Below are 69451 nucleotides of genomic sequence, written 5' to 3'. Positions count from 1 at the left end.
CACTGACAGCACGGAGCCTGCTTGGGATTCTCTCACTCTCTCTCTGCCCATCCCTAGCATGAGTGCACACACGCTCTTTCTCTCTCTCCAAAAATAAACTTAATAAAAAAAATTTAACATAAAAACATATACAAAAACCAAAAATGTGAATTAGTTGCCCACATTTAAAAGTAAAAAAAAAAAAACCAAACATTTAAATAAAAATCTTGATTTCTGGCTTTTCTTGAAAAATGAGAGTTTCTGGCAAACCCTGAAACTGCACTCCCAAATAGAAACAAGAGTCAAGTAATGACTTCTCACTATGAACAGGGCATATGCATTCAACTTTAGTTGAAATGAAAACTTTAGTTTTCATCTAAACAATTTCACTCGCTTTGAAAACTTTAGTTTTCATCTAAACAATTTCACTCGCTTTGTTCACCTATCTGACCCTTCCAGGCAACTCTCCCACTTTGTAAAGACGACGAAGAACTTCAGAGTTCCAATTCAAATCTAATAAATTCTCTCATCTCTCAAGCTAGAGAACTCGTCCAACTCCTCTATATGCTCAAGCAGCTACAAGAAAGGAAAATGGATGCCCCAGATTCAGTGGGAAATCATGATCTGGGAACTTACCTCTCTTCCCCTCCTTGCTGCTGTATATCCTGCAGTTTCTCAACAAACTCATGAAATTTCATTTCCTCCCTGTTGGACTTGGGTTTAAAGTTCTGGAAATTAGCCATCTTCTTCTCATCGTAGTACAAAAACTTGTGGGTGCTGGCACTGTACACAGAGAAGTCTCCGTTGCCAATGTTCTCCTGCAGATATTCAAGGTCCCATTTCAGAGCAGGGTACACAAGATTTGTGTCTGTCAGCACCACAGGCTCCTAAGTGGAAAAACCAAGTGAAAAAAACAAATGAAGTCATCCCAAGGATTTGGTGCATTGTTGTCTCATGACTCCAAAACTTTCCCACTTCAAAATAATTTCTACTGTGAACAAGCGCGAACCCCTTAAGGCCCATGTCTCCTCGCCTCCCTCTCCATCTTCCCCTAGGTCCTAGGCGACAGCCCAGCCAGTCCCCCACATCCATCACCATTCACCTTTGACCTCTCTTCTCAACCTGGTCCCCTCCCCCTCCCCCTTCGGGCGGGGCCCCGCCCCCTACCTCATTCTCGATAAGTTCCTCCGCCCGGGGGTCGCTCTGACTCAGACGCGGGATGGGCCGGGTCGGGAAGCTATAATTGCGCAGTTGGGACTCATCCCAGGCTGGGCCGGGGGCTTCAGCTTCTTCCCGGGGTTCTCCAGAGCCCGAGGCCACGGCCTCCGCTGCCGTCGCCGCCATCTCCTTCGCTACAGACTGCCCCACCGGAACCGGAAGCTCCGCCTATTCCGGATAAACTACAACGGAAACCATAGAGATGACTTCGAGAGAGAGCGGTCCGGAGACACAAAGGAAGCGGAACCGGGGCCTGGGGAGAGCTCCTCCTAATGGTGACCTACAGCTCTACACACTAAGCTCCGCCCCTGAAGACTTGGGGCCCAGAGGTTAGACCTACTGAATAGGGGTGATCACCTGGTTACTCAATCCACAAAATATTATTTCTGCTTCAGTGTGCCCAAGTCTACACAAGAAGCAGAGAAGGAGGCCAATTTAATGGCGCTTTAAACTTTACAGTCATGGATGGGGAGAGAAGCCAACCCTTGACCTAAGGAAGTCAGAAGGGAAAGGCAGATTGATAGATGTTGGGCAAAGTTTGCTCTGAAGGCCTAAACAAAAGATATATGGCAAGTTGAAAGACAGCCCAAGCAGGGGAGGGGCAGAGAGGAAGGGGGACAGAGGATCTGAAGCGGGCTCTGTGCTGACAGCAAAGAGCCTCATGCAGGGCTCGAACTCATGAACCATGAGATCATGACCTGAGCCAAAACCAAGAGCTGGACACTTAACTGACTGAGCCACCCAGGTGCCCATTTATTTATTTTTAAGAGAGAAAAAGAGAGAACAGGGGAGAGGCAGAGAGAGAGGTAGAGAGAGAATCCCAAGCAGGTTCTGCACTTACAATGTGGAGCCTGATGTGGGGCTCAATCTCACAACAGTGATATCATGACCTGAGCTAAAATCGAGTTGAACGCTTAACTAGCTGAGCCACCCAGGTGCCCCATTGAAAGATGTTTCTGCCACGGAACCAAGATTATTACTAATGGCCAACCATGAGCGTCTCACATTTTCCAACAATTTGTATTGGTTATAAAAGGCCTTCTCAATGACTTTTATTGCTTATTTAGACAGTTTTTACGGCCAGTTCTGGGAGGCCAAATTCTAAGATGGATCCAAAGATTTCTATCCCATCGTGTACGTGCCCTATAACTTTTATAAGAGCAGATCTTATGAATATGGTAGGGTATCATTCCTTCAATGAGGTTATGTTATATAGCAAAAATGTAATTAAGGTTCCTAATCAGTTCACTGTGAGTTCATCAAAAAGGAGATTGACCCTGGGTGGGCCTGACCCAATAACTCGAACTCTTCCAATCTGGGTCTAGAGGGCAGTGACAGAAACTGGAAAGATTTGAAGCCAAAGAAGTTCTCTCCTGTTGGATTTGAAGGAGTAAACTCCTTGTGGCAGAGAATGGCAGGTAGGCTCTAGAAGCTGAAAAAGTCTCCTGGTTGACAGCCAGCAAGACGGCAGGGACCTTAGTCCTGCAACTGTAAGGAACTGAATCCTGCCAACAACCACTGAGCTTGGAAAAAAACACAGAGCTTCAGATGAGGACAACAGCCCCCACAAATACCTTAAGTTCAACTTGGTGAGACCCTGAGCTGAGACCCAGCTAAACTGTGTCTGGACTTCTGACTCATAGAAAATGTGACATAATTAATTGGTGTTGTTTAGGGCTGCTACTAAATTTATGGTAATTTGTTATGCAGCAATAAAAAACTAATACACTAGCTTAACTATGTAATTATGCTGCATGTAACTATGCTACACCAAACTGATAATGGGGTTACCTCTGTGGAGGGTTTGGGGTTGTGGGTGCCAACCAAGACCCTAGTTTTATCTGCATATTTGTATTTTTACAAGAGTATATTAAATATGTAAACTTGGGAATTAAAAATAAATTAGAATAAGAAGATTCAAATTACTAAAATCAAGAATGAAAGAAGGGTCATTACTACTGACTTCACAAGAATTAAAAGGAGTGCAAGGGAATACTATATACAATTGTATGCCAAAAAATTAGACAACCTACGTGAAATAGACAAATTCATAGAAAGGCACATACTATCATAACTGATTTAAGAAGAAATAGAAAATCTGAATAGACTTACAACAAGTAAAGAGATTAAAATAGGAATAAAAAAACATTCCACAAAGAAAAGCCCAGGACTAAATGGATTCACTGATAAATCCTACCAAACATTTTAAAAAGTATTAACACTACTCTTTCACAAACTCTTCCAAAAAATAGGGGAACACTCCCCAACTATGAGGAAAGTATTATCCTGATACCTAAATGAGGCAAAGATATCACAAGAAGAAAGAACTATAGACCAATATCCCTTATGAATATAGATGCAAAAATCCCCAACAAAACACTAGGAAGCCAAATCCAGCATTATATCAAAAAGGATTAAATACCATGACCAAGTAGGATTTATTCCAGGGATGCAATGTTGGTTCAACATCTGAAAATTAACCGTATTAATAGAAGAAAAAAAAATCACATGTTCATCTCAATAGACAGAGAAAGCTTTTGACAAATTCCAACACCTTCCAGGATAAAAAAAAAAAAAAAAAAGGTCTGAAAGGACACCATCAAGAAAGTAGAAAGACAATGCATAGAATGGGAGAAAATATTTACAAATCATATAGCTGATAAGTGACTTGTCTCTAGAATTCGTAGAGAATTCTTACAACTTAGCAATAAAAAGTCAACCCAATTAAGAAATGGATGAAAGACTTGAATAGACACTTCTCCAAAGATATACTATGGCCAATAAGCACATGAAAAGGTGCTCAATATCTGTAGTCATCAGGGGAATGCAAATCAAAACCACAATGAAATACCATTCCTGGCCACTAGAATGGCTATAATAAAAAAGACAGTAACAAATGTTGGTGAGAATGTGGAAAAATTGAAACCCTTACATGCTGCTAGTGGGAATGTAAAGTGGTACAGCTTCTTTGAAAAAGAGTTTTGCAGTTCTGCAGAAAGCTAAACATAGAGTTATCCTATGATCCAGAAATTCTTTTTTTCTTTTTTAATCCAGCCATTCTACTGCTAGGTATATAGCAAAGAGAATTGAAAACATACATCCACACAAAAACTTGTACAGGAATGTTCACAGCAGCATAATTCACAATAATCTCAAAGTGAAAATAACCCCAATGTTTATCAACTGACCACTGTATAAACAAAAGGTTGTGTATCCATATGTTATTTGGCCATAAAAAGGAATGGAGAACTGACACATGCTACAACATGGACAAACCTTGAAAACATTATGCTATGGGAAGTAAGTCAGACACAAAAGGTTACATATTGCATGATACCATTTATATGAAATGTACAGAATAGGCAAATCCATCCAGACAGACAGCAGATTAGTGTTGCCAGAGGGTGGGGGAATACACTATCAGGGACAGGGTTTCTCTTGGGGGTAATGAAAATGATTTAGAATTAGTGCTGATGATTGCTCAACTTTGTAAATATACCAAAAATCACTTTATTGTTACACTTTAAAACAATTTTTTTAACATTCATTTATTATTGAGAGACAGAGTGTGAGCAGGGGAGGGGCAGAGAGAGAGGGAGACACAGAATCCGAAGCAGGCTCCAGGCTCTGAGCTGTCAGCACAGAGCCCGACGCAGGGTGTCATGAGGTCATGACCTGAGCCAAAGTCAGACACTTAACCGACTGAGCCAGCCAGTCGCCCCTATTGTACACTTCAAAGGGATGACTTTTATGTTATATGAATTATATCATGATAAAAATAATTAAATAAATCAGAACAGCTCTGTTTCTGGACCCAATTAGATCAGGGCTTGCTTTGAATGAATGCAGGAATTGTACAATTATTTTGAACATCAACTAGAGATGCTCATTTACAAGAGGGCAAGTTGCTATGAAGTAGTCCTCCCCCAATTTTATATGTCAAATAGTTCATATAATTTTTATTGCTGTAATATATATTTGAGAATGTCTATAATAATGGATTCTGCTCCAAAACAGTGATCATACCAGAAGTTGCTGGAGATATGTGCACATTTATATTGCGTTAATTATGCAAATCCCACTTATGTGAAAGTGAAAACATATTCACATGCAAACATGATAATATCCCCCATTCTTCTGTTAAGCGAGTGTTTGTAACTGTGGTCCGTCCTGCTTGAAATCTATTTAATACAAGTCCTAGCCGATCTGAGGTTTTAGCCAGTCTGGGAAGAGCTGTTTCTGGTGCTAGGATTCGTTTTACATTTGTTGGATTGAGGTGACTGGGACATTCAAGTGTAAACACGAAGTAAAACTGAGGAGCGAATTTGGGGCCGATTTGTGTGTTGCACCATGCCTGTACGTGAAGATCGAACAATTTGCAGAACAGAACAAGAACAAGGAAGACCAAGGGCTGAATTTGAGGAATAATCACTTTTGGGGATGAAAGGAGGACGTGTCAGTGAAGGAGAGGAAAAGGGCAAGCAGAGAACAAGTTAAGGCGGACTCATCTCCCGGGTACTACTCCTGGGGGGGCGGGGCGGGTAGGTTAGCTGTTCACATGAGATGCTCGGGTTGAGTCCCCATTATCCTTGTAAGCGTCTGAGTCCCCTGACGGAGAAAGGGACACAATAATATGAAATATCAAAGTAGTGACTTAATTCATTTTCTCTCCTTCTAGCTTTCTGTCTCTATCCATTCGGTCATCTTCCCTGTGGCTTCCCAACACAGTTTAAGCCCCGCCCTTGTTGAACCCTTAAGACTTTCCTTCACTGCAGGCTTCCCTCGTCGCGTTTGACCCGGCTCAGCTGCCGTGACAAAGCCTTTGCGCATGTGCAGAGTGAAACTGGAGGAAGGTGAAGATGGCGGCGGCCAGGGCGCGGGTCCTGGGAGTCCGATGGCTGCAAAGGGCAGCCCGGACCGTGGTGCCGCTGGGAGCACGGACAGGTTCGCCAAAACGGGCGAGGCCTCAATGTGGGAAGGGGATGCCTGAGGTTTGGTGTGTCGAGGGTTGGGGGGGGTGGGTATCGCGGATACTGCAGTGGCCGTGTCCGGCGAGGGGGCGGAGGTATATCCACAGAGAAAGGAGTCAAGTCTCACCTGGTCCTTTGAAGCCCGGGCCGCCACAGCCTCCGCACCTTGAAGCCTTCGGGGCGGCAGGAGGGACCAGGTCTTTTCTGACCCGCCCCTTTCTGCTCTCCAGCTTCGCACATTACCAAGGACATGCTCCCGGGGCCCTATCCCAAGACCCCAGAAGAACGGGCCGCCGCCGCCAAGAAGTATAATATGCGAGTAGAAGACTACCAACCGTACCCTGATGATGGCATGGGGTGAGATGCAGAGTCTGCTGGCAGCCGGGTAGTGATGGGAGATGGCCAGCTCCATTGCGTGGCTCCACTCTGACCATTTTCCCTGAACCTTCTCGTGATCCCTCAGAGTCAGTGGTGTGGGTGCTTTTCTCGGTGGAGGGAGGTGGGAGGTGATGGGTGAGCAGCTGCAGCCTAGAGGACTTCAATTTTCTCCTTGGCTCAGGCTGTTTCCTCAAATGAGGAAGCCGGGATTTTAATAGCTCCCTCGAGGACCCCTGAATAGCAGGAACTTTCCTTGGCTTCATCCAGAGCGCAAGGTTTCATTTAGATTGAGCATCTGCTGGGCTCAGGTGCTGTCATGCAGACACGTGATCAGGCTGGAGCTGGACTCCTGTCTTGAGAGCCGTATTTGTAGATGGAGTACTCTATATTCGTGTGTATATCTTTCTTGTAAAAAAATACCTTTGCTATTAGGGCTGTGGAAATTGTAGTCACTGTCAAGCGGATTAAGCAGCCAACTCCCCTAAGCCAATCCATCCCCCCCCCCTTTAAATAACATCCCCATGGTTAATTATCTGGAGCGATTACCATCACCCTCATTTTCTTTCCTAGCATCGCTCTTTCAATAGTGGTTTTAGCAGCTCCTATTCTTCTTCTTGTTTTCCAATCATTTTCTGTGACACATGACTAGTTGTCATCATTTCCTATGCCTCTTATTTTGTTGTGGACAAGAGTAGCATTGGTAGCAGTCTGTATAAGCTGAAACTGGATTTGTTGGGGGAAAACCCAGCTTAGCAGGAAATCCCATGAGGTGTTTGAGACATGGAGATGCATGCTAACTTGGTGGTTGGGAGCACAGTTGCCATGAAGAGAAAGCTTTTCTAATCTGAACCCCTTTTGTTTGTATTCCAATTAGCTGGGTGACCTTGGGTTCAGACTAAACTACAGTTTTATTTTCTGTCTAATGAGGGAATCAGAGTGATTGATTGCTAAATTCCCTTCCAGCTCTGATATTATAACATTGCATGACTTTTTGTTGTTTTTGAAAGAGGGGAACAAGCATATATGTTATAATGTTGCAGAATTTGACCTAGGGGCGTCTGGGTGGCTCAGTCGTTGAGTCTGACTCTTGGTTTCTGCTCAGATCATGATCTCATGGTTTGTGGGTTCGAGCCCACACTGGGATGGGGGAGGAGGGGGAATTTGGCTTGGGATATTCTCTCTCTCTCTCTCTCTCACTCTCTCTCTCTCTCTGCCTCTCCTTCACTTGTGCACTCTCAAATAAATAAACTTTAAAAAGGTAAAATAAAAACCAGAGTTTGACATGAAGTTTTACTTACACTTTGGACTTTTGTGGTTAGTTCTGTGCTTAGTGACTATAAATTGAGATACTGATTTGAAAGTGGTTTCCTCTGTCCTTAGGTGAAGCAATTTTTTCTGTCACTTGGGTTCTTATCTCTAACATGAGGGGACTTTGAGTTTTCTGAGTGAGGCTGCTCAGAGCCCCTTCCAGAAGTTTTTCTGTCTCTCCAGATATGGGGACTACCCAAAGCTCCCTGACCGCTCACAGCAGGAGAGGGATCCATGGTATGACTGGGACCACCAAGACCTGAGGTTGAACTGGGGTGAGCCGGTGAGAAATCCATATCCCATTTGACCTTCCTTCCTTCTCCCTAAATCTTCCTGAGGATTCTTTCTTTATCTAAATGGCACTTTGCTGTCTAAATAACATTAAGGCTTTCTGCCCAAGGAAGCAAGGTCCAGTGATCTGAGATCTGAGGTTCCATGCGTGGTACATGGAATGGGACTTCTGGAAATAATCAGAACTATGTACTTTGAAAATTGTGAACTTCCATGATTGAGCTGTCTTTAGTCAGCAGAACCTAGAGCTAAGCCAGCACCTAGTCCTATATGCTAGAGTAGCTCACACTTGATTCTCAGAGTATTGTCCTGAGGCAATAGAATGCTTTTATTGAACTTTATATCAGGCTCTGATCACCCTTTTGCAGACCGCCTGCCATTTGCAGGAAGAGCAGTATGTGGTATTTATCTGCTTTTCTGCCTCAGATGCACTGGGACCTTGACATGTATATCAGGAACCGTGTGGACACATCCCCTACACCTGTTTCCTGGAATCTCATGTGTAAGCACCTCTTCGGCTTCGTGGCCTTCATGCTGTTCATGTTTTGGGTTGGGGAGACTTACCCCACCTACCAGCCTGTGGTGAGTATCTGAGAAGTGTCCCCGTAGGCACATTTGCTTAGCCCTGTTTCCTGAGGGAGTGAAGTCTGTAGAGTAGGGATCCAGCCAAGACCAAGCCTGTCTTCCTGGTAAGGCCTGTGGAGGGCCTGACGCATTGGCCTGGCACCAGAGTCAGAGCACTGCTCCATGCACACATCTTGGATCAGCCTAAGAGAGAAGAAACGGTTTAGGACTAGGCGAGGAAGGAGAATGTGGAAGTCAACTCGTCTTTTATAAATGCTAATTTTGAGAGAGCAACAAATAAATTTACTTATTTATATTGAGGGAGGAATAGAGAGAGAGGACGGAGGGAATCCCAAGCAGGCTCTGTGCTGCCCAACCGACGCAGGGCTCAATCTCACAAACCATGAGATCATGACCTGAGCCAAAACCAAGAGTCAGACACTCAATTGACTGAGCCACCCAGGCGCCTCTCAACTCGTCTTCTAGAGTTGCCATTTGGGGGCTGTACTCACTAATTATGTTTTAGCAAGTGATCTTTCAAGGTAGAGTCAAGGAATCCAGAGCTGAAACCTATCCTCTGCTGGAGGCATGAAGGGCAGTTCCCTTAGGGTACTGGAAGCAATTAAATATTTACTACAAGCATGGACCATTTTATTTTGGAGAGTGTAAAGGACACAGAAAATATGCTGTCTAGCTTTATGGGAGTTTAATTTGGATAAGCAAATGGTGAGCAACATTTGAACAGAGATATAGGAATTTGGCAGTTTTAGTGTATATATGTAAATAGTGAATGTGTGTGTTAAGACGTGTGAGATGCTGTTAAAAAGAAGGATGGTGCTAAATACTAAAAATATGTATAGTCTTTGGATGGTGGGGAGAAGTCGGAGAGAACATTTGGGGCAGGACAAAATAGAATGAAGAGGAGAGTGAGTTAGTTGGAATGGAATAGGCATATAAAATATTCCTAGAATAACCAGCTGTATTGGTTACCTAGAGAGCTGCTAAAAATTCAGATTCCTGGAGAGCCTAATTCAGTAGCTCCATGGTGGGGTTCTAAAATCAATATTTAACAAGTTCTCAGGTTATTCTGATGATTTCAGAAATTAGGTATGGAAATTGCCATGTTAAAAAAATATCGTGAGGTGAGCTGATCAGTTAGGTTGGGATGCTTTTATTGCATGGCTAGGGATTTGGGCTTCGTGGCATAGTAAGACATCAATGGCATTAATAGTAAGACTAGTGGCATAGTAAGACATTAATTCAACAAATATTTATGAAGACCCTACTATGTTCCACGTACAGATTGGGCTAGGGGTTGGGGACCCAGTGATGACCTGGACTTCCTCTAGTCAGCACCGAACTGTGTTGGGTTTTTGAACAGAAAAATGACATAATCTAATGAAGGCTAGGACTTTAGGATGATTGATCTGGGAGTAGTCTACAGGGTAGATTGTCCGGGAAGGAACTGAAAGCAGGAAGACTGTCGTGTTTGCAGTTGGCTGCTCGGTGCTACCTCTGCAGAGATCATCGATGTCCTGATGGTAGCTGGCGTGTCTGTGTGCACTGACACGAGCCTTCCTACCAAGCCCCAGGGGCTCCAGGCTGGAGAGTGTACGTAGGGCTGGTGTGAGCACTAACTTCTCTTCAGGAGAGCAAGAAACACAGTGTGGCTCTTCCATTTTTCAGTTCTGTAAGCACATCACCCTTTCCTCCTCCCCTTGAGCTGTGTTCCCTGACAGCTGTTTGTTGGTAAAGCCAGCAGCCCCTAAAGCACGTCCCAGCCGTGTCTCCTCTGTGCTTTCCCCCACCGCTGCTCCTGCACGCCTCATTTGCTAGGCCACTTTAGTGGTGGAACCATTAGAGGCTGAGTGACTTAAAGGAGATTGAGTCTGTCTCGACCCCAGGAGAGAGTGGGATGGATGGATGCATCATCTCATTTAGAAAGCGCTCTCCCTTCCTCCCTCCTTCCTTTTCTTTCTCTCTCTCTGTCTCCCTCTCTCTCCCTCTCTCCCCCGACACACTCTCACTCTCTCTCTCTCTCTCTCTCTCTCTCTCTCTCTCTCACACACACACACACACACACACACACACACACACACACAGTGTAGGCACCACCTCTTTTACAATCTAGGCTTTCTGTCTGCCTTGGGCTGAGTAGGGAAGAGGAGCAGTGTTCCTGCTGTTCTAGCCCAGCTGGGTCCGACCAGAGGCCACCTCATACCCATTTACCATGTGTGATTGTTAACTCAGAGTGGGGTGTAGCCAGGTATTGGCTGGATGTATGCTATCTTGCTGACCTGTGTTTTTTCCTCAGGGGCCAAAGCAGTATCCTTATAACAATCTGTACCTGGAAAGAGGCGGCGATCCCACCAAAGAGCCTGAGCCGGTGGTTCATTATGAGATCTGAGACGGCTTCATCGGCTTTGTGTCCCCTGACTTCCTCATTTCTAGAGATTTAACCTTAATGAAATCCCTAATAAAACGTAGTGCTGTGGTATCTGTGCCTCATTTCCCCAGGAATAGCCACTGCCGTGAGGACCTCATCCTTTTCCTTTCCTTTTTTTCTGCCTGCTATCTGTTCCCACCCCCTACCCACTCTGAGATTAGAAAGATGGGAGGGTAGGGGGAGTTAAGCACAAGAAAATGGTACTTTGTTAATTTTGCTGGGGCTGTGAAGGTATTTGAGGGTTTCAGTTGTGCAGTAGGTGGTAAGGGTAGCTTCTTTTCCCATTTACAGGGTTGAAGAAAAAGGAAGATATGTTCCTGACTTCCCAAGTTGGAACAAGATATATTTTCCATAAGAAACCTTTTTATAACGGTTAGGGTTTTTGTTTTTGGTTTTTGTTTTTTTTTTTGAAAAAGTGCACTTAAAAAAATTTTTTTTAAGCCTATTTATTTATTTTGAGAGAGACAGAGACAGCATGAGTGGGGGAAGGGCAGCTAGAGAGGGAGAGAGAGAATCCCAAGCAGGCTCTGTGCTAGCAGCTCAAACCCACGAAGCCATGAGATCATGACCTGAGTCAAAACCAAGAGTCGGACGCATAACTGACTGAGCCACCCAGGCGCCCCTAAAAAGTACACTTTAACATGTTTCAAGTATGTTATAGGATAAATAGGTGTTTTTGAACTCACCTGAGGCTGTGACTGTCTCTAATGTCATTTCTGTTGTAAGAGTACACACAAGTATTCCTTGTTCCAAAGCAACTTGTGAATCCTACATTTATGAATTAGAGGGTAGTTCAGTGAGTTATTCTGAACCTATGCATGGCTTTTGCTATGGTTTTTGAGGGTCTATCTCGATGCATCTGTTAAGTGAAACAACTCATTTTCTTTTTGTCCCTTTGGAGACGTTTTCTTAAAATTACACTGCCTGAAAACCTGTCCCATAGGAAAAAAAAAAAAAAAAGCACACTTTCAATATGACCTATGAAAGCAAATCCACCCAAGTTACCAGACCTTTAGTGGTTGTCCAGGAAGTGAAAGAGGGATTTGTTTTTAATAATTTTTTTAAAATGTTTATTTTTGAGAGAGAGCAGAAGCAGGGGAGGAGCAGAGAGAGGGAGACTACATTCAAAGCAGGTGCCAGGCTCTGAGCTGTCCGTGCAGAGCCCAACACGGGGTTTGAACTCCCGAACTTCAAGATCATGACCTGAGCCGAAGTTGGATGCTTAACTGACGGAGCCACCCAGGCACCCCTAAAGAGACTTTTATGAGACCAGAGGATGGGTACTTCTAATAAAATGCCACTACTTGAGGGTTTCCACTGGCTTTTTATCTGTCTTCATTCTCTGTCCTCTGTTGCCTTTGGTAATATATGTAACAAATGTCTGTGTGTCTAATATATGTATGAGACATTGATAGGCCCTGGGGCTATAAAATTGAACAGGACAAAAATAGTTGCCTTCAAGTATAGAAGCTAAGACTGGGAGTTACAAAACAAAGTGAAAAGAATTAACAGCTAAGTTGAGAGAAAAGAGTGCACCTTTTTTTTTTTTTTTTTTCCAACGTTTTTTTTTTTTATTTATTGTTGGGACAGAGAGAGACAGAGCATGAACGGGGGAGGAGCAGAGAGAGAGGGAGACACAGAATCGGAAACAGGCTCCAGGCTCCGAGCCATCAGCCCAGAGCCTGACGCGGGGCTCGAACTCACGGACCGCGAGATCGTGACCTGGCTGAAGTCGGTTTTTTTTTTTTTTAAATTCTGACCTGCTTGCAGCTGTGACCTGCTTTTGGTTAAAATTTTTCAGAGTGCCCCCATCAGTGACGCTTTTGCCTCATTCCCTAGTTCGAGGTGTTGTCTAAGGTTCAGTTTTCCGCCCTGTTTACTTGCCCTCGGGTTTCATCCACTGTTGAGGTGCCTAACATGTTCAAGAAATACTTAGTATGCACAAAGAGTGGGCAGGCACAGACAATACCCTAAATTGTCTTAACATCTGGACTTCAAAACCCTCTAATCCCCACAAAAAGGAAATCTAGACTTGTATCACAGTGACTTGAGGCTCCATTGTAAAATAATGGAACTGACTCACCATCTTTGGAGGCAAAAATACAGTGGAGTTTCTGCATTAGGCCAAAGTTTTGAATCCAATAACTTAGGTCTAACATCTTCAACTGCTGGTAGAATATTTTTATTTGGAAATGCCATAATTCCCTCAGTCAACATAAAAAATCCATCTGATTTTTTCACCTCCCTCTTCAGCTCTTTAACTTCATCACTCACAAGAGCCTGTCCAGTTTTCCTTTACAATCATTGCTGCTATATTAATCCAGGCTTTCATCACCTGGTACCTGGACTGTTCTATTAGTCTTCTAATTTGAGTCCCTGCCTTCAGCTCTGGTCTCTCTCTAAAGGGATCCGTATTGCTTGTCTTAAAATACAATTTTCAGGGGCACCTGGGTGGCTCAGTCCGTTAGGCGGGGACTTCAGCTCAGGTCATGATCTCGCGGTCTGTGGATTTGAGCCCCGCGTCGGCTCTGGGCTGGCAGCTCAGAGCCTAGAGCCTGCTTCGGATTCTGTGTCTCCCTCTGTCTCTGCCCCTCCCCTGCTTGCTGTCTCTTTCTCACATAATAAACATTAAAAAAAAAAAAAAAAAAGCAATATTCATCTTATTGCATCCCTACCCATAATTTTAACTAACCCCCAATTACCTGCAAAGTTGAATTGGTATTCCCAATCTGTTTCCCGCCTCTTTCATTCATGGTGTGGGAAATGCCAGGGTGCCTACTAGCCAGTTGGGCCCTTCCTCCTTTCTGAGACACCATCTATCTTGCCGCTGCAAGGTATGACACCCGTCTTGCGTCCCTGAAATACTCCAGAAGCCCCTGGTCTACAGTACCTAGGCCTCTGCATGCCTATAGCCCTTAATTCGTTCAGCCAACAGCTTTTCGGCATCAGTTGTTGGTGGGCTGTAGTGCGTCACCGCTGTTTATGGCCTCGATTGCTATTTACCTTTTCAATTAGGATTCCACTGAGAGCTTCTGGAACTAGTTAGTACCAGGTCTTCACCATCATGACAAATAACGAATTAGTATTTTCCCTTTTCAGGGGCTGTTCCCCGAGCCTGGCTCTAACTGAATAGGCCAGAACTTAGCGGTCGCAGGATCTGACCCTCTGCGGCAGAACCGCGCAATCTCGGCGCAGGTGAGGGAGCCGGCAGAGCCAGAATCCTATTCCATCCTCTCCGCTGCTCCGCCGGCTCCCCGAGTCGGCGCTTCGCGGCGCGTGCGGGCGGCGGTGCTCGGCCTCCAGGGCTACTTTTGGCCCTCGGCAGCCGCCGTCCGCGGCGCCCAGCTGAGCCCACAGGCCCTCGGAGGAGACCTGCCGTGGCTGCGCCGCGCTGCCGTGACCCGGGCTCTCCGCGCAGGTGGGTTTTCCCCGCCTCTCTGGGGCCCGGGGCGCCGCTCCACCGTAGGGAGAGCGCCGGAGGGACCTCGTCCCCCCGCGGAGACCCAGGCCCGCGCCTCTCGGGCGCCACCGCGCTCGCTCTCGGATTGGACCCGGCTCCGCTCTCCCGGCCCCGCCGGGGTGCTGCGGCCCCACGAGGGTCTGTCTCCGTTCAGCGCTGCCCTCGCACCTTCTCCCGTGCTCCCCGGACCCCGGCTTAGCCTAGCCTGGAGGGAAGCTGTGCTCACCGCCCCCGCAGGGCCTCGGCTGCGGAGGGTCGCTGGCGCCCTCCATCACCGCGGGAGTCTGTTCGGCTCTTGGTTGAATGTAGATTAACAGCCCGTCTTCCCAGTTTCTAGGCCGTCGGGGATTTAACACCTCATCTGGAGTTGAGTTTGAACTAATATCATGGGTAAAAGCGCTGAGCTATGGAGGCTCAGTGGGGTTCATATCTCGGCCCCAGCCAGTTTTCTTCCCGGTGAAATGTATATAATAATAGTACCTGTTGCACAGAACCGTTATGAGAAGTGAGATTTGCCCGTCAAATGCGCAGGGCTAAACGTAGCTCCTACTTCTGTCAAGGGCTTTCCCCACAAACGGGAAAACGGCTTTGACCAGCAGGTGGCAGTGGTGACTGTATAATACGATGTGCAGCGAGTCCGAAGTTACCTGGTGTTGCCTCAAGCGTTTAGAGGCCCCCTCTAAAGAGGGTCTTGGCTGAGAATCTTGGCTGAATTGGCAGCTTTAAACTCTCTTCAGGCTGGAAAGTACATTAGAGATTGAGGAATACTACCTACTATTTTAGTAGGTTGCGACTAACCTGACGGTGGTTTCCTTAAGCAGTTTACAATGGGTCCCAAGTTTCTTCCCTCAAGTTCAGTGTTACATTAAAAACAATACAAAACAAAACCAAAAACTTTTCTGCCACTTTGCTAGCCTGTTGGGATGGCACTTTGAATATGGGTTAGAATTGTATTGGAAACCACAGAATTAACATGGATGTCTACGTTCATTAAACATAGTATCAAGCACTTTACTCTATGCCAGACATTGTTCTGGCACTAGTTAGTTATAACATGGTGAACAAAGCAGACACAGTACAAGCTCTCCTGGAGTTTACTTATTGGTGGTTGAGACCAACAATGTAAATGTAAATAAACACATAACAATAAGTTACCAAGGAGAAAAAAAAATTGAGACTGATTTTGGTTGGGTGGCTCACCTCCCTGAGGGGGTGAGACACTTAGCCCAGAAAGATGTGAAAAGGAGCCAGTCACGCAGAGAATGAAAGGGAGAACATTTGAAGTATCAGAAACAGTTTACAAAAGCTCTGAGGTAATAAAAAGCCAGGAAATGAAAGAAAGGAAAAAAAAAAAGGGGCTGCAGCGTAATGAATAAAGGGGGAAAGTAGCAAGAGACGAGGTTGAAGTGGAAGGATGAGCCTTTAAGCAGGGTCATAAGGGGTTTGAGTGCAATTTTGTTTTGAGTGCAATAGAAGTCATTGGAAGACTTGAAGCATGGAATGCCAAAATTCTGTATTTTTTTTTTATTTTAAAAGTTCACGTCTGCTGCTATGTAGAGAGTTAATTGGGTGATGGTAGAATAAAGATAACCATTTGGAAGATTATCGCAGTAATGCAGGTGAGAGATGACGGTGTCTTCAGATAGAATGGTGGTGGTGCAGCTAGAGAAGAGTAAACAGGTTAAGAGACATTTTGGGGGCGAAATCAGGAAGCCTTAATGATGAATTAGAAGGGAATAAGGGACAAGAAGGAATTGAGGGTGACTTTCAGGTTCCCAGGTTGAGCAGTTGGGTGGATAGTGATACCATATACGGAGATGAAGAAAACTGGAGAAGGAACAGATTCAGGGGAAGGAGGTGGTAGAATGGAGAATTCCGTTTTAGACAGACTGACTTAGGTATCTTTGCTATATCCCAATAGAAATGTTTGATGAGCAGTTACATATAAGAACTTGGCGCTCAGAGTTGAGAAATTTGTGTTGGTGGTATGAATTTAGGGGTCATCAGCATACGGATGAAAAGCCAAGGGAATGGATGAGGTCACTGAGAGGTTATCCAATTTGATGGTTATCATCACCATTGGGCCTGTGGCAACCAGTGTGTTTAAATATCTTTTTGGGGTTAAAGCATTAGATTTTAGTAATTGGGTAAGTGAACTGTCCTTGCAGATCTACAGATGGTCATGCGTGTGTCACCCTGTATTGCCCTGAAATGCCCCCATTCCATGGTGGGGAGAGAGAAACAAGAACTTGTGTCCACAGGTGCTTCCTAGATCTGGCCCTTAAGCTTGCTGATTTCTATTTTTAGTAAGCTGAGGGTTATGTCAGTTTTCTGCCACCTACAGGACGGACCATGAAGCTAAAGGAGCTTGAACGGCCTGCTGTCCAAGTGTGGAGCCCAGCCAGCCAGTGCCCTGTGTATCTCGCCACAGGTATGATGATACTGTGGACTAGGATCCACTGGAAGTACATAGGTCAAGGGGAAACTTAATATTCAGAATTCTTTACTGAGCTTCAGAGAAAGCTTTAGAGTCATGAAAAGGTGGGGTTCGCTTGCAGGATAAGCAAGGGGACATTAGGTGTTTGGGGTACCTAGGGGCAGCCTTGAATTATGGTTCAAGCTTGAGCACCTCCTGTTTTCTTGCTTTCTTTGGAGTTACCACTTGAAAAAGGATATACCCAGTCCTCTCCTGTTCCGCTGCCTCTCCACTCCCTAATCATTTATACCCCAAATCCATGCATGTATTTTTGCTTATATACTGCCTCTTCCTAACTTTTCTTGTGCCTAGGAACATCTGCCCAGCAGTTAGATGCCTCCTTTAGCACAAATGGCACCTTGGAAATCTTTGAGGTTGATTTCAGGGACCCCTCCTTGGACTTGAAACGCAAGGGAGTCCTTTCTGCCTCAAGCAGGTACCATGTCTGAATTGTTGATATGTGTGCAGGGCAGCTCCTGATGTAGACTGAGGAATTCTGGGAGCAAGGTGTGCTTCTCAAGGCTCATAAGGATATCTATTAGGTGAAGGACCTTCACCAAGTTGGGGAGAAGTTAACTCTGGGTTTATTTTACCAAAGGATTTTAAAAACACCCACTCTCACTTTTTTGGTCAACAGCGGCATCAGGCAGAGTCGTGTGTTAGAGACTCCTCAACCAAGCCTGGACCCATACGTGCCTGCTCTCTCTCTGAGCCCAGAGATGTTGGCTTCTTCCTCCCTTGGCTCTTGTGAAGATAACCTGACACAATATCTCCTTTTGTGCCAATGGGAGGAGAATGAATGAGCCTCTCCTCATTGTGGTTAGGCACTGATTGGGTGCTCCTGGATTTCATGGCTCTGGCAGGCTTACAGGCCTGAGTACAGGCATTCACAGAGCACATGTATACAGGTCAGGCACTATGCTAGGGACTCTGTATATCTTATTCATTCCTCAAAATGAGCATGAGCAATAAATACCATTATTCCCATTTTGCATAGGAGGGAACCGAAACTCTGGGAAGCTAGGATTTACACATAGGTCTCATTCCAAAATCTACCTTCTTTCGATTATTCAACTTCTCTTTTATAGGTTTTGTAAAGATGTGGCTTACAGTCTGAAGCAGTGGTCTCCAAATTTTCATACCACTGGGGAAAATGTGAATATTCACTATACTCAAGTTATAGAGGCAATACAAATAATATACATGCATTACTCTACTATTAAAAAGTGCCATTTCCATAATTTTATAGATTAAAAATATAAGTCTTTTTCCTACAGAGAATTATCTTGTCCATCCCTCTTTAGAGATTACTGGTCAAAATGCAACTTTGCATTCTCTTATGAATGTTTTGGTCCATCTGAGAGATAAATTAAGGTATTTAGATAGAAGTACCCTCTTTTTTCTTTACATGGGTTAGCCTAATAATGAAAGGTTAGTTATCGTTCTCCCTTTCTTGAGCCCCTATATCACTTTCTGACAGTATCCTTTATTTTACAGTTTTTTTACATCTTTGTATTTCCAGTATCTTTCCCTTTGAAGAGCAGCCACTAGAGGGTTTACCAATAATGATGAGATATTCTTAGCCTCCAAGCAAGCATTTCAGAAAGGGCTCCTGAAAGAGGGGAGCTAATTCAATAACATTTATGCTCCTGGACTTAAGAAGAGGGGCAATGGGTAAGAGCTCCTCTCCTCAGCCAGCCAAGCAATAGCTTTAGCACAGTAGTGGCTCCTTAGGGCTAATAGTTCCTAAGAAAGAAACAATATAGTTGCTTAAGAAACCTTGAAATTGAATCCTAAGATCCCTGTGGGCAGAGATTTTTGTCTGTTTTATTCACTGCTGTATCTCTAACTCCTAAAACATCACCTGACATTTGATGCTTAAGGATTATCTGTTAAATGAATGAGTGATGCTAGAAATGTCTGGATTACCAAACTGAGCACTCATATCCACCATTTCAGTTAGTTAAAGTTATTCTTCAGTTAATCTTAGTGCCCTGAGAGCTTTTCAAAGGTGACGATCGGTTTGTTTTGCAGCCAACTAGGCTGAAGGGACCCTTTTTGAAATGTTGGTACTCAAATCAGGAATTGTAAACTTCACTTCATACCCTGTTTGATCCTGCAGGGATTGGGAGCTATACCCAAAATAAATAGTGCAGCTAACACTATTGATAGTGTGTCATCTCTATTTTCTTTTCTACCTCTGTAATTGTGTGCAAGGATTGAGTTGCATTTCCAAAGACCTAAGGAACTATCTTTGACATAGATCTATAGGGTGTTCTTGAAGAAATCATCTTAGACACCCGAGGGCCTAAGGCACCCACTTCTTTCTGTTCCAGCCTGGGTTCAGTCACTTACTCAGAAACCCACATCTCAAACTATTGACCAAGATGATCGAGGTAGAGAGAGGGCTGCCTGTTCTTTGCTTTATACTTTCCTCTTTCCTTTCTGTGCCATCTTTTGCGTGGTTTAGTGGAAAGCACAGTTGTATTGGGTTGCATCCTTGGCTAGAGATAGGTGACTTTGTGCAAATGGAGGTCTTAGGTTTCCTCACTTACATATAAAGAAGAGGTTGTACAAGAAGACTAAGAACCTACTGAGCTCTAAATTCAGGTATTATGTTCAGTGTTTCCTTCTCTTCCTTTTTTGTATCATAATCTCTTTTCTTTTTCCTTTTTATTTATTTTTTTTTTTTTTAAAGAAACCTTCCTTGGGTCTCATCGTTATTACCTAACACATACTTTTCAAAATCTTCCCCCATCCTTTGCCTGCCCTTTTCACCAGATGCATGCCTCAACCACATTTGAATCCTGAAGATCCCCTTATATCAATTCATGAGGCATCAGAAAATATTATGTATTTAGAAATATCTGACTGAAAGAGAAGTCCTCTGAAACACTGGTGTGGGGTGGATAAGGGACCACCTCAAGCTGTAAATAGACTGAAGAGAGGGAATGGATTAAAGCCACCGGGTGCATCAGAATCAATATGGATTAGCACGTGCATTGAAGCAAGTGATGTTTGGTTTGTTAGATGAATCTCACTCAAGAATAAAGGTTTTTGGGAGAATAATACATTATTTATGAATTGTCTTAATGAAATGAGGACTTAGCTGCTGTGGCTGAATGAGGTCAGAGACCAGTGTGCGATGTGCAGTACTCCACCCTCTGTCTGCACTGAGGGTCTAGATCTTTTTGTGGTCTCTGTAACCTCTGTATGACCTATTCTCTAGTAACGTGAAGACAGTAGGTGATCTATCTCTCAGCACCTTTATAGTAGTTCTGGCTACTTGGGGAACCCTATGGCCTCTCTTTGGGTGCCTGTGTAAGGAACAACACCAAGCAGAAAAAGATCACCTTGTGTACTTTTCTTAGTTTTCCCATTTCCAAGGTTTGCCTTCCTTAGAGATTACATCAAGATCACAGAGTGGAGAGAACGTGGGCTTTGTTGTTGGATAGGCCTGGGTTCAGATCCCAACGCTGCCATCTAATATCCTCTTGGACACATTGTTTAACTTCTCTGGCCCTGTTTTTCTCTGCTGTAAATTTGGGATACATGGGCACGTATTAGCTGGTGCATATTAGGCTTCAGAAAAGAAGTTCTCTCAGACAGCCACTGCTTCACTTCGCTGTCTTCATTCTCCAACTTGAGCCCTGCCTTCACTGCTCTTTTTTTTTTAATGTGTGTGTGTGTGTGTGTGTGTGTGTGTGTGTGTGTTGAGAAAGACAGAGCATGAGCAGGGGAGGGGCAGAGAGAGAGGGAGACACAGAATCCGAAGCAGGATCCAGGCTCTGAGCTGTCAGCACAGAGCCTGATGTGGGGCTCAAACTCACCAACTGTGAGATCATAACTGGAGCCGAAGTCAGACACTTAACCACTGAGCCACCTAGGTGTCCCTTCACTGCTCTGACTTTTTAGGAAACTTGGATTCCCTCAGCTAGTTTGGCTTGTTTTCACTTCAGTAACATGAGGTTGGAATTTTTTTAATGTTTATTTTATTTATTTTGATAGAGAGCAAGCGATCAGAGGAGGGGCAGAGAGAGAATCCCAAGCAGGCTCTGCACTGTCAGGGCAGAGCCCAATGTGGGGCTTAAACTCACAAACTGTGAGATCATGACCTGAGCCAAAATCAGGAGTCAGATGCTTAACTGACTGAGCCACCCAGACCCCCTCTGAGGTGGTTATTTTTAAAAAGGAACCTTACTAAGCAAATAAAAGCAAAATCCCAAACAAAGAAGTACATAAATTATGGAAGAAAGAATTTACACAACACATATTCCTAGTTATAAATTAGCTAAAGCTTGGCCTCAGCTGAGCTTAGCTAGGATGGCCTTTTGATCTCTCAGTCCTCAATTTATTCTCTTTAACCTTGTCTTTTTCTCTCCGCCAGGAGCATAGCCATGAGCTGGTCATAGGGCTGGTTCTGTCTTTATGAATTTCAGTGTCTTCCCCTACTGGTCTAGGCTGGTATCAATCTGATGTATCCAACACAGGGGTTCTCAACCCTGTTTGCTTGTTACAATCACCTGGGGGCTCTTGTTAAAAATGTAGATTCTGGGGGCACCTGGGTGGCTCAGTAGGTTAAGCGTCTGACTTCGGCTCAGGTCATGATCTCGTGGTTTGTGGGTTTGAGCCCCGTGTTGGGCTCTGTGCAGACAGCTCAGAGCCTGGAGCCTGCTTCAGATTCTGTGTCTCCCCTCTCTCTGCCCCTCCCATGCTCATGCTCTGTCTCTCTCTGTCTCTCAATAATAAGTAAATGTTAAAAAAAGTTTTTAAAAATGTAGATTCTGAGGGCCTGTCTCTGGAAATTCTGCTTTGCAAGGTCTAAGTAGGAAAGTAAAGAATCTGGTTTTTTCTTTTTCTTTTTTTATTTTAGAGAGGAAGAGAGAGTGCAAATGAGGGAGAGGGGCAGAGGGGGAGACAGTCTTAAGCATGCTTCCTGTTCAGTGCGGAACCGGATGCAGGGCTCGATCCCATGACCTTCAGATCATGACCTGAGCCAAAATCAAGAGTCGGACAGTCAACCCCCTGAACCACCCAGGTGCCCCAAGAATCTGTATTTCTTTGATGCTGTATACTGCCCATTATCACCATCTCCATGGGAACCTCTTCAGCAGAGAATTGCACCTGTATTCTCATGTTTTGAAAGTTCCCATCATTCCATACAAACTCTTCCTATACCATCTCTTTAAATTTCTAATCTCTGGAAATCCTATTTTCAAGCCAAAGGCCATCTTGTTTTTTAACTTTTAAACTATTCAAACATAGAAAGTTGTAGAATAGTACAATGAACAATTACATACTTTTACCTAGATTTATCAGTAGTTAATATTTTGTTGCATTTGCCTGCATGCCGTGCACTCTTTTTCTGCGTGCACATGTGTGCGTACACACACACACACACACTGTTCCCTGACCATTTGAAGAGCAGAGATGATTGGCATTCCTTGAGTCCGTTGAATGATCATGTCCTGGTCCTTGCTTAACTTGTCCTAGCCGTTCTCACTCTCCTAGATGTTCTCTTTCATGTCCTATTTGGGCTCTAGGCTCACTCTCACTAGTGAAATGGTTAACCATAGGACTGTACTTTCTACATGCTTACAGAAAGAAAATCATTTTGTCACACTCTGTGTTCTGCATCTTGGTCACTCTAAACTAACTAGGCTTGTTCTCGAACTCTTTGGTGACTCCCCCTTGAGGTCTCAGGTGCCTTTGTCTTTGGTCTGTATGCCAGGTGCTGTGATCATACTGACGTTACTGTGACATCTTCTACCACCCCCATGTGAGTTTTTCACTGGCCATATTCTCCTCTGGTTCCTGTGAGACCTATTGTGGGCTTCTCTAGTTATTTTGTTGACTCGCCCTCTGCCCACATTGACCTCTAGCCCCAGGTGACCTGGCAGCCTCTTGAACTAATGTGGCACGCGTTCTTCTGCCCTGTTGAGATCAGTGCAATGTTAGAACACATGGCCTTTTGGACGGTACCTGTAGAGCCACCGTTTGTGTCAGCTCTGCTGCTTTACCTCAGTTGCTGACCTGGTCTCAAATGGTGTTCAACTCTTCACTTCTAACAGGTTGGTGCTGCCTAGTGACTGGTCAAACAGGTTCCTGCCTGGTCACCCCACTCAGTTTCTTGGCTGATGTTTCCCAGGGTGTGGGAACATTTCATTCCAGTTAGGGATCTTATGACATCATTCAGTGTGAAATCTGGCTTCCCCGAAGGGCTGTGGAAATACCCTTGGCTAGCAGCTGTGAAATGGAGGACAAGACTACCTTTAAGGCTTTGGGGATTTCACATGGCTTCCCTAGGGGCTTTGTAGAGGACCTAACTCTGCAGGGGCCCAGGATCCATCTTTTCCTTTTGTGTAAGATGCAGGCCAGAAAGCCAGAAGTGTTTCCCACGAGATGTGTTTATTCTTTTTGCTTCTGTGTTTCTAGGGCTGGCCGGCTACAGCCATAGAGCAGATCCAGTGGGCTAGTCACATGGGAGAGACACAAGGTGGAGTGATCCTTGGGTCCCTTCTCACTTACAGCTTGAGAGGGAAGAGAGGACAACAGTTGTTGGTGTAGGGAACCTGCTTCTAGTCAGGTACAGAAGAGTTTGGATCTTCCTCTAAACAGAATACAGTCTTTTATGATGGTTAAGGGATCAGACTCTAAAATAAATGGGCCAGACTTTATACCTTGATTCCACCACTTCCTAGGTGTCAAATAGGGATAAAACTACTAACTGTGTATACAGAAATTCATATATTTTCTGTGTCTCAGTTTCCTCAATTGAAAATGGAGTTAGTAATAATACCTTATAGAGTTATTGAATATTAAATCAGTGAATACATGTGAAGCACTTAAAACAATGCTTCATACGTAGGAACTGTTTAATAAGTGTTAGTTGTTACTGTTATTTGAGTTGTGAGGATTAAGTGAAGTAATTTATTTGAAATGTGTATCACTGGCCCTATATAACCCTAATAATGTTAATTTAGGGGGAAAAAAAAAGCCTGACCTCCTCACTTCTAGTGTAACAAAGATGGAATATTTTTCAGAGAAAGGGCAGGACCAAAGTGAGGACACCTCTGTTGTGTGTCTGGTAAGTGAGGGAGAAAGGCAGGCCTGTCTTGGGGTGGGGATGCCTGCATAATGGCAGAGGCTGACAGAGATGCCTGCTCTCTGCCTATTAACATGGTTCTGAGTTGGTGCTGATGCCAGTTTCTCCTCTTTGTAGGTTTTACAAGCTGATCTGGGGGAGCTTTGGCAATGGGCTTCTGGAAGCCTCCGGGGTTATTGCAGGCGGAGGGAACAATGGCATGCTTACTCTATACAATGTGACCCACATCCTGTCTTCGGGGAAGGAGCCTGTGATTGCCCAGAGGCAGAAGCACACGGGGGCTGTCCGAGCCCTTGACTTTAATCCTTTCCAGGTACTGCATTTCAGTTGGTCAGACCATGGCCAAGCCATGGAGTAACAATTCTGTATGGAAACATTGACTTGTGGCCTCCAGTCTGTAACTCTGAGCCCTTCCCAGACTGTTAGGGGAGCGGCTTTGGAAACCCCACATGTGGGTCTCTTTCCCCCTTTCCTGCTCTCACTTCTTCCTGGGGTGGTGTTTCTCCAAAGACCTGTTCTTCATACAGGGCCACCTCCTGGCCACAGGAGCCAGTGATTCTGAAATCTTCATTTGGGATTTGAATAACCTAAATGTGCCAATGACCCCAGGATCCAAGTCACAGGTAAGGAGGCTCCTAGGGCAGCTGATTTTCCCAGGGAGAGTCTTGAATCCTGGAGGCAGCCAGAGCACAGGAGGTTTTGGACTTTACCACTGGAGGGCAATAAAGCTCCGCAAACGAACACATTTTACCAGCCAGCCATTAGCAGCAACGGAGGGGAGGGTGGTTTGTGGTCATTAACTGTCCTAGGGTTTCTGGAAGGAAGATGAAGAAGGGCAGTGGGAGGCACTGAGAAAAGAAGTGTGAGTACGATTTATCATAGTAGAGCTCAGGCAGGGTAGAGTAGGACCCTAAGCTCAGGAAGTGGGGCTAAGAGTAGGACACCCAGATATACTCTTGTCCTTTTTGTGGAGTGAGTCAGCTTTGCCTCTGTATCTAGTTCTCCATGCAGTTGGGGTCCTGTGTATATCTGTCTCTGAGTGTACCTACCTGTCAGTCTATAACTGGGTCTGTCTTTTTGCTTCCTGGCTCTTCTCTGTCTTATGCTTACAGTATCGTGAGGTAAGTTAATTATAAATTTGATAGCACCCTGTGCCCTAAAAATAGCAATGGCTTTTCTTTCTGCCTCATTTTCTCTGAGGGTCTTATGTGTCTGTGTTTCCCTTTCTTCCTCCTCCTCTCCCTCTCTCTCTGTCATAGATAAGAGGCCTGTTTTAAATCTTGACTCTATTCTCTCAGGAGCAACTTGGGATAGGAGTAAAATCCAAGTGTGCCTGCCCTTCTCTCAATTTCTACACCAGTACCCCCAAAGGGTCCTCTCTAGAAAATTTAACCCTCGGTTCCCTGATACTATCTGGGTTTGGGAAGCTCATGTCTGCTCTTGGGCTTTCTGTGGGTGGTTGGGAGCAGTGGAACAGCAAATGTCTCTTGGTCCAGGGGATGACAAGTTGTCCTCCACCCCCTCCCCCCATCCTGCCACAGCAGCCTCCAGAAGACATCAAAGCACTCGCTTGGAACCGGCAGGTTCAACACATTCTGGCTTCTGCTCACCCCAGCGGCAAGGCAGTTGTGTGGGATCTCAGAAAGAATGAACCTATCATCAAAGTCAGCGATCATAGCAACAGGGTGAGTTCTGGAGGCAGAATGCAGGGTTGGGCTCTGGCTTCTTCCTCATGCCTGAGCTTTGGAGCTGTTCTTCCCCAGGCCAGGGTTCTGCTTTCAGCTGCTACACTTGCAGACTTAGCCTCTTATCAGATTTCCTGTTGAGAGTGAATGCTTAGGGAAGCTAAACAGAGCTGATCTGGAGGCTTCTAATATTCATTACTTACTCATGGTCATCACACAGAAGAGACACAAAACCTGCCCTATTCCAACTGGGCGGAAAACGTTCATAATCAGAAGAGTCAGGTTACGTCACCCTTTGGGGTCTGCTTTGTTCACAGATGCACAGCTCAGGCCTGGCCTGGCACCCAGAGATAGCCACCCAATTGGTGCTCTGCTCAGAAGATGATCGTCTTCCAGTGATTCAGCTGTGGGATTTGCGCTTTGCCTCCTCTCCCCTGAAGGTGCTGGAGAGCCACAGCAGGTAATATCTCAAACTCTACTTTTTTGGCAGACGGTATGGCATAACTGACCTGGGTAGAAGGCAGTGAATGCCTCACTTTAGTTACCAAACATCCTCCCTGCCTTCAAAGCCATTCCCAGTGAACAGTTTCCCAATCCTAGCTCTAGCCCCAACAAAGAGGAGTTTCTTGAGATGGTAAGGTTATGGAGAAGAACCTGAGATTCCATTTAACTTCCAGAAATTGGAGTGTGGATGGGGTCATGACAAATATTTGGAGCCAATGTTTAGTCCTCCTGGGAGAGTCCAGGATAATGTTAATCTCTTTAGGTGGTGAGGTTATCTCCTCCAAGACTTCTCCTTTTTTTTTTTTTTTTTTTAGTTTCTTTATTTTGAGAGAGAGAAGGGTAGAGAGAGAGGGAGACAGAGAATCCCAAGAAAGCTCCACACTGTCAGCACGGAGCCTGACATAGGGCTTGATCTCACAAACCACAAGATTATGACCTGAGCCAAAACCGAGAGTCAGACACTTAACTGACTAAGCCACCCAGGCACCCCTAAGACTTTTCAGTAAGAAAACCTTGGCTCCTGTTTATCCTCCGAACAGGCCTGCCCCTGAAGCTGTAACTCTTAGGCCCTTAGCAGAGAAAACAACCCCACACTGTTCTTTCTTACTAAAGGTCTATGTTGCTTTTATGCCTTCTTGGGGACTTTTAAGAGTTAGATCCTCACTCCTCACATGGGCTAAAAAGCACACATAGGGATGGGTGCTTGAGTGACTCATGCTGATTCACAGTCCCTACTCTACAGTCAGGGAGGAGAAGCGGGCCATCCTGCAGGGACTGTGAGAGGCAGGATGATACAGTGCATAGTGCCCAGGCTCTGGGGTTTGACGTGTCCTGGCTGTATGGCTGCTGAAGGTTCCTTAATTCTTCAAAGCCTCCTTTTCCTCATTTGTAAAATGAAATCAGGCCACTCATTTTATAGGGATGAGATATATCCAAGATATGTATGACACTCTACTCCTAGTGGGCATTCAACAAATGTTAGTTCCTCTTTCCTTTCCTTTTTAGGGGGATCTTGTCAGTGTCGTGGAGCCAGGCTGACCCTGAGCTGCTGCTCAGTAGTGCCAAGGACAACCAGATCTTGTGCTGGAACCTGGGGAGTGGTGAGGTAGGCCGGCCTTTCTGTGGGCATGCTGGGAGAGGAGATGAGCTGTGTGTTCTGCATTGTTTTACCTAAGTCAAGGTTTCCCTAATGGTTGGGTTCCTTCACAGGTAGTATATAAGCTACCCACACAGAGTAGCTGGTGCTTTGATGTGCAGTGGTGCCCTCGGGACCCTCCAGTGTTCTCTGCTGCCTCCTTCGACGGCTGGATCAGTTTGTACTCCGTGATGGGTAGGAGCTGGGAAGTCCAGCAGATCAGACAGGCTGACAAGGTTTGAAGGGCTTGGTGGAGAATGCTGGAGGGAATGCTGTCTCTATGTTGGGGGAGAGAGAAGGACGAATGGCCTGGGAAGATGGGAAGAAGTGGGGACTATTGGAGACTGGGAAGCCAGGGGCCTGGGTTGGGAGGGCTGCACCTTTGCTCTAGTGCCCATCTTCCTGGGAGGATGTCAATTTCTGCCACAATACAAAAGAGGCCTTCACCTTGACGCTTGCTCTTGGATGTTCTCTGTGGTATTTCAGGGACACTGGACCTCTATGGTGGAATCGTTATTTTGGAAGTGCCTTATCTCCCTTTCTCCTATAGATCTGTTCTGTGTCTACACTCCACTGTAGACCTTGGATACAGTAGGCTTTCCAAGAGCCTACTGCATGCGAGTTTTACTCTCACTACCAGTTCCCTAGAAAATGGGAGTCTAGCCTTTGTGGGCCAGATTGGATGTTTCAAGGATTTCCCCCAAACATGTAGACGCAGCACCACTTCAAGTTGATGTCCTTTTGCCCTCAGATCTCTTCTTCCTTCAGCAAAGGCCAGCCTCTCCCACCATTGCAGGTGCCAGAGCAAGTGGCCCAAGCATCACTGATACCTCCTCTACAAAAACCCCCCAAATGGATGAGAAGGCCGGCAGGTGTTTCATTTGCTGTAAGTGTAGTGTGTGTGTGGGGGGGGGGGGTAGTGCATGGTCGTATGTGTGTATGTGTTTGTGAAGCCTGTTGCGCGCCCAGCACGGAGCTGTGTTCTGTAGGAGATTCATTCCTACTGCCTGTGTCTCAGATCAGGTCCCACCTTCATGCTCAGGCAGAGTTACTGTAGCTTTCCTTTCTACCCCTTTGCCTAGCGTACTGTGCTGGTCCTGTCTAAAGGGAATTGAGCGCTTTAGACTGCTTGGTTATGGAGAACTGCTTGAGATTCCACCTGATCTTTCTCTCTTACGTGTTTGGACTGGTAGTGAGTCCAGACATGTAAGGGTTAGAATACAAAGCAGGAAAGAAAAAAATGTAGATTCCATCCTGTCCCTCCTCTGCTCAAAACCTTTGGCCCCATTGTCTTATGGACTCAAGGCCAAATGTACACAGGGCCGCACTTACCTTTCCAGTTTTTATTCCCCCTTATTCTTATGTGTTTCATGTGCTCCAGTTATATATGACTCCTTTCTGTTCCACAAATAACTCCTCAGCTTTGCTGCTTTTGCCTGTACCCTGCCCTTCAACTTCTCTCCTGAGCCATTGAATCCTACTGTACCTTTTCATGTTCTTTTGCTTAAATACCACCCCCTCCATGATGTCCATCTTTAAACCCTTGTCAGACTTCACTTTGAGGATTTATCCTCCTATAATGATACACTTTACTTGGACTAAGGTTATTTACCTACTCGGTGGAGACCCTACTAAGTAATGGACTCCTGGAGGACAGGGACCACATTTTGTTCATTTTTATCCCTAAAGCAAGTGCTTCTCAAACTTTAATACACATACAGATCACCTGGAGATCTTACTAAAATTCAGATTCTGGTTCCTTTAGTCTAGGGTAGGACCCAAGATTCTGATTTCCAGTAAGTTCCCAGGTGATTCCCTTGCTGCTGGCCTGAGGAGAGGCAGGGCCCTAAAGCACTAGGTTAACCTAATGCTTTAAATATTAGGTGTCATTTAAAAACAGATGTATCGAAGAAGTGATTCTTCTGTGCAGAGCCACCAGTTTTATTGTGGAGGCAAGGCCAACACACTCAAGAGGCAGGGAGGTGAAGAATTCTTATGTTGAAAGACCTACATTTCTTCGTTTGTTTTGTTTATTGATTTCAGGAGATAATTCTGTGTTTAATTGTTGAGGACTCACCATACCATTTTCCACAGCAGCTGCACCATTTAATATTTCCAACAATGCCTAGGAGTTTCATTTTCTCTGAATTAGCCCCAATACTTATTTAATACCTTTTTTTTAAAGTTTTTATTTATTTATTTTGAGAGAGACAGAGAGAGAGAGAGAGAGAGAGAGTAGGGGAGGGACAGAGATGGGGGAGAGAGAGAGAATCCCAAGCAGGCTCTGTGCCATCAGTTCAGAACCTAATGCGGGGCTTGAACTCATGAACTATGAGATCATGACCTGAGCTGAGATCAAGAGTCGGACCCTTAACCACCTGAGCCACCCAGGCACCCCTCTGCCTTTTTTAATTGAAGTATAGCTGACACACAATGTTACATTAGTTTCAGGAGTACAACGTAGCGATTCAGCAGATTTATACGTTCCGCTACGTTCACAAGTGTAGCTACCATGGGTCACCATACAGTGCTATTGTAGTACCATTGGTTATATTTCCTATGCTGTACCATGACTTATTCATTGCATAACTAGAAACAGGTACCTCGCACTCCCCTTCAACCATTTGCCTGGACTCTCACCTAACCCTCCCCTTTGGTGGCCACTGGCTTGTTCTCTGTATTTCTGGGTCTGTCTGAAGAGGCCTGCATTCTTTTTTTTTTTAACTTGTTTTATTTTTTTAAATTTACACCCAAATTAGTTAGCATATAGTGCAACAATGATTTCAGGAGTAGATTCCTTAATGCCCCTTACCCATTTAGCCCATCCCCCCGCCCACAACCCCTCCAGTAACCCTCAGTTTGTTCTCCATATTTATGAGTCTCTTCTGTTTTGTCCCCCTCCCTGTTTTTATTTTTTGCTTCCCTTCCCTTGTGTTCATCTGTTTTGTCTCTTAAAGTCCTCATATGAGTGAAGTCATATGATTTTTGTCTTTCTCTGACTAATTTCAGTTAGCATAATACCCTCCAGGTCCATCTACGTAGTTGCAAATGGCAAGATTTCATTCTTTTTGATTGCCAAGTAATACTCCATTGTGTGTGTGTGTGTGTGTGTGTGTGTGTGTGTGTGTGTGTATACGCACCACATCTTCCTTATCCATTCATCCATCAATGGACATTTGGACTCTTTCCATACTTTGGCTATTGTTGATAGTGCTGCTGTAAACATGAGGGTGCATGTGTCCCTTCAAAACAGCACACCTGTATCCCTTGGATAAATCCCTTGGATAGTGCAATTGCTGGGTCGTAGGGTAGTTCTGTTTTTAGTTTTTTGAGGAACCTCCATACTGTTTTCCAGAGTGGCTGCCCCAGCTTGCATTCCCACCAACAATGCAAAAGAGATCCTCTTTCTCCGCATCCTCACCAACATCTGTCGTTGCCTGAATTGTTAATGTTAGCCATTATGACAGGTGTGAGGTGGTATCTCACTGTGGTTTTGATTTGTATTTCCCTGATGATGAGTGATGTGGAGCATTTTTTCATGTGTCAGATGGCTATCTGGATGTCTTCTTTGGAGAAGTGTCTATTCGTGTCTTTTGCCCATTTCTTCACTGGATTGTTTTTTGAGTGTTGAGTTTGATAAGTTCTTTGTAGATTTTGGATACTAACCCTTTATCTGATATGTCACTTGCAAATATCTTCTCCCATTCTGTCAGTTGCCTTTTAGTTTTGCTGATTATTTCCTTTGCTGTGCAGAAGCTTTTTATTTTGATGAGGTCCCAGTAGTTCATTTTTGCTTTTGTTTCCCTTCCCTCTGGAGACGTGTTAAGTAAGAAGTTGCTGTGGCCAAGGTCAAAGAGGTTTTTGCCTGCTTTCTCCTCGAGGATTTTGGTGGCTTCCTGTCTTACATTTAGGTCTTTCATCCATTTTGAGTTTATTTTTGTGTATGGTGTAAGAAAATGGTCCAGGTTCATTTTTCTTCATGTTGTTGTCCAGTTTTCCCAGCACCACTTGCTGAAGAGACTGTCTTTATTCCATTGGATATTCTTTCCTGCTTTGTCAAAGATTAGTTGGCCATACATTTGTGGGTCCATTTCTAGGTTCTCTATTCTGTTCCATTGATCTGAGTGTCTGTTCTTGTGCCAGTACCATACTGTCTTGATGATTACAGCTTTGTAGTATATCTTGAAGTCTGGGATTGTGATGCCTCCTGCTTTCGTTTTCTTTTTCACGATCACTTTGGCTATTCGGGGTCTTTTCTGGTTCCATACAAATTTTAGGGTTGTTTGTTCTAGCTCTGTGAAGAATGCTGGTGTTATTTTGATAAGGATTGCATTGAATATGTAGATTGCTTTGGGTAGTATTGACATTTTAACAATATTTGTTCTTCCTATCCAGGAGCATGGAATCTTTTTCCATTTCTTTGTGTCTTCTTCAATTTCTTTCATAAGCTTTCTATAGTTTTCAGTGTATAGATTTTTCACCTCTTTGGTTAGATTCATTCCTAGGTATTTTATGTTTTTTTGTGCAACTGTAAATGGGATCGATCCCTTGATTTCTCTTTCTGTTGCTTCATTTTTGGTGTATAGGAATACAACCGACTTCTATGCATTGATTTTATATCTTGCAACTTTGCTGAATTCATGAATCAATTCTAGCAGTTTTTTTGGTGGAATCTTTTGGGTGTTCCATATAGAGTATCATGTCATCTGCGAAGAGTGAAAGTTTGACCCCTCCTGGCCGATTTGGATGCCTTTTATTTCTTTGTGTTGTCTGATTGCAGAGGCTAAGACTTCCAATGCTATGTTGAATAACAGTGGCAAGAGTGGACATCTCTGTCTTGTTCCTGACCTTAGGGGGAAAGCTCTCAGTTTTTCCCCATTGAGGATGATATTAGTGTTGGGTCATTCATATATGGCTTCTATGATCTCGAGGTATGCTTCTCTATCCCTACTTTCTTGAGGGTTTTTATCAAGAAAGGATGCTGTATTTTGTCAAATGCTTTCTCTGCATCTATTGAGAGGATCATATGGTTCTTGTCCTTTCTTTTATTGATGTGATGAATCACGTTGATTGTTTTGTGGATATTGAACCAGCCCTGTATCCCAGGTATAAATCCCACTTGGTTGTGGTGAATAATTTTTTTTAATGTATTGTTGGATCCGGTTGGCTAATATCTTTTTGAGGATTTTTGCATCCATGTTCATCAGGGAAATTGGTCTATAGTTCTTTTTAGTGGGGTCTCTGTCTGGTTTTGGAATCAAGGTGATTCTGGCTTCGTAGGAAGAGTTTGGAAGTGTTCCTTCCATTTCTATTTTTTGGAACACCTTCAAGAGAATAGGTGTTAACTCTTCCTTAAATATTTGATAGAATTCCCCTGGAAAGCCATCTGGCCCTGGACGCTTGTTTTTTGGGAGATTTTTGATTACTAATTCGATTTCCTTACTGGTTATGGGTCTGTTCAAATTTTCTATTTCATCTTGTTTCAGTTTTGGTAGTGTATATGTTTCTAGGAATTTGTCCATTTCTTCCAGATTGCCCATTTTATTGGCATATAATTGCTCATAATATTCTCTTATTATCGTTTTTATTTCTGCTGTGTTGGTTGTGATCTCTTTTCTTTCATTCTTGGTTTTATTTATTTGGCTCTTTTCCTTTTTCTTTTCGATCAAACTGGCTAGTGGTTTATCAATTTTGTTAATGCTTTCAAAGAACCAGCTTCTGGTTTCATTAATCTGTTCTACTTTTTTTTTGGTTTCAATAGCATTAATTACTGCTCTAATCTTTATTATTTCCTGTCTTCTGCTGGTTTTGGGTTTCGTTTGCTGTTCTTTTTCCAGGTCCTTAAGGCATAAGGTTAGGTTGTATATCTGAGATCTTTCTTCCCTCTTTAAGAAGGCCTGGATTGCTATATACTTTCCTCTTATGACCACCTTTGCTGCGTCCCAGAGGTTTGGGGTTGTGGGTGTTATCATTTTAATTGGCTTCCATATACTTTTTAATTTCCTCTTTAACTTCTTGATTAGCCCATTCATTCTTTAGTAGGACGTTCTTCAGTCTCCAAGTATTTGTTACCTTTCCAAATTTTTTCTTGTGGTTGATTTCGAGTTTCATAGCGTTGTGGTCTGAAAATATACACGGTATGATCTCGATCTTTTTGTACTTACTTAGGGCTGATATGTGTCCCAGTATATAGTCTGTTCTGGAGAACATTCCATGCGCACTGGAGAAGAATGTATATTCTGCTGCTTTAGGATGAAATGTTCTGAATGTATCTGTTAAGTCCATCTGGTCCAGTGTGTCATTCAAAGCCATTGTTTCCTTGTTGATTTTTTGATTAGATGATCTGTCCATTGCTGTCAGTGGGGTGTTGAAGTCTCCTACTATTATGGTATTACTATCAATGAGTTTCTTTATGTTTGTGATTAATTGATTTATATATTTGGGTGCTGCCACATTTGGCGCATAAATGTTTACAATTGTTAGCTCTTCTCGGTGGATAGACCGCTTGAGTATGATATAATGCCCTTCTGCATCTCTTGATACAATCTTTATTTTAAAGTCTAAATTGTCTGATATAAGTATGGCTACTCCGGCTTTCTTTTGTTGACCATTAGCATGATAGGTGGTTCTCCATCCCCTTATTTTCAATCTGAAGGTGTCTTTAGGTCTAAAGTGGGTCTCTTGTAAACAGCATATAGATTGGATCTTGTTTTCTTATCCATTCTGTTACCCTATGTCTTTTGATTGGAGCATTGAGTCCATTGACGTTTAGAGTGAGTACTGAAAGATAGTAATTTATTGCCATTATGTTGCTTGTAGAGTAGGAGTTTCTGGTGGTGTTCTCTGGTCCTTTTTAATCTTTGTTGTTTTTGGTATTTGTTTATGTATACACACACACACACACACACACACACACACACACACATACAGAGTCCCCCTTAAAATTTCTTGCAGGGCTGGTTTAGTGGTCACAAATTCCTTTAATTTTTGTTTGTCTGGGAAACTTTTTATCTCTCCTATTTTGAATGACACCCTTGCTGGATAAAGAATTCTTGGCTGCATATTTTTCTGATTCAGCACATTGAATATATCCTGCCACTCCTTTCTGGCCTGCCAAGTTTCTGTGGATCGGTCTGCTGCAAACCTGATCTGTCTTCCCTTGTAGGTTAGGGATTTTTTTTTCCCTTGCTGCTTTCATGATTCTGGAGAGGCCTGCATTCTTATCATAGCTCGGTCACTTATTAGCTGGGTAACCTTGGGCAAGTCACTTAACTCAAGACTTCAGTATTCTCATTTGTACAACAGGGACAGTAATACCTGCTCAGCTATATGTTAGTGAATTGACGTGAACCTCAAATAAGCATATATACAAGCACTTTGTAAAACTATCAAGTATTAACAAGTCAAAAGTTAAAATTGTTCTGCGTAGCACTAATCTATAGTGTAGGTTTGTGCTGTAGGAGAGTCAAGTGAAGAATTTTGGCCGGGAAAGTCCATTAAGGCAGGGGTCTTAGGAAAATAGTGAAGGGTTGGGGAGTAAGCAGTAGTTGTCAACCATGGCTGCAACCTGAAGAGCTTGAAAATATACTGATGCCTGGTCCCACCCCCCGGGATTCAGATTTTATTGTTGGGAGTACAACCTGATGATGATTCTGGATAGCTCCTCAAGTGGTTTTAATATGCAGCCAAGGTGGAGAACCGCTGGAGTAAAGGAACTTCACCGAGCTCTGCTTTGTGACAGGTGCTTTGTGTAGGGTACCTAATTTGGTGAGAAGGATTCTCAGTTGGGGGTGTTTTGGTGGGTGAAGGCTCAGAAGCAGGAATAAACTGGGCCCTTTGGGGATGTGGAGCGATCACATAAATGAGGAGGGAGAGAGAGGCTAGAGTGTCTGGCCCTGATCTAGGAGGATTTTGTATGCTATGGGCAGAGGTACTTAAGCCCTCGTCTGAGGCCTTGTGAAACCGTAACAAGCCCCTAAGTAGCAGTAGGTACAGGCCAGTAGCCTAAGGCTTGGGTTGAGGAGGAAAAACCCGGAGGCTAGCAACCAATTCCAGTCATCTAGATGTGCTAGCACTGGGAGTGGGATGGAGGGGACCTGTATGGGAGACATTGAGCAAGAGGTAAGACTGCTGTTGCTTGGCTGTGGTGGGTGTAAAGACCGTGATGAAGCCAAGGTGTTTAGTGCAGGTGACTGGGAGAATGGTGCTCCCCGCATTATTACTGATTTTCTGTCCTAGGGTTGACCAATAGATAGCCTTCTCTGTGATGTAGACTTGGTGTTAATTTTTACCATTCTTGTTTTTCCTCACCAGTTTGGGGGAAAGCTGGTTACCTTTGGCCTCCCCAGCACCCCTGCCCATCAGGTGCCACAGCCTTGCCTCCGCCTAGTCTTCGTCAGTCAAGTCACCACAGAATCTGAATTCCTGAGGCGGTCAGCTGAGCTGCAGGAGTCCCTGGGGTCAGGAAATCTCCTGAATTATTGTCAGAACAAGATCGAACTAACGTCACTACAAAGTGAAAAGATGCTCTGGCAGTTCCTGAAGGTAGGAAGCCCAAAGGCTGGCTGCTCCAAAGTGTTTCCCTAAAGTGGGAAATTCCAGGAGATGCACAATCACACTGGGACCTAGATTACAAAGGCTCTGACCTCTCAGCCTTTTTCCTAACGCCACACCCACCCTCTGGACACGAAATCTTCACCTTTTGCCAGTGGCTCAGAGATCCTTTGCAGCCAAGGAAGCCAAAGGGTACAAAAACATTTGCCTTTTTTGCTACTATTGCTGATGTCCTGGAGACTTTACCAGGGCCAAGGTGAAGGCTTTCATGCCATGCCAAAGGGAAGATAAGGTGATGGGAAGAGAGAAGAAGAGAAGGAAAAGGAAGGGAAGAGGATTGGCTGGAAGTGGGGAATGCATCATGAGAAGGCTTTGAGTTTATTTCCGTTAACCCAAGGCAAGTTGTTGTGGTGAGACTCAGGGATCAAGTCCCAATTTACTCTGGAGCATGGATCGAGTTCCAGTGCTAATGAAATTTCAAGCTGCCTATGACACCAGGAGTGCTCTGCCTGTGAAAGGAAGTGAGCAGATGAGAGGAGAGAGGTAAAGCAAGAAAAAGAAGTAACCGACTGGGCAGGCAGCGAGAGGATTATTCAAAGCTTTGGGGCCGTAGCAAAGATTGCAAAAAACAGGACAGACCCCAGCCCGGGGTTCTGAGCAGGGCTTGGGGTCTGTGCTTCAGACACAGAAGAACTTTGTGATGGTAGACACCAGGTATCTGGGAAGGAGACAGGATTTGAGAAAGATCATCTAGAGAGTGAAGCTAGAAAAAGATGTGGGGAGAAAAGAGTAAGAAATGCTGCTTTTGTTGTAAGCAGAATGCAGGCAACAGCTCCAGGAATGAATGGTGGAGTGAGAAAGAGAATAGAAGGCACCATCAGTAGTTGAACCTTTACTCTTCCAAACAAAGGAGGCAGCAGTGCCCAAGGACAGAGGGGAGTCTGCTCGAAAAGCTATCCAAGAGCTGTCTGTGATGATGGCCCTGAAGCCGAATGTGGCTGGACATTTCTAAAGGACAAGCGTGGGAGAAAGAGGGAGCCCTGAGACACTGTGAGGAAGGTATTAGTCAGAATTCACAGTTCTGTGTAGGGGAAATGAAGGGCCCAGCCATCTAACCCAGGTTAGGGTAGGGCTTCAGGAAGGCTTGGCCCTCAGTATCTGGCTTTTACTGTGTCAATGCAGCTTCCACTAGGAACTGTGTCTTCAACTGGATGTTTAGACATGCACAAGGCTCTTTAGGTTCTCTTGGCATCAGTCTCAGAGAGCTGTGGGACAGGACCCACAGCTTGTCAGCCGGGCAGCAGGTTGTGGCTGTCTTCTGCGGGAGCCCTTGTGGCAGGCCATGCAGCAGTTCAGAGCTCTCCTCTTCACCTCCCCAGAAGACAGCTCAGGTGTAAGGAGATTAGATAAAAAATTAGGCAGTTGTGTAGGTGGCTCTGCCTTAGAAGCCTAACACCCACAAGAGCCAATGTCTCTTGTACCCACACCAAAAATGTGGTTTCTAGAGTCCCTGCAAGAGATCTCTTCAGTTACAAGAGCCCTTGCAATCAGGGCAGACTAGAGCATGGTGTCCACAGAGATTATTTATAGTTTATAGTTCCAGTCCAATTTATCAGTCACAAGCAATGTTGCCTAGAAACATAGCTGACGGTTTACTCTTATCAGGTAACCAGGCCAACAGATCTAGTAAGTCAACTGAAGGTCTCATTCTCATGCAGAAATGGAAGAGGGTTTTGTTAACACCATGCCACCAGCCCAGCGGGATCAAATCTGGGGAGAAAAAGAGGAGAGATGGTGCCGGCCTTAGTAGGGCACCTCTGGTAGGTAGGACGAAGAACTGTATTAGAGGGTACGCTGGCTTAGGCAGGAGAGGGTCATTCACATTGGTTTAATGGAGTCTTGTGTATTCTGTGGTTCCTTAGGTGACCTTAGAACAAGACTCCAGAGTGAAATTTCTAAAACTATTAGGATACAGTAAAGATGAACTTCAGAAGAAGGTAAGCTGCTCACACATCAGAAGCATGTACTTGAGGCAGAGAAGAAGAAAATGCTGTCAATGGAAACTGTCTTGAGTGACCTCTTTGTGGGCTTCGTTAATGCATATACAAAAATATTACCTCCTGGAGGTCGGCTTTTCCCCAGGTGAAAAGCCCCAGGATCTTAGAGAGTCCAGGCAGCAGGGTGTGGAGGTGGGAAGAAAGCATAATGCATGTCTGATCTTGTGCCGGGAAGAGGGCGCTCATAGGTCTCTCCCTGCAGGTGGCCACGTGGCTGAAGAGTGACTTGGGGCTGGGTGAGAGCCCTCAGTCCGAGGGAGATGATCACAGTAACAGACAGCAGGTCTTCTGCAGCCAGGTGTGGTAGGAGCCCAGGCAGCCAGACCTAGGGTAGCACGGGAGACTTGCCTGGAGAGCATCTGCCTCTTCCTGGCCCTTTGCTTTGCTCTCATGAAATGCTCAGCTTCTGTGGTAGTCTTCAGACTCCTCATTTTTTTAGAACCGCAGTGAGATACAGAGTGCATAAGCTTTTGCGCTGGGAGAGAAGCTATGTTTTAACCATGGGTTAGAGCCCTTCCCAAACCTTACCTGATTATTCTTTTAGCTTTACCCATTAAGGGCCAAATAGTAAAGCTTCCAGAGAGAGTCACTAAGGCATCTCTCTGTCTGTTTTGGGATTCAGTTCCTAAGTACCCACCTCTGTCCTTCCTTGTACAGGCCTCAAAACACATCACAGAGGAAGCTTCTGCCTCCTCAACCTTCTTTGATGAGCTGGTCCCTCAGAGTATGACTCCATGGGAGATCCCCATCACAGAAGGTACCCCGATCCTGAGGGAGAGAAACCCTCTGTGTGGGAGTAGGTGGGCTCAGAGTTCTGGGACTTGAGAATATTTTCTTCTTGGCCCCTGCCTCCTATCTCCTGCCTCCTTCCCACCACACAAAAGCTGGGCAGTTCTGTTACTGGTTAGAGCTCTCTCTGGCCTTTTATGGCTGCACCTTTCCTCTGGAAGGCCTTTTAGCAAGATATTTCTTTCTATCCTTCTGTTTCCTTGCTTAAAAGACTGTACCCTGTCCTTGCCGAGTGAGCGCACACTATACCTCTGATGCTGCCACATGAAGCCCTCCTTCCTCTTGAGCCCTATCCTTAGAGAGGTACCTACCACCAGACCTGGCACTCTAGGATGGCCCACTACATTTTATTGTTGAGGAATGAAACTTGGGAGTTTTGTTTGGGGCAAGGGAGGCTGAGTGATACAGAGATGGAAGGGGCGCGCCGCGGGCCCTGCAGGGGACAGGAAGCTAGGGTCTGAGGGCAGACTCACATGGAGGGGATGCCTCTGCCTGCAGACACTGATGGACTCCTGAGCCAGGCTCTCCTGCTTGGAGAACTGGGCCCTGCTGTGGAGCTGTGTCTAAAGGAAGAGCGCTTTGCTGATGCCATCATCCTGGCCCGGGCTGGGGGTGCAGATCTGCTAAAGCAAACACAGGAGTGCTACTGGGCCAAGAAGAAAAGCAGAATCTCCTCGGTAACTGCCCACTGTGAAGGAGGGGAGGGGAGGGGGTTACTTGGACTTTGTCAGGTGGATGCCCACACCTTGGCGTTCAGAAGATCTGCCGGGATCCCTCTCTTCCAACTGCAACCACCCCTACCTCACCCCCAACCCCTAGTCAGTGGTCTAAGAGGAAACCTGCTTGCGAGTGGCTTTTCTTAGCATGTCCCTGTGTGTGACTCCTGCTGCCTGTGCTAGATGGATGGCTGATGGCCTCCTTCGCTCTCTGCCCACTACAGCTTCTAGCCTGTGTTGTACGGAAGAATTGGAAGGATATGGTGTGTACCTGTAGCCCGCAGAACTGGAGAGAGGCACTGGCCTTGCTACTGACATACTCAGGGCCAGAGAAATTCCCTGAGCTCTGTGGTAGGTAGCCCTAGGCTTCAGGATGGAGTGGTGTCACTCCAACATGGAGTTAATGGACACACTGAGGGAGAAGGCGGAGGAGCAGCCTGAGCTCTGGGAGGCTAGGCCATGTGGTCAGGGCCAAGGTCTGGTTCAGCCAGGAGGCAAGGACTACAGTGCGTCTTCCTACTTGCAGTAGGGATCATTAGTTGTTCTGTTTTACTTTTTCTCATCACATCGTGATGCAAGAGTTCTGCCCTTTATTGTAGAGCAAGGTTGGCCTCAGTATTGTCCAAAGCCACTGTGGTCACTTGTCCCACAGCTCATGGTCCTCCACCTGTTTCCAAACAGGAGAGTGAGGAGAAGCACAGGGAAGCTGTGCCATTAAAGAAACGTCCATCTCTCTGCAGACATGCTGGGTACGCGCATGGAACAGGAGGGTGGCGGAGCACTGACCTCTGAAGCCAGACTCTGTTATGTGTGCTCAGGGAACGTGGAGCAGCTGGTGGAGTGTTGGGCAAAATGCCACCAGGCTTCATCCCCCCTGGCTCTACAGGTACTTCTCTACAGGGCACTGGTCACTCCATACCAGGATCTTGGGAGAGCCTAGTGGTAGGGATGTGTAGGGACATCAGAGGCGAGTCTTCTGCGTACCCCAGGCTGGAATCAGGGATATTAGGGAGGAGAAAAGGGCCCCTCTCCCAGGGATGAGCCAGCACCTCCCTCCCCCCTTCTCAGTCAGGGGAGACTGAGCAATAAATAGCTGCTTAGGTATTAACCTTCCTAATTTTTTCCCACTTCAGGTTTGGTTAATACGAGTTTATTCTCTATCTGAGTAATTGTGAGCCTGGGCCTTCTCTTAGCTGCTCTGAAAAGTTCTGTGGATTTAAATTATACCAGACACCTTGCAGGTAACCAGAGAAGGTGGGAGTCACGGATTCATAGGAAGACAAAGTCACAGAGGAAACAATAGTATACCAGAGCCTGAAATTGATGATGTACTAGCAGAGTAAAGAGTAAAGAGAACAAACAAAGAGGCAGAGATGTACAAGAGTCTAAGACCCAGATAGGCCCAGTTGAAGTTAGTGCTAACAGCCTGGGAGGTGAGGCCAATGGCCTTTCTCTAACTAGATGTATCGTCACCTACTATCTGTAGCTGGCTATGGCCAAGTACCCTCATACCCCTAATGGGAAGTCCCTAGGCTTAGAGAGCAGGATGTGCTTTGAAGAGGCCTGTCTTGTCTTTGTTCCGATAGGACCTGATGGAGAAGGTGATGGTCCTGAATAGGAGCTTGGAGCTACTGCGGGGTCCTGATGGGGTGAGCTCAGGCCCTGCCACAACCTACAGGGTCACTCAGTATGCCAACCTCCTGGCAGCCCAGGGCAGCCTGGCCACTGCCATGAGCTACCTACCCAGGGACTGTACTCAGGTGAGTGGGGCCATGTAGAGAGAGCAAGCCATTTCAGTCATCTACCACTGGCTGAGCACTTCCACGTTCCGGGCACTATGCAAAACATGGACGTTCTAGGATAGATAATACCTAGTCCCTCAGGAAGCTCACAGTTCCTTGGGGGAAATCAGTTGTCAGTAACTTACAGTGTCACAACAGAAGCTTATACTAAGTGCTATGGAACTCCAGGAAAGGGGCTGGTTTTGCCCAGAGTAATCAAGGAAGGCTTTCCAGTGGTTAAAACAGTTGAGCTGGACCTTCAAAGAGAAGTAGCTTACCAGCAGATGTAGAGCATTCTAGGCAGAAGGAGCAGAAAGGAAGGAGGCTTGGCAGGGATTGGGAACCTTTGAGTTATCTAAGGTGGCTGAAGTGTAGAAATAAACTGAAGTTTGAATGCTATATGGGGCCAGGCTTGTAAGAGAGGACATTTGCTTGTTTTAATTTTAATTAACACAGTTCTTCATTGTCATAACTTTTATAGCCACCAATTCAGCAGCTGAGAGATCGGCTTTTTCATGCCCAGGGGTCTGGCGTCATGGGCCAACAGTGTCCTCCTTTTCCCTTCCCCCGGGTTGTTGTGGGGGCTACCCCCCACTCTAAAGAGACATCATCTTACAGATTGGGATTCCAGTTTTCTCACCAGGTAAGACCTGGTTTGTTCATTCATTCAAAAATATTTATCAAATGTCTACCAAGTACCAGGCATGGTTCTAGGCAGTTAGAATATATTAGGGAACAAAAATGATGAAAATTCCCAACTAGAGCATAGATCGAGTTATTTTTCTAATAACTGCTTATTGAACAACTGTTAGGTTCTTAGAACAGAAAGGTGGCCAAACTATGATTCAAGCCCCTAATTAGCTCCTAATCATAAATGTCATAATTGCGGTATGATAAGGTGCCATGGGATCCCACAGAAGAAAGCAACTTTTGCGGGGAGCAGGGGAAGTTTAGGGAATGTTTCAGAATGAGTATGATGTTTGATCTGAGTCTTGAAGATTAAAAGTTATTTAGGCAAGGGGGGGGCGCCTGGGTGGCTCAGCCAGTTAAGCGTCTGACTTCAGCTCAGGTCATGATCTCATAGTTTGTGAGTTCAAGCCCTGTGTTGGGCTCTGTGCTGACAGCTCAGAGCCTGGAGCCCACTTTGGATTCTGTGTCTCCGTCTCTCTGTTCCTCCCCCATTCACACTCTGTCTCTCTCTCAAAAATAAATAAAGATTTAAAAAAAATTTTTTTAAGTTATTTAGGCAAAGGAAGGGGTCGGTGAAAACTATTTCTTTTTTTTTAAGTTTTTTTTTTCTTCATTTTGAGAGAGAGAGAGAGCGAGTGAGAGCGAGCATACAAGCAGGAGAGAGACAGAGACAGAGGGAGAGAGAGAATCCCAAGAAGGCTCTGTGCTGTCAGGACAGAGTTTGACCTGGGGGTTGATGTCACAAATGGTGAGATCGTGACCTGACATGAAATCAAGAGTCAGACGCTTAACCTACTGAGCCACCCAGGTGCCCTGGTGAAGGCTATTTCAAGCAGTGGGAACAGCATGTATGAAAGCACTGAAGGGAGAGTAAGCAAAGCCCACTTGAGGAATTACTAATATTTTAATGAAACTGCAAAATAGTTGTTTGTGGCAGAGGAGTAAGGTTAGGTGAAGTTTGAGTAACAGGTAGGTGGTAAATCAGGAAGGGCATGGAATTCTGTGCTAAAGATCTTAGACCTGACCCTGAAATTGATAGCAGTCAGGAGCCATTGAATGGTCTTATGCAGGGCAATGACTAGCCATGAGTTTAGAAAGGAGGCATCTAGGAGGCAATAGCAAGAAATGATGAGGACATGAAATGATCTAAAGCTGGAGAGTGAGGTTAGCTTTAAAATATTTAATAGGTAGAATTGGCAGAAATTAGTGATGGTTTAAAGGAGTCTGTGAAGTTGGGGAACTAACTCCCAGGTTCCTGGCCACTGTGCCCAGATGGTTTGGGTGCTGTTAACTTATACCAGGAGCCTACTGGCAGGGCTGGGGAACAAAATCCAGCAAGATTGCAAATAGAGGTATTAGGCAGAAGCTCTGATGATTCATCCTGTCCCACCTTCAATTCTCACCCTAATTTTCTTTCTTCCTTCCCCCTTCTTTCCCCTCTGTCCTCTTCCTTCTCTACTCTGTCTCTCTTTCTCTGTCTCTCCCCCTCTTCCACTCTCCTTTCTATTTTGAAATAATTGTAGATTCACAGGAAGTTGCAAAGAAATGTACTGGGAAGTTTCATGTAGCACATCCCCACCCCACATCATGCTAGTCACACATGAGTATAGCACAATATCAAAACTAAGAAACTTATATTAATACAATCCATAGATTCAGATTTCACCGATTTTATATGTACTCGTGTGTGTGTGTGTGTGTGTGTGTGTGTGTGTGTGTAACTATGTAAGAATTTGTCTTTTCATTTTTTAAACAGGGTCCTTCACAGAGCAAAAATTTTTAATTTTATAAGGTCCAGTTTATAGTTTTCCTTCTATGGATCATACCCTTTGTGTCAAGTCTGAGAACTCTTTGCCAGTCCAAGGTCCTCTAAAGTTTTCCTGTGTTCTTTCTAAAAGTTTTAGTTTTATGTTTTACATTTAAGTCCATGTTCCATTTGGAATTAATTTTTGCATGTGGCATGAAGTATAGTCAAACTTCTTCTTCTTTTTTTTTTTTTGCCAATGGATAGCCATAATCATTTATTGAGAAGGCTGTCTCTACTCCATTGAATTGACTTTGCTCCTTTGCCAAAAATTAACTGGCGAGTGCCTGGGTGGGCTCAGTTGGTTAAGCGTCCAACTCTTGGTTTCAGCTCAGGTCATGATCTCATGGTTTCATGAGTTTGAGCCCCACATCGGGCTCCATGCTGGCAGTGTGAAGCCTACTTGGGATTCTCTCTCTCTCCCTCTCTCTGTCCCTCCCTTGCTTACACTGTCTCTGTCTCTCTCAAAATAAATAGACTTAAAAATAATTAACTGGGCATATTTATATGGATTTCCTTCTCAGATCTCAATTCTGTTCTATTGATCTGTGTGTCTTTCCCTCTGACAGTGCCCCTCTGTCTTGAATACTATCTCTGTATAAGTCTTGGCATGAGGAAGAGTAATTCCTCCCACTTTGTTTTTCTTTTTCAAAATTACTTTGGGTATTCTAGGACCTTACCCTTTCCACCTAAGTTTTAGAATAAGCTTGTCTATGTCTACAAAGAAACTTGCTGAAATGTTGACAGGAATTCTAGATTAAGGTAGGGAGAATTGGTACCTTTACTGTGTTGAATCTTCTCACCCGTGAACGTGGTATATCTCTCTAATGCTATGTCCATCAGCATTTTATCATTTTCATCATACAGATCCTGACATGTTTTGTTCATTTCAAACCTAAGTATTTCATTTCTCTTGAGCAATTTGAAATCAAATGGTAATTGTATTTTTAATTTTGATTGCCCTTTGTTCATTGTTGGTATAGAGAAATATAGTTGATATTTTTGTGTTAATCTTGTATCTTGTGACGTTTCAATGTTCAGAAGTGAGTTTCCCGAGCTCATTTCTTAGTTCGAGGAGTTTTTTGTGTATCCCTTGAGATTTTCTACGTAGACAGTCATGTTGTCTGCAGATAGAGATAGATTTTTTTCTAGTCTGTATGCCTTTAATTTCTTTCTCTTGCCTTATTGTAGTACTAAACTTAGAAAAGCGAGAGTGAACATCCTTGCTTTTTTCCAACCTTAAAGGGAAAATATTCAGTCTTTCACCATTAAGTATGATGTTAGCTGTAGGTTTTTTTGTAGATGCTTTTTATGAGTCTGTGCAAGTTTCCTTCTATTCCTAGTGTGCTGAGTCATGAATGATTGTTGAATTTTGTCAGATATTTTCCTGTTATCATTTTAAACAATTTTCCTTCGTTAACCTGTTGTTATGGTGGATTATGGTGGATTTAAATATACTGAACCAGCCTTATATCATCTGGAATAAATTCCATTTGGTTGTGGTATGTTACTGTTTTTTATATTCATTGTTTGGGGTCCCTGAACGGCTCGGTTGAGCATCCAACTATTAATTTCTGCTTGGGTCATAGTCCCAGGGTTGTGGGATTGAGCCTTGCATTGGGCTCTTTGCTGAGTGTGGAGCCTACTTGGGATTCTCTCAATCTCTCTCTCTCTCTCTCTCTCTCTCTCTCTCTCTCTCTCTCTCTTCCTCTCCCTCCCTCTGCCCTTCTCCCCTGCTTGCACGCTGTTACTTTCTTTAAAATAAAATTAAATTAAATTAAATTAAATAAAGTAAAATAGTTCATTGTTAGATTCAATTTGTACAAATTTTGCTGAGGATTTTTGTGCCTAAGTTCATGAGAAATATTGGCCTATAGTTTTATTTTGTGCTGTCTTTGTCTGGCATTGGTTTCAGGGTAATACCTCATAAAATGAGTTAGGAAATGTTCCTTCTTCTATTTTCTGGAAGAGACTGTATAAACTTTGTGTTAATTCTTTGAATGTTTGGTAAAATTTTCCAGTAAAATTATCGAGGCCTAAGGATTTATTTGGGGGAGGGCTTTTCAATGACAAATTAAATTCCTTTAATTGTTTTAGGACTATTCAAGTTATCTATTTAATTTTAGCTGAGTATGGTTCTTGAGGAATTGGTTCATTTCTTCTAAGTTGTCAAATTTATTAACATAAAGTTACTTGTAACTTTGTTATTTGTATTCCTCTATTATCTTTTTAGCAGCTGTAGGGACTGTTGTATTATTCCCTGTGTCATCCCTGATCTTGATGAAATAGTGTCTTATTTCTTCATCTTTGTCACCTTTTTTTTAATGTTTTTATTTAGTTTTTAGACAGAGAGAGACAGAACATGAGCAGGGGAGGGGCAGAGAGAGAGGGAGACACGGGATCTGAAGCAGGCTCCAAGCTCTGAGCTGCCAGCACAGAGCCCGATGTGGGGCTAAAACTCACGGACTGTGAGATCATGACCTGAGCCAAAGTCGGACACTTAACCGACTGAGCCACCAGGCGCCCCCCCATCTTTGTCACTTTTTATGTAGACTTACCAGTTCTGTTGATTTTCATTTTAAAAGCCAGCTTTTTGTTTCACACTCTCTATTGTTTTTCTATTTTCAATTATTTACCTTTTTTTTCCTTTCCAAGTGATGACCCTTTTTCTCTTCACAGGTTCCAACTCCATCGCTAAGGCCAAGGATTTTCACACCTCTAGTGACACCCTTGACACCTTCTCATTCTAGCCCTTATCAAAGCTCCAGAATGCAGAATATAAGTGACTACAGGTCACCTGGGCCCCAGGCAGCCCAGCCTTTGCCCTTGGGCCCTGGGGTAAGACCTGGTGAGTAAGTGAATGAGTGAGTGAGTGAGTGAGTGAGTGAGTGAGTTTGTCTGGGCAGAGCACAAAGGAAGACAGTTGGCATGGCCAGCATGGATTTGGGGGGCATAATGCCTAATACATAGTGAGAGGAGCTTGGAATTTGAAGTCTGAATCCCCAGTACTATTGCTTATTGGCTTTGTATCTATGGGCAACAGACTTAGCCACTCTATTTCTTCTGAAAAATGATAGTAGTAGTCATGTTGGTCATTTCAACCCTACAGAATTATTTTTAGGATCAATTGAGGAATAGTTAAAAGTACTTTGTAAATGACAGTTCTCCATACACACATACTAATGTTTTATTATTATCATTATTAGGGTTGTTTGTTCATTTTATTGCTGCCTTATTCTTCCCTGATATGATCTGAATCTCTCCCAAATTGAAGTTTGGTGACAAATGACCTGTTTCTGTTCCTTTTCAGCTTTATTTGAGCCACCACTGTTAAGAGAGCAAAAGGCACAAGTTCCTAACCCCACAGGGTTCCCTGGAACATGGCCTCCTCCTGGTCCACCTCCACCCATGGCACCCCCAGACACCATACAGCCTGGCTCTGCCTCCCTGGCTGAGACTGCTCAACAGATCCCTCTGCTTCCTGTGAGACTCCCAGGTCTCAGCCCTATGAGCTTCCAGTCCCCAGCCCCTCCTGTCAGCTTCCCTGTGACACACCCTCCAGGAGGGCCCGGTGCTCCATGCTCTAATGCCCTCCCAACCACTGGCCTCTCGACTGTTCCCCCAGGTCAATCTTCCTTCCACGGCTTCCCTTTTCTGGATCATTGCCTCCTTCTCCTCCCCTCACCACTACCACCTGAGGAGTCTTTCCTCAGGCCAGTAAACTAGGGGCCATTGGGTTGGAGAATGTCAACTGAGAGTACGGCTGGTCTGCAGAGGGATGTGTGGTAGTCTCCAACTGAAATAATTTTGCTGGCCTTTAGGCCAAAAATTAACAACGTTCCTGACCGTGCCCCTAAATACCTCTATCTTTGTGCTATGCAGGACCTCAAGATTCCTTGAAAAATGCCCCAGTGCCCAGGACAAACCTTCAGAGGAAAAAGGTCAATGCATCTTTTGCCACTTACCCCTCATACATTCACCAATGACCTACGTTCTTGTTGAATTCAGCCCAGTCCCCTTCTTCGTCACACACTCTGTCCTGTCTCTTTCCCCACTCATTATTCTCCCCTCACCTGTCTCCTCTTTCCTTCTTGCATACAGATACCAGTCTCCCTATTTCCTGGTTCCCTACTCACTATTCTATTCCCTTGCTCACTCACAACTCAAGCCAGTCTCTCAAACCAGGGCCTAGGAAGTCTCTCAGCTTAGACTCATATGCCTTTCTTTCTCTGTCTCTAGTTGCCAGAGACATTTATGCCCCCAGCACCGATTACCACTCCAGTTATGAGCCTCACCTCTGAGCCACGAGGGGTCCTTTCCTCCCAGCCTTCTGTCCCTGGTGTGGGCCATGCTCCCCCAGGAGCACCAGGAGAACTCAGCCTGCAGGTGACAGGAGCAGCATGTTCCCCTCTGCTTTCCAACTCTTCTTGGGTATAGAAAAGCAGGGAACGTGGAAGATGGGCCTCTTTCCTCAAGAGGGAGGCAGATTCTGCGCTGGGGAACTGGCGCAGGCAGGTACCAAATGTCCTTACCGCAGAGAAGAGGGGGTGTCCTTCTCCCCGACTCTGTTCTCCAGCGGGAGAAGTGTGACACTGAGTCACTGAGGACTAGTCTGTAGGGCAGCTGTGAGAAGGAGATCTTGCCCATCTATCCTGTCTCCCTGCTCCTTCCTCAGCAGCTTCAGCAGCGGCCACCTGAGAAGGTGGAAAGGAAGGAGCTGCCCCCAGAGCATCGGTCCTTGAAGATTAGCTTTGACAAGCTTCTACGACGCTGCTCCCTGTCTGCCGCTGACTTAGTAAGTCTGAGCCTTCCCCACGATGTTCTCCTCACACCACTAGCTAGTCCCAGGATTTCTGAGCTGTTCGTCAGTTCCTTGTGTGACTCTTTTCTCATGGACCCTGGGCCCCGCTATCTGTGTCTTGTACTTATTTGATATCCATGCGGGGACGTGGGGCTCGTCCGGTCTGAGTCCAGCTTCTTGGTAGCAGGGCCCAGAGGCATTGAGGCTTAATTCTTGGAAAGGCAGCCCGGGGCACTGGAGGGTAGGTGAAAGCTAGGAGTAGGAGACCTGCCATTCATTCACCGACCGTGTCCGCTTGAGCAAGTCACTTACCGTCTTTGGGCCTTCATTTCCTCTCCTGTGAAATGAAAGCAGTAGCATTAAGCCATTCCAGCTCTAATATACTGTGATTCTTTATAGTCCTGGTAGTGTTAGTCTTAGGGGCTGGAGTCAGAATCCATTTCCCTCCCTGCAGAAGACAAAACGGAAGCTGGATGAGGCAGCCCAACGTCTAGAATGTCTATATGAGAAGCTCTGCCAGGGGACAGTAAGTACACTTCGTGGTGCACCTCTGCCCCCTGCCCTCCATCACCCATGGCCAAAGGGAGCCCAGTGTCCTCTCCCATAGGTCTCACCGACCTGGGTTCCCCCACACAATACATACATCTTGCCCGGACTGGGCTCCAGAACTTAATCCTCTCTTACCCTTCCGTCCTGCCAAGGTAGGGGCTGGGTTGGGCTCCCTGACCTAAGGGTCGATCCCTCCACAGCTCTCGCCTCATGTCCTGGCTGGGCTCCATGAGGTTGCCCGATGTGTGGACGCAGGAAGCTTTGAGCAGGGCCTTGCAGTGCATGCCCAGGTGGTGGGCTGCAGCAGCTTCAGCGAGGTCTCCAGCTTCATGCCTGTCCTGAAGGCCGTCCTCACCATTGCTCATAAGCTGCACACGTAAACCAGGCAGCCTCTCTTGCCAGGAGGCTACTTCTGCTGTTACTTACCTCCTCCCTGTGGAAAAGGGGGAATTTCGGAAGAGATTCTGTTTGTTTTTCCCTACCCTCTTCCCTTGCTGCCAGGTATATGATGCTGTGGGCTTGCCTCTAAAGTTAGCAGGGTGCTTTTCACCCTTTTATGCCTGGCCTTGTAGAACCCACCCAAGGCTCTCGCAGCGTCTGAGGCAGAGCATATAGCTGGTTCTTCACCTTCCCTGACTCTGTACTCTGACAGGACCTGGGGCAGGGCCTCTTTAAGAACCCCAGAGATACTCTGTTTAAGTGGCTTCTGAGGGGGTGAACAGGATCATTACCTCCAAGTCTACCTCTGCTGTACCCATCTTGTGGGGCTTTTCTTTCTCCCCTTCTGTGAGTTAAGAGCCTGGCCTTACCTTCTCCTTGCCTCTGAGTTCCTATATCCGGGTCCATTTTCCTCTGAGCCCCAGAGGCTGGGGTAGAGTTGACTATTGTTCATCTTCTGAACAAATCATGAATGTGAGGCATGGGTGCTGAGCAGAACCCAGAGAAGGAACTTATTAGATGCTTTTTACAAGGACCTGCTCTTCTGCCAGCATCATAAGGGTGGGCTAGGTCAGGTGGAAAGGAGAAGGGGTGTACTGCCTTTTGCTGGGAGCTGTCTTAGGCTATGAAATAGGAGCAGAGGGACCTCTGCCTGCAGGGAATGGTCCTGACTTGACCTGTCTGAGCCCTGGCCCAAGGTCCTTCCATTGTGTGATTATGAGCCCACTTCTTGAATAGGAGCCACATTAACAAGACTTTTCTGGCACTGTTCCTCAAGGGCTGGAGGCCCTTCTCCTCCTCAGCCCCCACACGTCTCAGGGCTGCCTCCTCTGGCTGCACTCTTCATGGTTGGACTTTGCATTTGAAGCACTGTTGTACTCAATGGGCAATAAAGTCGCTTTGATTTGGTTTCCTCAGTCATCTCCCAATGATTGTCTCCTCTGGGTCCTGTTTTGCCCTTACCTCTCTTCCTAGCCTCTTTGTTCTTTCTTCCCGCATCCCAGAAAGACAGGAAAGGGCCTTGGGGACAGATGGGGAGTCAAGAGAGTTGAAGAAAGGAGGGTGGCACTGAATTAGGCTGCAAGGCTTTCTCCTCGCAGCATTTGTGGCCGTGTGTGTGTGTGTGTGTGTGTGTGTGTGTGTGTGTCTCCATCCGTGCCTGACATGCAGCTCTCGGGGTTTTCCCCACACCACTTCAGGGCTGAGCTCAGCTGCACAAAGGGGCTGGGTGTGAAGCCAGGGGTACTATCTCTAATCCTGTTGTAGATCCCATCATGTCTGTGGGCTAGATGTGTATGTTTGGGAGGAAGGGATTGTTAGGCAGTATTTGTTTGTAAAGCCACTTGCTCTTCAGATAATACTTGCACTAACTTCTATTGATGAAGCAGTGTGAGCCCCAGCAAAGTCCTTTCCCAAAGTGTCTTTGAAGCCAAGAGCCCATTGAAGGGAAGAAAGGCCGGGAGAGGGGATTAGTTTGTTCAGCAGCTGTGAATTTCAGTGGGAGGTTGATGAACTCTGAAGTCTTTGTTTAAATTAAAGGGGGGGAGAAAAAAGCCGCTGCTGGAGCGAGGGCCCCACTTGGGGCCCTGAACTAACACAAGGAGAAGTCTGAGCTGCAGGGAGCTGTGTACTGACTGCGAAGACTTTTCCCAAACACTTTCAGGAAAGGTGTTGTGAGAAGAGAAGGGGCGGAGTGGGGGATTAGCATGTGAAATGAAGTTTTCATTGACTCCAGTGGGGGTAGAAGGCTATTTTAATGGCATTTTGTTCTCTTATTTTCTCTTCTTGAGCTCTTTAGAGATATTGTTTTGCTAAGGCAGGCTTTCTTCCCCCTTCTTTCCAGTCTGCGGATTGCCTCTATGGGAGCCAACATAAATATTTCTCCTCCAGGAATGCGGGTTAATTAAAAGGAAATGAATGAGTGGAAGCATCCAATCCAGACCCACAATAGGCGGGTGCCCTGGCCTGCCCTCCCCTCCCACCACCGCCAGCACCACCAGCACTGAGCACGACCCTAACCTGCTGCTAAGGCCAGTTGAGGCTGGGATTCTTTTCAAGAAAAGAAACCCCTGCCTGAGTGTAGGCTCAGAGGCCAGGGACAGGAAGGAGACAGTGTTTTGCACCACTCTCCCCACCCCCCACCCCCTGCACAAACCCATATCCTTGTCACTTCTCAGGATCCCCCTCTGCTTCTCTCCTCTGCTGGAGACAGATGGGCCTTAAAGAGTACACAAGAGAAGGGAAGAGACCAGGGTTCCAGTGTGCACCCCATGGCAACTTACTAGTTGGTTGAACAAGCCAGACATCTTTTTCAGCATCAGTTTTAATCTGTAAAACAAAAGCTTTGACTAGCTGACCTCCAAGGTGTCTTCCCAAGCAGCTGTTCTGGAGTTGTCCATGTTTGCAAAGGGGAACACAGCCCTGGTGGTTGAGTATAAGAGAGAACCTAAACTCCATGAATGCAGGGAGGTCACTGTGTTGTTCGCCACTGGACTTGCACTCCAGCGTTTGTTGAATGACCAAATGAATGAATGGATAATGCAAAAAAGGAAAAAAAATCAATGCAGATCTAAGGTAGCTCAGTAATGTTTTCTTTATAGAACTCAGATGAAGCTGTATCAATTATAGCCATTTGGGAATACAAAACAACCCCCTATGAAAGAACTTTCTGGCAGCATGACAGGTTTCAAGTACTGACCTGGAATTATCAAATACGAAGCACAATAGTCCTACTTTTGTGCTGAGAGACCTCCTGGAGAATGCAGCTTTCCTGTACGATATTGTACTTTTATATCTTCTAGCTGCCTTGCCAGATTTTCTTACTGCACACTGTCAAGTAATTCTGCCAAGTGGGACAGCCAGGTTAGTATATGTTGCTGCTTGATTAGGAAAGATCAAGTTGAGAGATTCAACAGGCTCAGATCAAAGCTGAGGGACTGAGCAAAAGGCCTTTTGCTGATTGTACTGGAAATGAAGCAATAGGAGACCCTGAAGGTCAGTGTGTCCCTGTGAGGAAGGACAGGCAACCTCTCTCCTCAGTAAGTGTTCATCGACCAGAGGATATGTAGGGAAGAGACTAGGGGTTTGGGGTCTGACCTGGCCACTGCCCCAGTCTGGAATATAAGAGGAGTCTTTCCACTGTCCCGGGTTGGTCCCTAAAGCCTCAGCCCCTGTTACCTATTGAGAGCCACATTTCTGTGCTGTCTCCTACTCTGGGAGGTAGGATGAGGTGGTCTGGCATCTGACCAGTTCTCCTAAACAGCTGCCCCATGCCCAGACCCAGGGCCAGCCTCGGAGAAGGGAGATGGCTGGGAAGCTCCTTGGGCTGCAGTCTGTCAGGGATTTGGCTCTTCTCTTTCCAGAGCCCTCTTTCAGAAGCAGGTCCCTGCTGGACTGCTTCTGTCTCAAGCACCACAAGCAGTGAGCTCTTAGCTACTGAGTGAATGTATTGGTGGAAGATTTATGTGGATTATTCACTAATTGTTGGCAGATTAGCCTCATACAGACCAATGTAACTACTTAGCCCATCAGGGAAGTGAGGCTTAAGGGAGGATAGTGTTCTGGCAAGGTGGAAGGAAAGAGAGGGCCTAGACGTTCTATCTTCCACTCACCCTTACCTGTGTCCCCAGGAATAAGTTCAATACCTAGAAAAGAAGGCACATATCACAGTGACTGTAATAAATTAAAGTTCGAGGTGCTGAACTTCCTATTGGAAAGTTTCCCTGCAGGAAGTTTACCTATTGAAGGAAAGTACCCAATGCCCTGAATCCTGCCTGTTTGAAATCCAGGTTTGTGAAAAGAAAGGGTCCCAGCTTCTCCTGCTTTATGATCTGCTTTTAGAGGTGCAAGCTGGGATCTGAATGGGAAATTGACATTACTTAGCTCAGTCTTGGCTCAAAGGAACAAGGATCATTTGGGGAAGGAGAAGAGGTAACGGCGGCGGCTAGGAGGAAACAGTAGGGAGAAGCTGACGTTAAAAGATAGCAAGTGACTCGTAATCTGCCCTTACATAGTTCCTAGACACGGGGGGTCTGCCTGGAGCACCTGGGGTGATTGTCCATGAAGGTCTGACTGGCAAAGTCCACTGGAGACGTGTATCACAAGGATGAGGAGCACCCTGGTTTCCAGCAAATCGGCACTCTGGGGTTCCCACTGCTTCCATCTTCAGGCCCTGCCTCTAGGAAACGACCCCGAAAGACATGCTTTCTCCTGCGTCAGTTTTGTCACAATTTTTCTTAAGGGAAAGGGAAAAGGAGAGAGGAAGCATTAGAGATCACTGGGGTGCCTGTCAACAGTTAGGAAGGAATCAAAAGCATGGAAGGAGCTCTGCAGGAAAAAAAAAAAAAAAAAAAAAAAAGATGTGGCTATGGTAGAGACCTGGCAGTAGGAAAATGGGGAAATGGCGGTAGGGCAAGAAAATGGGCAAAAGAGAGAAGCAGGGCTTTAGCCTGACCCTGTATATCAGAGAAGTGTTCTTCCGGTTCCCTACGGCTGTATAGGCTAGGTCAGGCGTTAGGGCAGCTAGGAAGGGGAGGAGGAACGCCTATTCTCATCCTAGTCCAAGGAGAATCAGCAACTCAGAATCTCAGAACTGGGAGCCCTCAGACCTAAGAGTGGACCGTGAAGATGATGCAGGGTGATGATGGACTGGAGGAGAGCAAAGAGCTAGGAAAGGGGTGGAAAGTGGCAAGCTCTGGAGAGACTGTAGCGTCTCTCCCTCTTGGGATCCCTGGGCAGGGGAATGTGGGGGGGGGGGGCGTTCCCTAGGTTCCTCTATTACTGGGGTCTCTAAAAGAAGCCAAGGACAAATGGGGAAAGGAGGGGAGAAAGGAGACCCTCAGGGCTTTCTCCCGGGTTTGTGCGCCGCGCCCCCCCGCGGCCGCTCGGCGCGGCTGCAGAAGTACTTGGTAACCCGCCGGCGGCACTGCTCGCAGCGGACGGCGCAGCACCAGTGGAACTTGCAGTTGCAGCTGGACACGGTCTCGGCACGGCGCTCCTCCACCGCCAGTCCGCAGTCCCCGCAGAGCCGGCGGCAGCTGCGGCGCTCCCAGCGGCCCAGGGCCCGCCCCCGCCGCAGGCACTCTCGGCCTTCGGTGCCCAGCAGTCCTAGCGTTTTGTTCTCCAGGCAGTAGTCCGGGGAGTCCTCCAGGTGCACCAGCTCCCGCGTGGAGATGGAGCGGAAGGTGTCGGCGATGGCGCCGCGGCCGGCCGCACTGTTGCCGGCACCCTGCAGCAGGTCCACCTTGAGAGCCGCGTGGTACTTCTCCTTCAGGTGCGCGCCCACCTCGCGGAACTCAGGCAGCTGCAGCCAGCAGGTCTGCGTGGTGCAGCTGCCGGACACGCCGTGGCACTTACACGTGCGTTTCATGGTGCCCTTCACCGCCTGGGGAGAGAGCTAGAAGTGAGCTGATCGGGGATGAGGCTGGGGGAAGTCTGCTGGGGGCGGGGGGCGGGGGGCGGGGGGTGGTGGTGAGGGAGGGTTGCTAGGCGTCCAGCTGATTAATCCACGTGGCTGGCCAGCTCGGTGCCTCGTTTTTCCAATCTGTTAAATGAACTGAAGAGCTGTCCGCACCTGGGGCTCATGGTGGATGGAGCCAGTTGCCTAACCCCCAGGGCTGCAGGACTCACCTTGCGGCCGGCCTCATTGTTGTGCAGGTTCATGGCGGCCCGGGCATCCTGTCCTGTCTCTAGGGCATCGACGAACTGCTTGGATATTGCCTCTCCGAAGCCCACGTTGTCACTGCAGCCTCCCCACAGCCAGCCTTGGCCCCCTGGAAAAGTGCAAGGGGAGGAAAGGTCGTTGAGCAGGCGGGCTCGGAGCCTCCTAGCTGCTGTTTCTAACTGGATTTGGGGTTGGGCGGGTGCCCTGTCTCCAGATTAGTTTCAGCCCAGATTTGTTTAGGCCACTTTTGGGCTTCCACTTCCAGCCTCATCCAGTCCCTTGCTCTGGACTCCATGACGTAAATAGTTGCCGAGTGGATTCTCTGCAGGATGCTGGGTTCTCCCTCTACACACAGTGCTTCTGGCCTTCGGGCAGAGTGTTCACGTGCCTGGCCAGCCATTGACATCCACAAAATGGCCCAGGAAAAAGGCGAGCAAAAGTGCCAGCATGGAGCCGGGGAGGCGGCACAATGAAAATAATATGGAACAACAAAGTTGGAAGTTGAGCTGGAGGGCAGAGAGGATGGGAGAGGACAGTAGAGGTAAAGAGTGGGGAGGAAACAGGGCCAGGCAACAGAGAATGACACCCCCCTATTTTCAGGGAGCAGAAGGATTGAATCCTCAGGGAGTGTTGTTACTTTATTGTGTTTAAATTAAGGAAACCATTCAGTTGGACAGAGGGCCCCAAGCTACATTTAGCCTGGTTTGTCACTCTAGGGTTTGGGCTTAAACCAGTTGGCCCTGATTTTCCTCAGATTTAGAAGAATACGATGCTTCTTCACCCCCGCCAAACTACCCACCAGACTTTTCATTCACAGTGAACTTTATGGCCTGCCCTGCCCACCGCAGTATCACTACTCACCCAGCTGCCCATTGCGGGAGTCATCACAGCCACAGTTGTCAAAATCCCCGAGGCTGCAGTTTCTAGTCAGAGTGTACATGACCCCAGCAGAGCTGATGGCATGTACAAACGCTGTCTCCCGATTAGCTGGGCAGGAACCAAAAATGGGTGAGTTAGAGGGAGGGGTTGTAACTCAAGGTATCAGTCATGCTGTCTTCCTTTATTATTATAATAAATATAGGGTAAATAGATATATCCTTCCTTCCATCATTATGCCCTCCTTCCCCAGCTCCATCCTATTTCCCCACCTTTATAATGTACCTTACTTCCATGGTCTGCTCCAGCCTTGGTCTCAGCACTATGCTTCTTCCCTCCCATCTTTTCAGGTCACACATTATGACTAGGTGGCTAGATTACTTTTTACATACATGGTCGTAAAGGATTTAGGTGGTGAAGAGCCAGAGGAAGAAATGGGGAAGGAGATGAATCTGAAAGCCAGGTTGTAAAGCGCACAGGCCTATTTCTACCTGGAATACTGAAGTCTAACAGGCACATGCTAGCTGGTCGTGAACTTCTGATTGGCAGCTATTTCATTTACTGCCATGGCCACTCTTTAGCTTCTCCATGGGAGGTCAAGTCCAAGTCAGTCCTTGCTTGGCCTGTACCTCTCTGCTGAGCTGCTGAAGGAAGGGGCTAAGAGGCATGAAGAATTATGACACCTACCTACCTCCTGACACTATTTATATTCAGCCAACTGGGAGGCCAACGATGCTATTGGATTGGGGGTGAGGCAGGGTCCATTCATTGAGCAGTGAGGGTGTTGGGAAGAAAGAAAATAAAGCTTTATAAGATGGAGAAGGGACAGAGAAGATCCCAGAGACAGGACAGAGGCCAGGTTGAGGAACGAGGAAGTAGAAGTAGCAAGGGGTCATCCCTGAAGAGTGGGGCTCTAACCTGTGGCCAGGGGGTCCAGGGAGCTGTGGCCGAGGCTTTCCTTACCACTGCGAAGGCCACTATGGCTGGACAGCTGCAGGGCTCTCTCAGGGCAGTTCCACCGGTCCCAGGCAAACTGATACTTGCATTCTTCAATACCACTCTGGGCACCAGCTGCCACACTGCTGGAATATATCAGGTAAGCCTGCGTAGAAACACAAGGGTCAAAATTCAGCCTCTCAGCTGAACTCGGGAGACATTTGCCCTGTAGTGGCCAAGCACCTCTTTTCCTGCCCACTCTCCCAGCCTTCTAAAATAATGACAGAGGGGCGCCTGGGTGGCTTGGTCGGTTAAGCGTCCGACTTCGGCTCAGGTCATGATCTCACGGTCCGTGAGTTCGAGCCCCGCGTCGGGCTCTGGGCTGACAGCTCAGAGCCTGGAGCCTGTTTCAGATTCTGTGTCTCCCTCTCTCTCTGCTCCTTCCCTGTTCATGCTCTGTCTCTCTCTGTCTCAAAAATAAATAAACGTTAAAAAAAATTTTTAAAAAATAATGACAGAGTAAGCACTTTAAATATGCTGTCCCATTTAACATCACAAATAACCTTGTGAAATAGGTACCATTTTTATAGATTAGGAACCTGAGGCTTAGAGAGGTGAAGTAAAGCAATTTGCTCAAGGTCCCACAGGTAGCAGAAGGTAAAAGTAGGAACGAAATTCAGTGTTACCAGACTCTAGACCTCACCAGCCTTTATTCACTATACTATCCTGCTTCTCCAAAATGAGCCCAAATTATATAATTCATGGGTTTTCAGCTATTCTCACTCCATTACTATCTTGGAAAAGAACATTTGGGGGCTGAAAATGGCCTTGGAGATCATGTAGTACAATGCCAGCAGTTTAAAGATGGCAAGCTGCATCCAACCGCTGCACTGAGAGGGATGTGTGACTGCAACCTGACAGCATGAAAGGCTGTTGGCTTTTCTGGCTCTGGAAATTCTGGCCATACATTCAGAATCAATACTCCTGAGTTCTTGCCTTGGCCCTGACACTAGTTTGCTGTATTCTTTTGGGTGTATCCCTAATCCTCTCTATGCCACAGTTTTTCTGTCTGTAATATATACAGCTAATAAAAAATGTGGACATAATGAAAAGAAATGGACGTGTATAGTCTTCAGTCAAGAGGCTAAGATTTAGTGAATCCAAATAAATCGAAGGACTTTTTTTCTTACCTTTGGACCAGTCATCAGGAAATTGTTCACTGACCTGGAAGAGAGAAAAACCACAGAGCATAATGGAGATGCACCAACTCATTTCTGTTGCCAAGCATTGTAAGGATTACTTCAGCAAACAATTGATAGGAAGAAAGGGAAAATGGTTTTGCCAAGGAAAAATTATGCATAAGGAATCTATTAAAGATAATTCATCTAATAAAAAAGAATATGGGGTTGCCTGGGTGGCTCAGTCAGTGAAGCACCCAACTCTTGATTTCAACTCAGGTCATGATCTCACAGTTCATGAGCTCAAGCCCCACATCGGGCTCTGTGCTGACAGTGCCCAGAGCCTGCTCGGGGTTCTCTCTCTCCACCTCTGTGCCCCTCCCCCGCTTGCATGTGTGCACTCTCTCTGTCTCTCTCAAAATAAATAAAAAGGAATTTAAAAAATATGTACAAAAGGAGCTGACATTATGCTTTCTTTTGTTTTTTAAAATTTCAAATATACCAAAAAAGTTGGAAGTAATATTTGATCATTATGTTGCCATGGAGTGAAAAGAGAGCATAACTCGCTGCAGTGTAGCAGGCTCTGCTCTGAGTACTTTATATGTTGATCTTGTTAAATTCTTCCTTTCTCCACCATCATTATCCCTATTTTTAAACTAGGGAATCTGAGACTCAAAAAAGGTAAATAAGTTGTTGAAGCTCACCCAGCTAATAAGTGATTGAAGTGGAATTGAATACAGGTTCATCTGACTCCACAAGACTCTGAGAAAGATAGTTCTCTAATCAAAAAGAGGTAAACAGGGGAATGTCTTTCTAGGGGCTGAGTCATAATTAAATTCCAAAAATAAATAATTTGACTCTGGAATCGTTTGTTCCTTTCAAAACTGAAAAACGGACTTGCCATTCAACTTAGCAGTTCCACTCTGGGCATTTATCTCAGAGAAACGAAGACTTACCTTTATTCAGGAACTTGTGCATGGATGCTTATAATGACTTATTTATGATACCCCAAAACTGGAAACAGCTCAAATATCCTTCGAAGGGTAAGTGGATAAAAATAACTGTGGTACACTCATGCCATGGAGTATTACTCAGTGGTAAAAAAAAAAAAAAAGGAATGGACTACTGATACATTCAATAACTTGGGTGAAATTCAAGGAAATTATACAGAGTGGTCAAAGCCAATCACAAAAGGATACACACCTCATGATTTTATTTATGTAACAATCGTGAAATATGTGATCGTAGTGCTGGAGAATAGATTAGTAGTTGCAAGGGGTTAGGGGATGAGTGTGGCTATGATGGGGTAACACCAGAGTCTTGCTTGGCTCACGAGGGCAATGTCTATGTTAGGCATAATTTGCAAAGAGTTTTGGACATTACCAGGCCAGTCAGAGGCTAGTTCCCATGCCAGAGGGCAGACAGTGTCAGGAAAGAAAACAAAGCAACAAAACAAAAATCAAGCAGCAGGCGAAAGAGAAAGCTTTGCCATGAGCCCGGGGGGAAGAGACACCCTGTGAGAGGATAATAAGTTGGAATCACAGGGAGTGATGGGCAGAGATAGTAGAGGATTCTTCTTTCCTCAAGATCCTACAGTTTGTAAAGATTCATATGATACATGGTTGAGCCCAAATGATCAATCAGATTTAACTGAACACCTGCCATGGGACAAGACTGTAGGCATTATGTGGACAGCGTTTCCATAAATTAACATGCTGTTAACTCCTGGGTTATTTGCAGACATATTTGAACCATTATGGCTGACTTACTTCCTCATATCCAAACTATCCAGTATGAAGAAAAGATTTGGAATAGATGTTAACTAGATTTATTGTGATGATCATTTTACAATATGTACATATATTGAATCATTTTGTTGTATATACTTGAAGCTAATATATGCTGACTATATCTCAATAAAAATACTGTGTCCTTGTGGTGAACACCAAAGGAAGAGGATCTTGTTCTTTTTTTAAATTAATTTAATTAAATTTAAATTTAATTTATTTTGAGAGAGAGAGAGTGAACTGGTGTGGGGGACGGGCAGAGAGATGGAGAGAAAGAGAATCCCAAGTGGGTTTCTTGCTGTCAGTGCAGAGCCAGATCCGGGGCTCGATCTCATGAACCACAAGATCATGATGTGAGCAAGAGTAGGATGCTTAACCGAGTAAGCCACCCAGGTGCTCCAAGGATCTTGTTCTTAATTGATGAGACAATCGCAAGATTTCCTACTGGGGAGTAAAATATAACATGCATTACAGAAAGTATGGTGACCATGTCATGTTAGAAAGTGGAAAGAGAGCCAAAGAGGACGGAATTTAAGTGTTTATATGGGTATTTATTACCTAGGGACAGTTATATGATTGGAGGAAAGATGCTAACAGTGGAAGATAACAGCGTTTGTTCACTGGGTGGAGGCAGCTCTAAAGAACATTGTATAATCAGCATGCTCCTAGACAGAGGCACAAGCTTCCTATTCCCCATATGGACAGTGCTAAGATACTACCCAGATTGAGTGTCATTTAAAGGGTTGGTGCCTTACCCTCTCAGCAATCTCAGACCTTGAACTCTAGACTTGCATATCCAACTATATTCTTGACATCTCCACTTCAGTGTTTACTGGGCATCTCAACCTTAATACTAAAACTTAACTTCTGATCTTTGCCGCCACCATCCCAAACCTGCTCCTTCTGTAGTCTTCCCCACTTAAGTTCCTCCTTCTAGCTGTCAGAGAAAAATCTTGGAGTCATCTTTGACTCCTTCCTTTCTCTCACATCCCATATTCATTCTGTCATCAAATCCTGCTGACTCCAGCTCAAAATATATTCATATTCTAATCAGTTCTCAACACCTTCACTGCTATCACCTGGTCCAAGCTATCATTGTCTCTCACCTGGGCTATTGTTAAAAGCCTACTGACTGATTTCCCTGCTTCCACCCTTATTCTCCCACATTTTATTCTCAAAATGATTGGTCCACTTAAAGATTAATCCCTTTAGGGGCACCTCGGCGGCTCAGTTGGTTAAGCATCGGATTCTCGATTTTGGCTCAGGTCATAATCTCATGGTCGTGAGATCAAGCCCCATATCAGGCTCCATGCTGGGTGTGGAGCCTGCTTGGAATTCTCTCTCTCCCTCTCCCTCGTCTCTGCCCCCCCCCAAATAAATAAGTAAATAAACAAACAAATAAATTCCTTTAAAATATAAATCAAATTTTGCTACTCTCTGCTCAAAATCCTCTAATGATTTCCTGTTTCACATACAGCAGAAGCCAAACTCTTGTCATAGTTTATAAGGTCCTATGCAATCTGGCCCCCATTAATGCCTAATCTCTTACTACTTTCCCCTTACTTGCTCTGCTCTAGCCACACTGATGTCTTTGTTGTTGCTCCAACACACCAAGCACTCGCCAGCCTCTGGGCCATTGCACTTGCTGTTCTTTCTGCCTGGAATGCTTTTTACTCAGATAGCCACGGAGTTTGTTTCTTCACCTGCATTCAGATTTTAAATTGAATGTGTCTATCAAAACAATAGTCAAACTATGGGACTGTCTGAGCCCAGATGTCCATTGGCTGATGAATGGATAAAGAAGATGTGGCATATATATACACAATGGAATATTAGCCATCAAAAAGAATGAAATCTTGCCCTTTGCAATGACATGGATGGAGCTAGAGTGTATTATGCTAAGCAAAATAAGTCAGAGAAAGACAAATACAATAGGATTTCACTCATATATGGAATTTAAGAAATAAATGAGATGAACATATGGTATGGGGGAGAAGAGAGAGAGACATAAACGATATGAGATACTTTTTTTTAAGTTTATTTATTTATTTAGACAGAGTCAGAGACAGAGTGAGTGAGGAAGGGGCAGAGAGAGAGGAAGAAGAGAGAGAATCCCAAGCAGGCTCTGCACTGTCAGCACAGAGCCCAATGTGGGACTCGAACTCATGAAACCTGAGATCATGAGCTGAGCCGAAACTGAGAGTTGGACACTTAACTGACTGAGCCACCCAGGCACCCCCATATAAGACTCTTAATGATAAAGAACAAATAGGGTTGATGGAGAGAGGTGGGTGGGGGATGGGCTAAATAGGTGATGGGTATTACAGAGAGCACTTCTTATGATGAGCACTGGGTGTTGTACGTTAAGTGATGAATCACTAAATTCTACTCCTGAAACCAATACACTGTTAACTAACTAGAATTTAAATAAAATTTTGAAAAAAAAATCGAGTGTGTTATTCACCCTAAAGCTTTCCCTGATCATCCTATTTAAAACTGCAACTCCCCCAGGGTGCCTGGGTGGCTCAGTCGGTTGAGTGTTGGACTTCGGCTCAGGTCATGATCTCACAGTCTGGAGTTCAAGCCCCGTGTCAGGCTCTGTGCTGACAGCTCGGAGCCTGGAACCTGCTTCAGATTCTGTGTCTCCCTCTCTCTCTGCCCCTCCCCCACTCATGCTCTGTCTCTCTGTCTCTCTCTCTTTCTCTGTCAAAAATAAACATTAAAAAAAATTTCAAGTTGCAACTCCCCCATCCTCTTTCTCTGTTTCATAAATTGTATAATTCTATTTATACAAAATGTCCAGAATAGGCAATTCCATAGAAACTGAAAGTAAATTAGCAGTTGCCAGGGGCTGCAGGGAGGCAGAATGGGAAGTGATAGCTAATGGATATGGATGGGGTTTCTTTTTAGGGTGATGAGCATGTTCTAACAGTGACTGTAGTGATGGTTGCACAAATTTGTGAATATACCAAAACCCATTGGTTTGTACACTTTCAAAGGGTGAATTTTATAATATGTGAATTATATCTCAGTAAAGCTATCCTGGTATATAAAAATCTTACTCTTAAGTATCTTACATTTACTCTTAAACTTACTCTTACTCTTATACTTACTCTTAAGTATCTAACACAAAAGCCACAACCAACATTTCCTGAAGACTCACAGCAACTTCTTTCTACCTCACATTAAGGTTTCCCTTTATTCCCTAATACTCGACTACAAGTAGGGGTTGCCTTAGTTATCCTTGTATCCCCTCCAGCTCCTAACCCAATGCCTCAAACACAGTAAGTACTCTTTAAACATTGATTGAATTAAATGGATTGAAAAAAAGGATGGATGCATCGTCAGAATGAGCAGAAAATTGTAGGATAATAAGGACTGAAAAAGATCTGGGAGAGGGTAGGGGAAAGCAGTCTGGCGAGCCAGTGCTCCCACTAATTTTCCAACATTGTGAGCAGACCACCATGCTGCATTAGCAGATGTATGTACCAGAAGAGCCACAGTCAGTGAGCACGCAGCATATGTACACAGAGGTTGGTGTTATAATCAAAAGTTTTAGCAAAGTCAATCTGACTCACTTAATGTTATGTATAATTGTTATTGTGCTTCATAGTAATTAGACATAAGTGGGAAGCAATTTACATAAATAATTGCAGTCAGTTTTGTTTTTATACTGCCAAATAAAAATTTTATAATTGTTTCTTCTCCTTTTGACAGTCTTCCAGGATATATACTGATACCATGTAAAATTTAATTTCCATCACCCAGCAATAGCTGACATTCATTGAGAACGTCTCTTCTAGAGGAGTGCTTTACCTGTACCATCATTTTCTATTTCCGTGGCAACCCCATGAGGTACTGTGCTATTTACTGAATGTTTATTCTGTGCACACAAAATACTACTTTAAATGCTTTATGTGTTTTAAGCTCATATAATTGTCACAACAGTTGTATAAGTTAGAAAGGGTTATGTCTTCCATTTTACAGATACAGAAACTGAAAGAGTGGTAAGCTAACGTCACACAGCTAGGTAAGTGGCAAATCCAGGATTGGAACCTAGTCAGTGTGATTCTTTTTTTTTTTTTTAATATACGAAATTGATTGTCAGATTGGTTTCCATACAACACCCAGTGCTCATCCCAACAGGTGCCCTCCTCAATACCCATCACCCACCCTCCCCTCCCTCCCACCACCCCCATCAGCCCTCAGTTTGTTCTCAGTTTTTAAGAGTCTCTTATGCTTTGGCTCTCTCCCACTCTAACCTCTTTTTTTTTCCTTTTTTTTTTCTTTTTCTTTTTCTTTTTTTTCTTTTTCTTTTTCCTTCCCCTTCCCCTCAGTGTGATGCTAAAGCATATATTCCTTCACTGCTACGCTCTCCTGCACCCCGTATTTCTCTCGCTCTTATTCCCACTTGCTAATCCAGGACTCCTGATCCCCGCAAAGTTCTTGATAAGTATTTCTTGGAGGTCTTAGTGATGTTCTGCACACACTCATGAACAAACTCAGTTAGCTATCACATTGTCTCTGCTGCTTTTCCAGTCTTTCATTGCTCTAGCCCTCCCTCTGTATGTCCTGTAGGCCTACGATATCTGCCCATATCTGCCAGGCCTAGGCTCTGCTTTATCTGGGTATCGCCACATCCCCGGGCACATTTTGGGGGTGGGGAGAACTGTTGCTGCCTAGACTGGGTTCAATGCATAAAAAAAGTGGGAGCATACTACACTAATTCAGGATGTTAACAATGGGGGAAGCTGTGCAGGGGGCGGATATGTGCGGGAACTCTACTTTCCGTTCAGGTTTTCTGTGAACCTAAAACTTCTCTTAAAACAACTATTATTATTATTTTTTTAAATACAGAGACAAATGTCTTTTAACCCATTTTAGAGTCTTGCCTTTCCACTTAGGTATCAAAATGCTATTTGTGTACAAGTTCTGATAGGGTTTTAGCAAAGCAGTACTTTCAGGTTTTGCCTGTAACATGCCCCCCCTAATCACCCCCTCCAGCCTTCTTAGTTGGACTAAAACTGAGGAGCTTGCTAACAAACTCCAGTGAGAAGTGTCATTGCTGGATCTTCTCTGTTCCCTTCCCTTAGAGTGAATGCTATCCTGAGAAGACTCCATAGTCACTCCTTTAGATAAACATCTGGAGCCTGCAGCCTCACCAGTTCCCCTGACCTGCCCATATATGGGGAATCCAAGTGGTGGGCCCAGCCTGGAGCCCCGTCAAAGGGTGCTCCTTTCGTTGGGTGCCATCCCTGCAAAGAAATGGGCAATTAAGAAAAAGTATTAACTAGAGTTTCTCTAGTGTTTTGTTGATACCTTTCCTGGGCTCGGCTTTCTGTGACCTCATGCTAAAAACACCTTTATCCACCCAGGAGCAATATCCTTGGCCTATAGCACACTGGCTACTATTGTTTCACCCATACTATTGTTCCATAGGCATGGAACCTCTTCCATCCCTATAACGACTCCCTGAAGAATACGCACCAGTGCACTTTCTGATTTTAGGAAAGGCTCTTTATTACCTTGGGAGCTGGCATTTTCCATTGCCCCCAGAGCAAATACCTGGGGCTGCAGTCTGACCAGACAAGCGGGATCATTCTTCAATGAGATTCTGACTGAAGCTAGCCCTGCCCTTGTCCCCAGATGCCTGAAAAAGGTGGCTGTGGTGAAAGCATCTACCCAAATCTGCTCCTGGCCTTTCTGTGAGTCCCAGTGGTGAAGGGTGGAAACAACAACCATACTCCACCAATTCCCCATAACAGTCAGGTGGCCATAGTGCCTGGCCTAGATAGGACTGGTCTTTCCCTACGTCCTGTCTCCTGGTGTCAGTCTTGCTTTAGCTTTTTTCTTTTTTTTAAGTGTTCCATCAGTCTAGGATGATGGGGTGCAACCTTTAGTGTTATATGTCAGACTGTGAAATCTGAATAAGCTTTATGGATGTGGTAGTAGAGTTATAAGATGTTAACACTGGAGGAGGCTATGGAAAGGGTACATAGGACTTCCCTGTGCGTTTCTTCGCAAATTTCTGTAAATCTATAAAATTTTATTTATATAAAAATACATTTATGATTTAAATATATAAAGTATAAACATATATATATATATATATATATATATATATATATATATATACAAATAAAATGTTACATACTTACATGACCTGAGGTGCCAAAGATTTGGAGAATAGACTTTAGTATATAAGCATTTGAAAATTAATCCACATGTGGTAGCTGGTAGAGTCCATGAGAATCATCTGGGAAATTTCTTAAACATGAAGATTCTTGAGCCCCAGCTCCAGAAACTCTTGTTGAGCAGTGGTGATGGGGGAAATGGATGGAAGGAATCTGTATGTACACATTCCTGAGATGGTCCTCAGAGTCCACTTTGAGAAACACTGGTCCAGAGGGTGAACAGGGAGGTGCCCCAAAGCATCTAATACCTAAGTAATAATTTGAGGGCTTGGGAAGCTCAAATTATTGTTTTAATTTTCTGGGAAATGGCTGCTATAACTGTACCAGTAACAAATCGGGGGGCATTCTCTTCTTTTGTTTCTGGATTGAGTACCTCTGGTTCTGGCAGCTCTCAAAGCTCTCTGGTCACTGCCTTCAGGGGCTGGGTCTCTGTGCTGAGTGTTAAAATCATGGGGATCTCTTTCCTTCCCTGTAGTTTTTCTTGGTACTGTAGTTTCCCCCCCTAGCAATTATAACCGACCTGATTATGCTTCTCTTCTTCATACCAGGAATAAAATATATTGGGAGTGGAAAGTGCCCAAAAGATTCTGAGTGTTTGTCTAGGGGCCATCTGTCCTCTAGGAAACATGCTATCTGCCTCCACTCACGGAAGTCTCCACTACCATAGCTATTATTTAATATTCTTAGACCACCTCCATGTTCTTGTCATCAACCCATTGTCATCAGCGAGTCCATAATTCAGTCTTTGGTTTGTGCTTTTTCCTACGTCTAATGCCATCTCATCCTTCTTCCAAGTTAATGTACCAAAGGTAGGAATTTGGGGGAGCAATCATCTCTCTCTCTGTCATTCCTTCTCAGCTCTGATAATAATGTTTCACTGTAAGTACCTCCCTTCTGCTGTCACTTGTTCCAGTCTAGGCTGGTTAGCTGAGTCATGTCCTTCTGTCAGGCTTTCACTACCTTCTGCCCAGCTCCCCTCACGTCAACATTTATGAGTTCTTTCCCCCTCGTTTCAATGTGTGTTTAAGTCCTAGCTAGTCTCTTATTTACTAAATGTTTTTTCAATTCTTGTTAAACAACCATCCAGATACAGATGCATTTGTAGTTTTGAAGCTATGGGTAACGCTAAAGCAGAACCCTGTGGATTATCATTTTCCCATTGCTCCTCTGCTCTATGGACCTTCCAACCTTGCAACCATTCAGTGGCCATAATCGGCCACAATCTAATCACTAAAATTCTTTGATGTAAGGCACTAGAGCTCCTCAAACAGCCGCAGCATTCAGCATTATGCAGTTTCCCTTGGGGCTATATTGCCTCCTGAATTGCCTATCCCTCAGTCAGCCTGACCACCAGCAAAACTTTTTCCAAAGTTGCTGAGACAGAATGGGAGAGACTTTCGATCAACCCAAAGGCAAATGCCATAGCTTCTCTTTTAGCTCTTGGAAAGTCTCCAAGTTTGTTTTGTTTGTGTTTTCTTACCTAACATTTATGATCCTTAGACCCATACACTCTAATTTTCCAAGCTCCCCTTCATTTGATACCATTTGAAGAAATTTATTTTACCACCTTAGGAAGTTCACAGAAAATTGCAAGTTCCCATTCTCTGGTAGTTATGCCTAATTGTGGATGAGCAGTTTAAACCGCTATCCAATTAGTTTCAACAATTTCTCCCTATGTGGGGGCATTTTCCGAACCCGCCTAGCCCACGAGGCCACCTGTAGCACATCACATTCCATAGTTTCCCATTTAGCAGCTGCGATGAGAGCACATGCCTGATTCTGTAGAGCCTGCGACACAGATGGGCACAGGACCAGCAGGACCCAGCACCATGCTATCTTCAGGCTTACTTCTTCCTTTGTATGACCAGGACCTTGTTACAAGGTCAAGTTCATGTGCTGGACTCCATCTCCCCTCAGTATGAGAGTCCTGTCTCGGTGAAGAACTCAGTCCCACTCAGCAAGCTTCTTCCAGGCCAGCCTCACTAGTTTGCCAAGTGTGCCCCGAGGCATTTGAATCCCAGTGGTTAACATAGTAGCTTAGATTTAAGTTAGGATTCCCTTTTTTCCTTCCCCACCATATTGTTTAAAAAGCAAAGGCTTCGAATATGAACCTCCAGAATTTAGTGTTTTCTTCTCAGGGTCCAAAACTTTCATCTCAGTGCCATCTGACCCCTCCTTTGTTCTGCCTCCTTCACTTTCCCCATAGATCTTTGAATAATAGGGTTGGCTTCTCCCTACCCTTTAATCTCATCTTTCAAGGTCCATAAAAAATCTCTGGGTCCTGAAGCTCTAGCCGGCCTACTTCAGGAGAGACCATCTGATCACTACAGCTTGGGCTGAGAGCCCAGGCAAGGAGAAAAGGGGCAGATGCAGGTCTCCATCTGGTGGCCTGGCACAGAGAGGGAACGAGAAGAGGGTAGAAAGGGCAAGAGGAGGATCCAGAGCAGGAGAGCTGCCTGGAGCTGTAGCTAGAAGGTGCTTCAGTGAAGCAACTTCTCCTAGAATAAGTGCGTGACAGCCAGCTTTTCACCTCACAGAACTCTCAAGATGCTTCGGGCCAGCGAGAGCCCAAAGACAGTCGTTTCTCAGCAGGCTTCCTTGTGCTTCTCTCCATCCTCTACGGCATCTGACCCACAGAACACGTATGCAGCAGCATACACACACACAGATCTACACACACACACCGTCACACAGAAGGCCGGCTTTACTAACGACTGTGAAATACATCCCCTCAGTTCGAAGTTGGTCACTGCCCCCTCTGACAATACACAAGCATATTTAAGCCAAGAGCAATTCGCTGTACAATTAGAAAGAATGAAGTTTGAGATGCAAAAAATTTTTTTAAAGAGTGAACAGCATGACTAATTCTTATCCACTGTAAAGTACAGGTAATCAAAATCAGGCTCTTTCCCAGTTGGCTAGAGGAAGGGATTAGGAAGTAGAAAGCACAGATACCTGAAGTCTTGAGAGGAAGAGAATTACCCAGAATTTCAAAGACAAGTTGCCTCCTCCTTAAAAATTTAGCAAGAGGGGGCAAAGGTGTCAATGGTGTTGAGATCTGTTTGGTACAACAAAGAAACAGAAGCGAGATTACAGCGAATGAACGGTTATGAAATGAAAA

The 69451-nt window shown here is 45.2% G+C and overlaps 4 protein-coding genes across 10 annotated transcripts in view; 2 read left to right on the top strand and 2 right to left on the bottom strand.

The window, feature by feature from the left end:
* HIF1AN (hypoxia inducible factor 1 subunit alpha inhibitor) overlaps positions 1–1348 on the bottom strand; it is a 77050-nt gene extending 75702 nt beyond the window's left edge. For all 5 annotated transcript variants that reach the window (XM_049646492.1, XM_049646493.1, XM_049646489.1 and 2 more), the window contains exons 1-2: positions 1147–1348; positions 616–866 (exon numbers count right to left, since the gene is read on the bottom strand). In XM_049646492.1, coding sequence (XP_049502449.1) covers positions 616–866; positions 1147–1323 — 428 coding nt within the window. In that variant the 5' untranslated portion in view covers positions 1324–1348. The remainder of the gene's footprint in view (positions 1–615; positions 867–1146) is intronic.
* Positions 1349–1384: 36 nt separating this feature from the next.
* NDUFB8 (NADH:ubiquinone oxidoreductase subunit B8) lies at positions 1385–11205 on the top strand. Of its 2 annotated transcripts, none has more exons than XM_049646499.1 (5): positions 1385–1526; positions 6398–6524; positions 8037–8136; positions 8571–8726; positions 11023–11205. In XM_049646499.1, the coding sequence occupies exons 1-5, from the start codon at positions 1400–1402 to the stop codon at positions 11113–11115; spliced, it is 603 nt and encodes a 200-aa protein (XP_049502456.1). In that variant the 5' UTR covers positions 1385–1399; the 3' UTR covers positions 11116–11205. The 2 variants fall into 2 exon arrangements, with proteins under 2 accessions (XP_049502456.1, XP_049502458.1); XM_049646501.1 differs by lacking the exon at positions 1385–1526 and adding an exon at positions 6023–6141.
* A 3270-nt stretch (positions 11206–14475) lies between these two features.
* Positions 14476–50610, top strand: SEC31B (SEC31 homolog B, COPII coat complex component). 2 transcript variants are annotated; one of them, XM_049646473.1, is made up of 26 exons: positions 14476–14572; positions 16959–17045; positions 17403–17526; positions 24313–24508; positions 24723–24818; positions 25737–25880; positions 26198–26340; positions 27390–27489; positions 27594–27755; positions 28271–28405; positions 35833–36063; positions 37995–38069; positions 38332–38427; positions 38787–38886; positions 39417–39595; positions 39859–39985; positions 40375–40520; positions 41221–41394; positions 41897–42058; positions 46589–46757; positions 47220–47534; positions 47792–47850; positions 48149–48295; positions 48588–48704; positions 49165–49236; positions 49460–50610. In XM_049646473.1, exons 2-26 carry the CDS (start codon positions 16967–16969, stop codon positions 49637–49639), a joined length of 3528 nt encoding a protein of 1175 aa, XP_049502430.1. In that variant the 5' UTR covers positions 14476–14572; positions 16959–16966; the 3' UTR covers positions 49640–50610. The 2 variants fall into 2 exon arrangements, with proteins under 2 accessions (XP_049502430.1, XP_049502429.1); XM_049646472.1 differs by lacking the exons at positions 14476–14572; positions 16959–17045; positions 17403–17526 and having other exon boundaries at positions 24314–24508; positions 25740–25880; positions 48585–48704.
* A 3924-nt stretch (positions 50611–54534) lies between these two features.
* On the bottom strand, positions 54535–58391 carry WNT8B (Wnt family member 8B). The gene is made up of 5 exons (XM_049646503.1): positions 58362–58391; positions 57199–57337; positions 56221–56346; positions 55326–55468; positions 54535–55080 (listed from the first exon to the last, which is right to left on the bottom strand). Exons 1-5 carry the CDS (start codon positions 58374–58376, stop codon positions 54535–54537), a joined length of 969 nt encoding a protein of 322 aa, XP_049502460.1. The 5' UTR covers positions 58377–58391.
* Between the last annotated feature and the right edge of the window lie 11060 nt (positions 58392–69451).

Source organism: Panthera uncia, chromosome D2 (genome assembly GCF_023721935.1).
Source record: "Panthera uncia isolate 11264 chromosome D2, Puncia_PCG_1.0, whole genome shotgun sequence".
NCBI lineage: Eukaryota > Metazoa > Chordata > Mammalia > Carnivora > Felidae > Panthera > Panthera uncia.
This window is presented reverse-complemented; position numbering and strand designations above follow the sequence as displayed.

Excerpts from the sequence above, each read along its gene's own strand:
- WNT8B (XM_049646503.1), bottom strand. Across the intron at positions 56,347-57,198 it reads CCATAGTGGCCTTCGCAGTG|CTAATCGGGAGACAGCGTTT; the intron begins GTAAGGAAAGCC and ends GTTCCTGCCCAG. Across the intron at positions 55,469-56,220 it reads CTCCCGCAATGGGCAGCTGG|GGGGCCAAGGCTGGCTGTGG; the intron begins GTGAGTAGTGAT and ends GCACTTTTCCAG.
- NDUFB8 (XM_049646499.1), top strand. The coding sequence starts at position 1,400 with ATGACTTCGAGAGAGAGCGGTCCGGAGACACAAAGGAAGCGGAACCGG. Across the intron at positions 8,137-8,570 it reads GGTTGAACTGGGGTGAGCCG|ATGCACTGGGACCTTGACAT; the intron begins GTGAGAAATCCA and ends TTTCTGCCTCAG. Across the intron at positions 8,727-11,022 it reads ACCCCACCTACCAGCCTGTG|GGGCCAAAGCAGTATCCTTA; the intron begins GTGAGTATCTGA and ends TTTTTTCCTCAG.
- SEC31B (XM_049646473.1), top strand. The coding sequence starts at position 16,967 with ATGAAGCTAAAGGAGCTTGAACGGCCTGCTGTCCAAGTGTGGAGCCCA. Across the intron at positions 24,819-25,736 it reads CCCCAGGATCCAAGTCACAG|CAGCCTCCAGAAGACATCAA; the intron begins GTAAGGAGGCTC and ends ATCCTGCCACAG. Across the intron at positions 26,341-27,389 it reads GTGCTGGAGAGCCACAGCAG|GGGGATCTTGTCAGTGTCGT; the intron begins GTAATATCTCAA and ends TTTCCTTTTTAG.